At 40.0% G+C, this 72089-nt stretch overlaps 2 protein-coding genes across 4 annotated transcripts in view; one reads left to right on the forward strand and one right to left on the reverse strand.

Annotated features, from left to right (window-relative positions):
- LOC135463171 (multiple epidermal growth factor-like domains protein 10) overlaps window positions 1-3561 on the forward strand; it is a 16360-nt gene extending 12799 nt beyond the window's left edge. For all 3 annotated transcript variants that reach the window (XM_064740487.1, XM_064740488.1, XM_064740489.1), the window contains one exon: window positions 2472-3561. In XM_064740487.1, coding sequence (XP_064596557.1) covers window positions 2472-2519 — 48 coding nt within the window. In that variant the 3' untranslated portion in view covers window positions 2520-3561. The remainder of the gene's footprint in view (window positions 1-2471) is intronic.
- Window positions 3562-27597: 24036 nt separating this feature from the next.
- On the reverse strand, window positions 27598-43526 carry LOC135462545 (multiple epidermal growth factor-like domains protein 10). Its single transcript, XM_064739771.1, has 15 exons — window positions 43481-43526; window positions 42204-42392; window positions 40750-40956; window positions 40224-40361; window positions 39550-39687; window positions 38769-38903; window positions 37629-37766; window positions 37271-37408; window positions 36791-36928; window positions 35073-35210; window positions 34396-34443; window positions 33205-33342; window positions 32527-32574; window positions 30824-31011; window positions 27598-28693 (listed from the first exon to the last, which is right to left on the reverse strand). The coding sequence occupies exons 1-15, from the start codon at window positions 43524-43526 to the stop codon at window positions 28646-28648; spliced, it is 1875 nt and encodes a 624-aa protein (XP_064595841.1). The 3' UTR covers window positions 27598-28645.
- Between the last annotated feature and the right edge of the window lie 28563 nt (window positions 43527-72089).

Genomic DNA, 72089 nt, shown 5'->3' on the forward strand with positions numbered 1-72089 from the left:
AATGTTTTCTGAGGATAAGAGCAACGAATGTTATGTGAGTGTAAGGAACAGTAAATGTTATATAAGTGTAAGTAGCAACACATATTATGTGAGTGTAAGGAGCAGCAACTGTAATGTGAGTGTAAGGAGCAACACATGTTGTGTGAGTGTAAGGAGCAACAAATCCTATGTGAGTGTAAGGAGCAGCAACAAATGTTACGTGAGTATAAGAAGCGTCAGATGTTATATTAGTGCAAGGAGCAACAAATGTTATGTGAGTGTAAGGAGCACCAACTGTTGTGTGAGTGTAAGGAGCAGCAAATGTTATGTGAGTGTAAGGAGCAGCAACTGTTATTAGAGTGTAAGGAAGATTACATTCACATTACATGTGTGCACCATCTCCACATTTGTCTAATGTTCCTTACTCTCACATAACAGTTGCTGCTCCTTACACTCACATAACACCTGTTGCTGGTACCTACACTCACAAAACAGTTGTTGCTTCTTACACTCACATAACATTTGTTGCTCAGTATGTGAGTGTAAGGAGCAACAAATGTTATGTGAGAGTAAGAAGCAACACATGTTGTGTGAGTGTAAAGAGCAACACATGTTTTGTGAGTATAAGTAGCAACAAATGTTATCTGAGTGAAAGAAACAGTGAATGTTATGTGAGTGTAACGAGCGGCAATTGTTATGTGAGTGTTAGGAGAAACAAATGCTATGTGAGTGGAAGGAGCAGCAACTGTTATGTGTGTATAAGTAGGAGCAACTGTTATGCGAGTGTAAGGACCAGCAACAGATATTATGTGAGTGTAAGGAGCAACAAATGTTATCTGAGTGTAAGGAGCAGCAAATGTTATCTGAGTGTAAGGAACAGTAAATGTTATGTGAGTATAAGGAGCAACACCTGTTATGTGAGTGTAAGGAGCAGTAAATGTTATGTGAGTGTAAGGAACAGTAAATGTTATGTGAATGTAAGGAGCAGCAACATTTATGTGAGTATAAGGAGCAACAAATGCTATGTGAGTGGAAGGAGCAGCAACTGTCATGTGAGTGTAAGGATCAGTAACTGTTATGTGAGTGTAGGGAGCAACAAATGTAATGGGAGTGTAAGAAGCAACAACTGTTTTGTGAGTGTAGGTACCAGCAACAGATGTTATGTGAGTGTAAGGAGCAGCAACTGTTATGTGAGTGTAAGGAACACTATTTTTTCTGAGGAACAACAAATGTTATGTGAGTGTTAGGAACACCACATGCTATATGCGTGTAAAGAAAGTAAATGTTATCGGAGCGTAGATTAGACAAATGTGGAGATGGTACACACATCTATTTTGAGTGTAGGATATACAAAGGCGATTTGAGCGTAAGATAGACAAATGTGACCTCAGCGTGGGATAGACAAATGTGACGTCTGCGTGTTGTTAGACAAATGCAGTGTAAGTATAAGATAGACAAGTGTAACGTGAGCGTAGATTTTACCAATGTAACGTGAGTGTAGGATAGACAAGTGTAACGTGAGCGTACAATATACAAGTGTAACGTGAGTGTAGGACAGACAAATGTAACGTGAGAGTACAATAGACATGTGTAACGTGAGCGTACGATAGACAAGTTTAACGTGAGTGGTAGAATAGACAAATGTAACGTGAGCGTAAGTTAGACAAATGTAACGTGAGTGTCGGGTAAACAAGTGTGACGTAAGCGTACGATAGACAAGTGTAACGTGAGTGTACGATAAACAAATGTAACATGAGTGAAGGATAGACAAGTGTAACGTGAGTGTAGGATAGACAAGTGTAACGTGAGCGTACGATAGACAAGTGTAACGTGAGCGTAGGTTAGACAAATGTAACATGAGTTTAGGATAGACAAATGTAACGTGAGCGTAGGATAGACAAAAGTGAAACGTCAGCGTACGATAGACAAGTGTAACGTGAGTGTAGGATAGACGAATGTATTGTGAGTGTAGGATAGACAAATGTAACGTCTGTGTAGGAGAGACCAATGCAGCGTGAGTGTAGGATAGACAAATGTAACGTGAGTGTTGGGTAGACAAGTGTAACGTGAGCGTGGGATAGACAAGTGTAACGTGAGTGTAGGATAGACAAATATAACGTGAGCGTAGAATAAACAAGTGTAACGTGAGCGTAAGTTAGATAAATGTGACGTGAGTGAAAGAGTGACAAATGTAAAGTGAGCGTAGGATAGACAAATGTAACGTCTGTGTAGGATAGACAAGTGTAACGTCTGTGTAGGATAGACAATTGTAACGTCTGTGTAGAATAAACAAATGTAACGTCTGTGTAGGATAGACAAATGTAACGTCTGTGTAGGATAGACAAATGTAACCTTGAGTGTGGGATAGACAAGTGTGACGTTAGCATTCAGCTGGGAATTGAACAAATCTGGTTTTTCACAGAAATGAAAGATGTCAAGATTAAGTTATCCTCACGTGTCACAGATTTATAAGATTTGTCTTTTTTCTCCAGGTGCCACGAAGAGAAAGAAGCTCAGAGATCTACGAAAATACGAAATAGGATCAGGCGAATTTGATGACTGATCTGAACCGGCGCCTAGGGTCTGCACTAAAGTGTACATTTAGTAATTTGGGGAAAGCCGGCCAAGGTGATGAAATTCTAACATAATTACAGTTTCCTGCGAACAAGCCATTCCTGAGAAATGTTTGCTCGAAAATCTTTGATTAACCAGAGTATTTATCTTACGGAAATATATTATTGAGATACGAAAGCTTTTATCTCGGGTTTCTGCACACTTATATATAACCAAAGGTTTGACTATTTCGTTTGTCACCCATTTGTTTTTTCATTCTCAAGAAAACATATACACAGCTTTAACCACGTAAGAAAATGAACTCGTCCTACGACCTGTCTTACGAAGTTTTGGCAAACTACGCTTAGCATAATTTCCATGACAACGTACAGTGAAGACAGCGTTTCCGCAGGTCAGTTTTGTAGAAAATATAAAGAAGGTAACATAAATACAACTTAAAGTAAAGAAGTCTTATTATCTTTCTATATTCTGTCTATCCTGGTCGTGCGACAATCCAGAAATCATGTATCAGTTGCCAAAATATAATTGGATATCACGGCTTCAATATTCGGAGTTGCATTTCCTTCCATCTTATACAGGTAAGAAACACGTGGCCATGCAAAATGGGCTTTACATCCATGAGTGCGTTTTCAAAGCTGACGAAACTGTGCGTCAAACGCATTTACCATGGTGATGTATACAATGGTGTAGTAAACGTTGTCATGGAAGTTACGCCAGGTAAAAAAATTACGACAGATTTGTAAAACGGTATGCTGTACAAATTTCAAGAGACAGGTGCTGCCTAACTGTTTAAACAGTGACCGTTTGGCAGTCAGTCAGTGTTGTTCGTATATGTGGGGAAAATACAGACGTGATGAAAGTGTTTGTCACTCAGTTTTATTGTGTGAAATTTAATGTTTTGTCAGTGTGGTAACTAGATTGTGAAATGCGCCTTTACATCTTATGCTATCTTGTACCTGCTTATCTGTATATAAATATGTATAATTATATTTACATGAAGTTATAAAAGAACGCTTTACTACGGATATTCTTTATCTAATAAATAAAGTATAACCAGAAATTGTTTGTCCTGCTTTCTGACTAGCCTCAAAACTGGAGCCAGGATGAAATCTTAACAAAAAAGTCTTGTTCTAATACAAAGCCAATTTGTCTACAGTTTATTTAACTGTTCACAAACTTTTGAAGAACTGTGCCCAGTACTTTTGGGTCTTTCCCGTAAATCTGTGTAGCTAACCGTCCGCAGACGCCAGAGCAAATTTCACATGATTGAAAGCGGGTGTTTCCCTCTGTGAAATTATTACTATTTTGGAATCCCTTCCTAGGCTGTTTCGTTACATCGATTTTGAGTTACTGGATGACAAAATCTATTTGACGGCAGAGATCATCCAGATCCCGTTTCTTCGTCCGCTATTTTACTGATTTTTCTTTCATACTGTACCTGGGGAAGTGTGGTGGATTTCAACGGTCTCTGCTATTTTTTATTTGCTCATAAACAGTATCATTCAATATTCCTTGTGAGTGGATGACAGTGAGAGGCCCATACGCTTGTGGTGCTGTTTATAAGCACATCGCACGTGAAGAGGTGCATCAGTAACTTGCCAAAAATTGACGGTATTCTCCGCGCAATCCGGATCCTTTCACTAAAAAACACATTATTCAACATCGTGTTAAAGAATCAATGAAATGGAAAGTAAATCCATTTATATGGCAACTATGTAGTAATTTAAATGTCAGTGGTTTACACTGGGCACTCCGGATTTATCTACCAATGAAACTGATAAAGCGCAGAAGAGAAAACGGGGCTATCTTCAATTGCAAATACATGACATTCGCACTTCAGGATGCGCGCAGCTACACTCACCACAGCAGAGCATTTGTGATCAAGTTAGCACACCGTCACTAATAGTGGCTTTTGAAGTTTGAGTTTGCAGCTGATTTGCACTGCCAATAAAATGACAACATTTCAAAGTAACACTTTCTATTTGGCATTTTCTGTTTCTCCATTGTGTTTACGTTAAGTATCTGCGAATTGGGACACGATTTCCAATGCAGAATTTCAATAAAACAGATAATTAATGTGATAAGCTAGGTTAAAACATAGGCTGTTGAGTGAAAATTAGCACCCAACTCCCGTGTAATGCAAGTTATCACGACATTTCGTGCTGAAAACGTCATATGAGATAGGACATATCGATGTTGATATATAAGCCACAGAGATCATTTCACGGCGTTCCAGTGCCATTCAGAGGTACATGTAGATGTAGAGGTGCATGATTTTCGGTTGAATACACTAACTCATAAAACAAAAATTATTATTGAATTATTGGTACCTACTGAAATAACTGATATTGTTATTCATAGGGGCAAAGGACGCAGTAGTCTAATGGGATACTAGATTTGCTTCCCTCTGTACAACACCGGAGAAGACGACGAATCCGTTCTCATCATAGTCAGCAGTGTATCCACTCAAGGTGGCATCAGGGGTAAAAATTGTCCATTGTCGTCACTGTGTATTTGTATCACAATACACATGAGGATGATTTTCTAACTAACTCTGTGTACGGATGTAGTACACACGGGGAGAAGTTGCGGGAATAATGTTTTCCCGCTAAGCCTTTAAGATCAACGCTTTAGTTATTTCCGAAAATATCCGTCGATTGGTGGACAAACTCCTTAGAACATATCTCACGCATGCAAATTTAAATTTAAAAATGGCATCATTGTCTTTATCATAAATCTTTAAAGTTACACTATTGCGTCACCCTAGGCTGTTCCTACTACATGGTGTTGTTGATGTAAGGGTTGAAGCGTAACAAGACCAATGACATTGATAACAGGTACACGTACACGTTTTATTTCTGACACAATATGTCTATTTATCTGAGTTTGGATGTAGTCGTCAAATGTATAGGCGTGACAGAAGCATAGTTGTCATTTCTACAATCGTAGTGTTGCTTATATGCCCTAACCAAAAATTACAGTGGCTACTGGGTATGATTTTATAGGCTAGACTACAGGGTATGATTTTACAGGCTCGGCTGCTGGGTATGATTTTAAATGCTCGGCTACAGGGTATGATTTTACAGGCTGGGCTACTGGGTATTATTTTACAGGCTTGGCTACTGGGAATGATTTTACAGGCCCGGATACAGGGTATGATTTTACAAGCTCGGCTACTGGGAATGATTTTACAGGCTTGGCTACTGGGAATGATTTTACAGGCCCGGATACAGGGTATGATTTTACAAGCTCGGCTACTGGGTATGATTTTACAGGCTTGGCTACTGGGTATGATTTTACAGGCTCCAGCGGTAGAGCTCTGAGGCCGATTCCACAAAGCTCTTTTTGACCAGTCAAAATTTAAAAACTTTGTACGATGCTTAGTTTTTGGTGCTGAAAGTTGAAATCTGAACATATTTGTCTTAAGATAACACTGATGAGGGGTACAAAATTTTAATTTCTAAACCCCCCAAATAAGCTTTGAGATCGTACTTCAAATTTTGACTTAAGTCAGATATGGTTTTGTGGAACCGGACTCTGTAACAGCAGTGAAACATATAATTAACAAAATATTATGTAATACTGGTACTATCCTCCACCAACTAACCAAATATCATTTAACATTCTTTCCACCAATCACTAGTCTACTGTGTGTGTATAACCACGACAAATCAGCGGAGTAATTACCAAAGTGAATAGTCCAAAATATTACCATGAAAATACGAGCTTCCTTAGTTTACGTTTTCGGGATGGCTCATCAGACAGGTGATGGTCATGCATACCCACCATACATTTACCATAACACATTACCATGTTAATGTTACCGTCAATCCTAACATAGAGAAACAATCGCCTGTACCTACTTGTCACTGAGTACGGAATTCTCAATACTACCACGGGTGAAGTGAACGAAATTACACTTAATATCAACTATAAAATCACCAGTATGATACGTTACGTTATGTCGGCAAATAATACTCTAGTACGTAAAGGAAACAAATTTCTACACAAAAAATATACATCAAAGGGAACGTGCAATTAAAGTACAGGTCGTGGGTTTCCCCCGGGCTCTGCCCGGTTTCCTCCCACCATAATGCTGGCCGCCGTCGTATAAGTGAAATATTAGTATATTAGTAAGAATCAATAGTACATTGAGTACGGCGTAAAACACCAATCAAATAAACAAATAAATAAATCAATATCGATAACTTATTAACCAGTAAGTTACGCGGTTTTAATACTGCTTTCACTCAATCTACCAGACCATAACTTGTGTCTATAAACTCCAATGAAAACTGTTGGCTGCTCCTCTTTGCATGACTCCGTCCTAATTTCGTGCTTTGTATACTTTTTGAATCTTGTAGTGAGTATTGACCTGGGACGTCCATATTGCTTGATGGCTGATATACAAATATCCGTTTCGACACATATATTCCAAGATATTAAAGCGTGGAAATGTCCTACCACCCTGTTTGCATCTGTGCAACACTCCCCGCCCCTCCATCCCCGAGTTCTCCTTGTACATCACAACTGGTTTGCACTGACCATCTAAATGATGAATGGCTTTACAACCTAATTTCAGTCTATGTCCCGAGACTTTTGTATGTACATGAACATAGTGGGGCTCCATGGCCTAGGGCTTAGCGTGCCAGCGCTGCGCTGTTAGTTCAAATACAGTTCAGGCTGGCTTCATGTACGGTCGTCCGTTGAAAGATGTAACCAGCCTGTTCCAGAATGGTCGAGGATTTGCCCACCCCGCCTCACCCTCTGTCCGGTTTCTTAGAACCATAATACTGACCACATGTCGTATAAGAGACATACTCTGGAGTATGTCATAAAAACAAAAAAAGGAGTAAACATACATGAACATAAACATAGTTCCCGTTAACAAAGTTTACGTTTAAATGTCTTTACAGCCGACTTGAATGTGAATCCCATGACCTTCCCAGTGCATCATTTTTGGTTCACTCTGACAGTTCGTTATGAATCCTCTGATGCTTTTCCAACATATCTCGGCGCGTGAGTTCCATTACATATCCACCATTTGCATTTATACTCGATGACATTTTTACCAAAAGATAGCTTATTCAGTCAAACTAAGCCCTGGATGGTTTGCACAGTCTAACGTCAGCTGAGGATCACGTGTCTTCCACCAAAATGGTGGTCATATCTGTTCGTAGCAATTGATCGACACCATACAAGCAAAAGGTCAATAAATAAATAAATAAATAAAAAAAAAACAGATTATTCAGTTATGTATCAATCATAATTACCAAGCAGAAGAGAAGTTTTTAACAAACGTGTTTCATGTAATGGGGTGATTTCCAATGGACTGAACTGAAAGTTTTATAAAGGTAACATAGTAAGCCTGGTAAAGGAACAATAACTGTCATTCTATGTCTTATAGATATTTTAGATCAGGGAGCACAAAATGTCGTTCTCAGACAGTATGGTGGTTAATACTGGGTTTTCCTCCACTGTCTTATATTGCAGTAGTGGAATTATAGCTTACACGTCTGCAGAGTAGAAAAAAAAATTGTTACAATCAAAACCATCAGAAATGTTAAATATATCGGAAACCCAGACGATTATGCGGAATGATACAAAATCTTTAGCAATCGTCCGGAAGCTAGGTGGATTAAAAAAATTTTTGTCAAATTACGACAATCATTACATCGAATTTTGATTTGTTTTTCCAAAACAAGGCCTTTGATGTCGAGGTAATATTTTGAATATTTTAGACGCTGTAAAGTCAGCAAACAAAGTAAAAAAAAGAACAACCACTTTGAGATAAATCACGTCGTCAGGCTTGATGGATTTAACGGCAAAAAATTGGTATTAATGGTCTTGACAGCATTTGAAGTTAACTGAGCTTTCTCACATGTTATTACGCTGCATTACCCAGTAACTTCAAAACCGTATCTTTCTAGAACTGACTGTAGTTATACGATTAGAAATGATCTTTGTGTCATGATGATTATAATATGAAACCCTTACCTTTTGCAGACTACAATACGAAATATGGAATCTCAATGAACATGCATTTTAGGGTAGCTTTTGGAATTTCTCGGATTTGACTTCCGAGTAAATGCTAAATTTCAAGGTTCACAACTGAAGGCAACAAGTTCCTCTACTCAATCATGGTGAGACGAAAGCTCTGAAAAACTGTATGAATTGTTAATTGTTGAATATTTTTTATAAAACTGGTTCTAATTTTTTACGCCAAAACTTGTGTATGTCAATACAGTTGGTTGTCCAATATATATTACACGAGCCATGCTTATATACAAAAGCATAGTAGACTCTGCCCTACTGCCTTCAATCATAATGCTGGCCAGATTCACATCAGTGAAATACTCTTTAGCCCGATGTAAAACTCCAATCAAACAAGTAAGTAAGTATATACAGGTAGTGCCTCGAGGTGATTTTTATTGATTTCTGTTCTTTGCTCAAGACAGGTACTGAAGCCGCGCTTCGTGTGTTCTATAGCTTGGATGGCAAACGTTATACGCTTATATACCCTATATGAGCTTGTGTGGACATTACTTGTAAGTTTATTGCTAGCGCGTTTTCAAAAATATCCAATTTATTTATTTATGCCTTTGAAATGAGACGAAAACAGTTTGCCAGCTGCCAAAGGCCCCCAAAATGCTATCATTTTCTTATACAGGTTTAGAAGCAATGATCAGCTAGCTACACATGCAGTACAAGTTGGACGTAGGTGTTGAGAACCGCAAAACTTTTGATTTATATTGGGCAGTAAGATTCATGATGTTCTTGTGTAAATTTTTTTTATCCCTTTGAAGAGATTATTTTGAAAATCATTTGTCCTCTACTTGCTTACATGTATTATAGTCAATGCGTCCGCAAAACAAGAATAGATGTTACAGTTTCAAGCAGATTGTCATAACAAACATTTTAACACGAATGTGGCAGGGATAGATGATTTTCTTACACGATATATAATATTTAGCACGTGGTGAGAGCGCAGTGTTCTTTCACAAGGGTTAACATTCATGAGTTGTTTCGAGGTTCATCGTGAAGCTTGAATTTCCCATTTATAACATCAACGTGATTTTCGGGAAACCATATATCAGTAAAGTATAGATATTCTATAGGGACAAATTGTGGTCCTCTTTTGGTTGACACATGCCTGTTCTTGTATGAATACGACTATATGCAGAAGCTTTCAAAGATCAATCCTCACCATGCGCAATCTGTATCATTCTCTAAACGGTATATTGATATTAAAAAATATATTTAAAGGAAACCACAGACTGTCCAGATGGTAAATCTTACATGTATCTGGGTGGGTTTCCTCTCTCGAAGAGGTTAATTTCAATTTCAAGCCGTGTACATGCCTTGCCTTGCAGCATATGTTAGATTCTACGTGATATATGACGATTTCAACCAACGTCACAAGTACACAAGAGCACCACGGTTATTTCATCAAACGCCTTCATTCTAAAGGACCCTTTGCAACTAGATCGGAAATCAGGTCGATTGCCAACCTGCTTTCAGCGATTTCTTGGAAATGACACATACTAGCTATCCTAGTATGCTGTTAAAGCTGTTATGTTACAGGTTCCGGGTGTTAAAAAGGCCAAGCTAAAAGAATCGTTGATAAACATCAGCCTACTGTATGCCGTTAAAAGCATAGGATAATATCCTTTTCCGTCTAATGTTAATGTTTCAAACAAGTTTTGTCTTTAACAGACATTTATTACGAAGCTAAACTGATAAACAAGTGCTCGTTTTTCAGTGTAATTCTTGGGCACTAAAAAGTATGCATTTATAGGAATCGAACTAGGAAACTATCCATTTCAACTCAACGGTTCCAAAAAAAAAAACACGTTACCGCTGGACCACTTCATTCTTTCCAATTTATTAAAATATGATTGCATGAACCAACACGATAGTTCGATAAAGCTTACTATTCCCTAACTAGACACCAAATATGTGGAAATGAGTTTGGTTCATGTAGTCATATTTCTATTATGAAGGGAATTCCCGCATGAAAATGCCTTGATATAAGCAAAATCTGCTTTTGAATGCCGTTTTGTGTTTTGATAAAACAATAAGTATAAATGTCCTGTCAGAGTTGTAAGAGATCCTTTGGTAAGATAAACAATAAGTATATTTACTTCAGGCTGAACATGTTTTGGCTTAAACTGACGCCAAAATATTCCACGGTCTAACAAATAAACTCTCGTCCAAACATATAACACAATACCCGCTATTCAATTTGTAGAAAACAAGTGAACGTATATTTCACTTGGTTATTGTGACTGGTTATTTGGGGTGTTTCTTTGCCTCGTTCGAGAGGAAAGTTCGAGGCAGAGACTAGAAGTGAACACACATCTCGCATTTAGGATTTTCGATTTGCAATCCGCTATCTTTGTCCAAAAGATTCTAAAAGATTCTAAAAGATTCTAAACCTTGTTACATCTGTTACAATCTGTAGAGACCGACTGTGAGCACGGTGGATTAAAAAGATTTTATCTCCAAGCTACAAAGCTTTAGTTTATTTAAAATCTGAGATTACCTGTAATATTTGCAAAGAGTGGGAGTGTCCAGGTAACATAGTGCCTATCTCAGATACAGTTTACAGCTTAGATTAAAAAAAGCCAAATGTTGTTTGAAGATTTTTAGTCTGAAGGGTGCTGTCAACATTTAAAGTTGATAGAGACTTTCCGCGTCATCATAAGCTCCATTAACCCGAAAATTATGAAACATTTAAGACTGGCTGGTTCTAGAAATAATGGCAGGATTGGCGACATTCGAGGCACAATTTTTTTTAAAATATAACCAGCAATACGTAATGTCAATGTTTCCGTCCTATTTCGTGCTTTATATACTTTCTTAGTTCTTTGGTGGTTCGTATTAATCGTCGTATTGGGAATTGGCCTCGTAATTATTGACCTGGAACGTCCTTATTGATTCACTGCCGCAATACGCATGTATATTTCGACGCATAAATTATATAAACATAAAACTGTGAAAGCGATTTTAAAGTAAATGTCGGGGATAGTATCTTAAAAAGCACTGAGTGTATAAAGCCAAGGTTTTACTTAAAAAGTAAAAAAAAACCTTTACTGTCATGCATATTAATTACAGTAAATATAAAAAAATGACTATTTAGCAGCATCTGTGTTGTTCAGATCGTTGTTTATGTAAATGTCAGCATGGAATCTCAAAAAGTAGGGCATCTGTTGAGCTCAGGTTTTGCATACACGTAAAGACTCGAAGGGGATGGTCTGTTTATTATCAGAGAAAATTTGTTCACTATTTACTTTAGCTTCATATTAAAACTTCATATCTGATAAGAAGTGTTTTTATCTATGCCTGTAAATCAAAAATTTATGCACGTTCACTAAGTTAAAAATGTTACCCCTACTGATAAAGTGTTGGATATTTTTTTTTACGTTAGGGGCATTCTTATGGCTTAAATGAAATAGAGAACTTCAAAGGATTTCCAGACAAGGGTTTTTAAGATGAGCTTTATTGATTGATTGATTGATTGATTGAGGCTATTGTTTTAGGTTCATGTTCAGATTAGTGAGTAGTATTTAGGTTTTATTTGTTTTACTGAGGTTTAATTTCGAACCGGAACATTTGTTAGTTTACTATGACGGCCGATGTCACACTGCAGCCTACATTTTGAGAACAATCTATGTGTGTCATATTAAACTCAACAAACTAATGTATCAATATACTGTCCCTAAATGCATTTCTGCCAGCTCCTTTATAATGATCGTAATTAAGTTTATCCATTACTTTTTGGCGTTTTTAATAATACATCTGTATCTCATGTCTTCTCTTTGTACATCATCATTGAGTTACTGTGCCACTCTACCAGATCCTGACGTGTAAATGTCGTAACTCCCCACCCCCTCCCATCTGTACCCCACGAATTCTCTGTGAACATCGCCCTACCATATCCCGTGTAAATTTCCTCACTCCCATCACCCATTCGCACCCCAAGACTTTTCTCTTTACATCATCATTGATTTGCTGTGACCCCCTACCATACTCTGATGTGTAAATATCCTTACTCCCCTCTCCCATGTATCACATGAATATCCCCTGAACATCCCCCTGCCATATCCCCCACTAACATCTGTACCCCATGACTTCTCTCTGTACATTATCCCTAATTTGCTGTGACCCTCTACCATACTCTGATGTGTAAATATCCTCACTCCCCTCTCCCATGTATCACATGAATATCCCCTGAACATCCCCCTGCCATATCCCCCACTAACATCTGTACCCCATGACTTCTCTCTGTACATTATCCCTAATTTGCTGTGACCCTCTGACATATCCTGATGTGTAAATGTCCTCACTCCCCTCTCCCATGTACCACATGAATATCCCCTGAACATCCCCCTGTCATATCCCCCACTAACATCTGTACCCCATGACTTCTCTCTGTACATTATCCCTAATTTGCTGTGACCCTCTGACATATCCTGATGTGTAAATGTCCTCACTCCCCTCTCCCATGTACCACATGAATATCCCCTGAACATCCCCCTGTCATATCCCCCACTAACATCTGTACCCCATGACTTCTCTCTGTACATTATCCCTAATTTGCTGTGACTCTCTACCATACTCTGATGTGTAAATATCCTCACTCCCCTCTCCCATGTATCACATGAATATCCCCTGAACATCCCCCTGTCATATCCCAGACTAACATCTGTACCCCATGACTTCTCTCTGTACATTATCCCTAATTTGCTGTGATTCTCTACCATACTCTGACGTGTAAATATCCTCACTCCCCTCTCCCATGTATCACATGAATATCCCCTGAACATCCCCCTGTCATATCCCCCACTAACATCTGTACCCCATGACTTCTCTCTGTACATTATCCCTGATTTGCTGTGACCCTCTGACATATCCTAACGTGTAAATGTCCTCACTCCCCTCTCCCATGTACCACATGAATATCCCCTGAACATCCAGCTGCCATATCCCCCACTAACATCTGTACCCCATGACTTCTCTCTGTACATTATCCCTGATTTGCTGTGATTCTCTACCATACTCTGATGTGTAAATGTCCTCACTCCCCTCTCCCATGTACCACATGAATATCCCCTGAACATCCAACTGCCATATCCCCCACTAACATCTTTACCCCATGACTTCTCTCTGTACATTATCCCTGATTTGCTGTGACCCTCTGACATATCCTAACGTGTAAATGTCCTCACTCCCGACTAGCATTTGTACGCAATGATCCTGTCTGTACATCATCGTTACTTTGCTGTGACCCTCAGACATATCCCGACGTGTAAATGTCCTCACTCCCCTCTCCCATCTGTACCCATGGCTTCTCTCTTTACATCACCATTGATTTGCTGTCAACTTCTAACATATCCTGACTTGTGAAAGTCCTCACTCCAGCCTCCCTTCTGTACCCATGGCTTCTCTCTTTACATCACCATTGATTTGCTGTCAACTTCTAACATATCCTGACTTGTGAAAGTCCTCACTCCCCTCTCCCATCTGTACCCATGGCTTCTCTCTTTACATCACCATTGATTTGCTGTCAACTTCTAACATATCCTGACTTGTAAATGTCCTCACTCCCCTCTCCCATCTGTACCCATGGCTTCTCTCTTTACATCACCAATGATTTGCTGTCAACTTCTAACATATCTCGAGGTGTAAGTCCTCATTCACCTCTCCCATCTGTACCCATGGCTTCTCTCTTTACATCACCATTGATTTGCTGTCAACTTCTAACATATCCTGACGTGTAAAAGTCCTCATTCACCTTTCCAGTCCTTACCCCACGAGCCTCACTTTCTTCTGTCATCCGTACACTATGACTTCTCTCTGGACATCATCATTGATTTCCTGTAAGCCCCTACCATATCTGGACATGTAAATGCCCTTACTCCCCTCTCCCATCTGTACCACACGAGTACTCCCTGGACATCCCCCTATCATATCGTGACTTGTAAATGTCCTCATCCCCTTCCCCATCCGTATCCAGTGACTTCTATCTCCACGTCGTCATTTATTTCGTGTGACCCCTGCCATATCCTGACGTGTAAATGTCCTCATCCCCTTTCCCATCTGTTCCAGGCGACGTCTCTCTGGATAGGAGAGGGGAGTGAGACATCACTGATATCCTGTGAACCCTATCATATTCCTTTTTGTAAGTGTTCTAACTCCCCTCTTCTATCTGTACCCAATGACTTCTCTCTATACATCACCGTTGATTTACTATGAACCTCTAAGATATCCCGACGTGTAAATGTTCTCACTCCTCAATTGTGCCTATAGCCCACGACTTTTCTCTGTACATCCTCCTTGATTTACTGCGTCCATCTGACATATCCCGACGTGCAAATGTTCTCACTCCCCACCTACATCTGTGCCCCATGGCTTCTCTCCGTGCATTACCGTTCATATGCTTAGACCCTCTAACATATCCCGACATGCAATCGGCCTCACTCCCCACCTATTTCTGTATCCCATGGCTTCTCCTTACACATCATCATCCATTTGATGTGAATCTCTAAGATATCCCGGCGTATAAACAGCCTCTCGCCATACTTGCCAGTTTAACGACAAATGAAATGACTGTCGCCATTTGAGACATACTTTTTCATGGAAAATGCATCTTTGACTTAACATGGTAGGACTCTGACCATCTAACACATTCTGACATACACATGCCATCTCGTTTCATTTACATTTGTGCTTTATGTCTTCTGTCTATATATTATAATTCCTCCCAACACCATACTAGTATATTTTTTAGTTTGTGTATCACCGCACATCTACACTTTGCATTTGATCTTGGTATCCAAAAATCATGTTAATTTTTTACGTATAATTTAAAAATACAATTTATTTAATATACAACGGCAGTTTTTCTTATGTATGTTATTTCCAGTGATTTAATAGTCAGTGAGATTTGAATTTTTTTTATAAAAGCAAAATTTTTGTATCGCCCAGAAAATATTGATTTACATCTTGGACTGTAAAACGAGAACGAGAAGGCCCAATATTTATCGTAGGGGCCTCCGTGGCTCAGTCGGTTAAAGCGCTAGCGCAGCGTAATGACCCAGGGGTCTCTCACCAATGCGGTCGCTGTGAGTTCAAGTCCAGCTCATGCTGGCTTCCTCTCCGGCCGTACGTGAGAAGGTCTGGCAGCAACCTGTGGATGGTCGTGAGTTTTCCCCCGGGCTCTGCCCGGTTTCCACCCACCATAATGCTGGCCGCCGTCGTATAAGTGAAATATTCTTGAGTACGGCGTAAAACAACAATCAAAAAAAAATAAATAAATAAAATATTTATCGTAGGATGTACGAGATAAAGCGGCTAAAAGTGACATTTCCAGACAGTTTAGTTAAGTATTAAATGTGTAATAAAAGTTCGTTCAAACATTTTCCCGTCAGATAAGAGATAGTAAATAACATATCTGGTCTCCATTTGCTTACATCACCGTGATCGGACTCTAAATGGAGGTAATATGTCCAAACATAAAGAAAAAATCTCAAAACATGTTACATCAGAAATGTTAAATATACCAGGTCTAGACGATTTGATGGGATGATATGCAATCTTCATCCTTCATCTGGTAGCTTGGTGGATTTAAAGCGATTTTATCTCAAAGCTAAACAATCTCTGCCTCGATTTTGGATTTGTTTCTCTGTAATATCAAGCCACGTCACCAAATACATATACTGATTCCTGATCAGAGCTGTTTAAAATTGTATCTAGTTTAATTATCGAATTTCTGGCCATAAATGTTGTTTTTTTTTTTGTAACCAAAGCTTTTGGCTTTTAAGGTGAATAAGGAGAGGGTCTACATGTCAGTATATATAAGCGTCATGTCCGATATTCGTATACCATTGGCAGTCCGTAAATGGCGTTCCAAGTCAATAATCGCAAGATCCATTTATGTCAGTATTTGTAGCTGTTCACTGTATACCACACAAGCCATGCCCATATACAATTACCTGTGGTGGGCTCTGCCCGGATTGCTACCACCTTAAAACTGACAGGCATTGTATAAGTGAAATATTCCTTGTTACGGCGTAAAACACAAATCAAACAAAAAAATAAAAACAAAATAAATTGAATCCATAAAAAACAAATTCCAGAAGTTCCTTGTGAAAGGACGGGGTTGAACCTGCGCTTTGATGACAAGCGTAGCGTGCTTATATTCCATATATGAGCGTGTGTGGATACTGGTTGGCTTCATGCAATCGTAATCAGGTTTGCAAAATTAACTGATACCAGTACATGTGAGTGAATATACTTTAACTTATTTAACGTGAAAACGGCTGCTCAGCTGGCACAGGCCTATTATGTCCTACCATTCTCTTGTTCTACACTGGAGTCCGTCGTGGGCAAAGTGTCTTTTGATATCCAGGTTTACATACAGCTACACTTGTAACACAAGAAGAAAATACATGTAACAACATGTACAGTGAGTTCTACATTATAACATGGTAGTGTATGCTGATTTTCTTATTTGCAGAACTTATCAAAACTGCGAAAATTAAACACACCAAAACGTTTGTTCTTTGTTTTCATGAATTACAGATAACACTTCCGCAGAAAAGGGGGAAAATCAGAAAATAATATAAAAAAACTGTTATTTTTAGAAATAATAACTGTGGTGCACATAGACGATTTTGATACACAGCACATAATCTTCAGCGCTTGTATAGAAGCCTGACATGCTTTAAAGACGATTTTGCCTGATAGTTATCTTTTCTTCCTTTTTCACTTTTTTTTTCAAGCAATGTTTTGATACGTTGCACAAATCTGTCGTGTCGAGGTAATGAATTGCCTAATCTAGATGTTAAAAGCCAGAGAAAGAATGCTTTGAAACCACTTGGGCGTTAATCAACCGAGAAACATTAAGACCGAGAGATACCTGTGTATGAAGAACATTTAACGCAAATGTGTTGCTAATATTTGATGTTCAGGGGGCATTTTCATGTACTTTTGAGCTTCATTCGCCATACACCTTTGACAAACCCATGCCCCCGTGGTACCCATGTGAAAAGATCACAAACTGCGCTCTTTCAAAATGACCGTTTTTTGAGGCTGAAACGTTTGTAATCGTATTAGTGTGAAAGCGGTCCTCAGGGTTATTCCACTGTTTTAGGGAGGAGATGCTCGTCCAAACATTTCTTTATATTTTATAACGTTCTAGAGTAGGATTAAAATAACGCATGGGATGGAATTGCGATTTTAAATGGAGGCTCCTCAAATGTTCCACCAATGCCCAATCTCCAACCTTTTGTTCAAAAGGTTCCACATGACATATACTCAGCAGCTGTTTCACTCATTAAAATCAACTATTCTATGTTTTCTGGTTGCCAGAGGCCAGTTTCATAAAGCTCACTAAGCTAAGCAACGCCTTATCTAAAATGACAACGTATGTTGTACAGATATTACGTGTACTTAGCTAAAGGCAAATTAACGCTAAGTAAGCTTCGTGGAAACGGTCCCTGATAACATTGGATGAGTGACTGAGTGAGTGACGAATGTTTACATGACTATGCAAGTTACAGACGAAATTGTTTACGTGCAGTGCTGTACAGCTTATAAAGTGAAATACTTATATTCTTGAAAAAAATACGTGTTAAAACGTGTTAAGAACTCATTCCGTTAATTAGTTGAGATAACTCGCGGAATGAGAGGGTCATCGTAAAATATTACTTAGCATCAATAGCCCCATTCAGTGGGGAACTGGGGATAGCAAGCCCAGTCAGTTGATAATGTATGCTTATATTCTTTTATCTCAATGTCGTTTACGCCATAGGCCTAGTCAAGCATTATTGACTTATTCGATGGCATTGAGTTTCATGAATGAAGAAAAATAGGATGCCCGGTGTTAACCATCGATCTTGGCCTGGTTATCCTCGCACTTTCTCACATAAGACACTGAGAATAAGCTCACCATCCTGGTGGAGGACAAATGGTCGTCAATCATTAGTAGATCGCACATGTCGTCACAGAATGGTTGTTTACCGCCTATCTTCTGCCAGCCCCTGCCAGCATTATGATGGGAGGAAACCGGTAAGTGCCTGGTGGAAATCCACGACCATCCGCAGGTTGCTGCCAGGCCTTCCCACTTAAATCCGGAGAGGAAGTCAGCAGGAGCTGGACTTGAGCTCACAGCAGTCGAATTGGTGAGAGGATCTTGGGTCAACACGCCGCGCTAGGGTGTTAAGCAACTGAGCCACGGACAACCCCTGTCATTAAATAATCCTTTTTGGAAATTTTTTTTCAACCGCGTGACTTCATAAACGAAGGATATCTCGTCTGCGGCATTCTGGTCGAAAGAGTTAAATCCCGCTTAATTGGAATAGGTGAATTGATTGAAAGATTAAGACGCAGAGTTTTTGGCCAAATTATTAGCTGATTGATTTACTAACTGACTATGTTTGACTAACTGGTCGATTGATCGATCGATAGATCGATTGATTGATTGGCTTGTTGATTGATTGATAGATTTATTGACAGACTAATTGATTGATTCAATCGTTGAATGAATGAACACCTGATTGATTGCCTGATTGATTTTCTGACTAAGTGGCAGGCCTGTTTGCCGAATGAATGATTGATGTTTGGAATAAATGGATCATCGAATGATTCGCTCATCCATTATTGGATAACGGCATATCGAGGAACGTTTGAACTTCACAATGGGGAGGTGGGGTGGAGGGGGTGAGGTTAGTGTGATGAGTGGAGGTGGTTGCAGTCATTCCTAAAGCAGTAGTCATTTTACCTGCACCACAGGGTGTTGAAAAGGCTGCCCTTCGTAGAAGGCGCATGCGCGTTAAACTTGAAAACGGACGCTTTTAAGAAAAGGTTTGCCGTGTCGTAAATGCGGGAATGCTGCACCATTAACGAATAAAGGATACCTGGGATGTTGTGTGTGAGGGCGAGGTGAGAGGTAAAAGACAATGTTGACACCAGTTTTCGGCCGCAGACATTGTTTAGAAAAAACTTATTGGACATGGAGTGAATCGGTGTATTGTTTACCATTTGTTGTCCTTAGATATATTAATTAAATTAGATATATACCCGCCAGCCCAGTATACAGAGTGTGGATCGTTTTTTGTGTTAACTCAGTTTGTTTTACTATACATTCAAACGTAATGTATTCTGTTTCGTGGAATTTCCTTTATCTTGAATATCAGTTCAATGTAAGGTATATGTGTGATGTAGCAATCCAAAACAACCAGGAGCGCCTGGGCTATGGTGACTTAAAAGGCTGGGTTTTTTTTTTGAATTTCATTTAACTGTGCTAGAAGATCAAAAGGAAAAGTTGGGAGCGTGTAGATACGATCAAGACGACTGAACTTTGTTTAAAGGATATATCTTCAGAATTTCCTTGAAACTCCGTTATCTTAAAGAAGCCATTTTACGGTTTGTTACATCCAAACTGAAAATCTTAGAAGAAGAAAGAAAACGGTTGGAATGCGTAAGTATGCAACAGGTGCATGGATTTTGTTTTGAACAGAGGACTTCACATCGGGTAAGTCGTCATTGCCATCAGCACATTTGGAGAACTGGTTGAGACACACCTTTCAATGCAGAGAGATTCTTTGGCATGTAAAGGTAAGGCTTGTTATAATTATTGTATTGCTGTTACAATGAACAGATCATCATACGAAATTGATCAGTACACGTATTTACATTTATAACAGGAATAGCAGGATTGATATGTATCTTATGTGTGTTATCTTCTGAACTGACTCGGAAAACAAACACATTGTTTTTAGTTTTCGTGGTGTGGCTTAACGTAAATTTTGTCTCGTTCTGTTCCCAGTTGGTCAACCATCAAGTCATGACTCGAATCCCTGTATTGCTTTTCCTGTAGATTGCCACAGGTATGTTTGATTTCCTTACGTACTTAAGTGTAACTGTATACAATACTTCTGTCTAACTTATTCAGGACCTCCGTGGTCTAGGTTTTTACGCGCCAGCGTGGCACAATGATTCTCGGGCCTCTTACCAATGTGGTCACCGTGAGGTGAAGTTCAGCTCATCCTGGCTTTTCCGGCCGTAAGTGCGAAGGCCTGTCAACATCCTTCGGATGGTCATTAGTTTCCCCTGTACTTTGCCCGTTTCCTCCAACCGTCTGCGTGCCTGTCTTTAAGCGAACTTGGCAGATGTGTCGGAGTTCAAGGCCAGGAAGGTAAAATGTACGCCTTCCAGTTTCAAAGTGGCAAGAACAACCGCAAAAAGATTACGGGGGGGTGGGGGAGGGGGGCAAGCAGAACCTGCCACGTTTGCTTCCCTTGAAGATGTCTCATCCTCTGCAGAGCAAGAGCACTGGTCGCCGTCTGAGGTGAATGAAGAACAAAAACTCTCATTAATTCGCTTTGAAGCCCTCTTTGTTCTTACCAGAGCTCGCGAACCCGATTGGTGGATAGATGTGAAGGTGACCCCGATGTGGGTCCAGACCACCGTGATCGATGTGAAAAAAAGTTTCAATTCCGGAACCTATTTCGTGTCGTACGTACCAGCCGGTCGCTATATTCTAGAGTGGGACAGAAGAGGCCGCTTCGTACTAATGTCGTCGCAGATGGTAAAGCCCGTGCGTCTTACCGCGCAAACCGATTTTAAGGCCGCACTACCACTAAACCCTGGATCTATACTTATCTTCGACCTCATACTTGGCGCGGGCAGTGGCCGTTGCACCTTGATTACCGGGTTGAAAATAAGGTGGCCTGTAGAGCACAATGGAAAGGATCTCAGACTTATGATCAAATTACCGGCCCAGGGCGACCCAGTCATCCGGAGCTCTCTCGAGGATATACGAGTCGTCACAGGGGGCATTTTACATCTCGATAAAATCTATTTAGACAGCGGCATAGGCCTTCACCGCTTTCGTGTTAGTAATCCCGACGACAATTTAGAGCTGACCCACGTTATTGATTCGTAGGACGGACAATATGGGACGACTGTACCTGACGATCTTGGATGAAAACCCCTTGCCGCCGGAGGGCGCGGCGCCGACGATTACGGATGACCACCCCTTGGCCCCGACCGCGCCGAAGATTATGGTTGAAAACCCCTTGGCCCCGACCGCGCCGACGGAGAGCGTGGCGCACGCCTATCGCCTGCAGTATATCAGCGAAATACAGAGGCAGCTTGAAACTGAGCGAGATTTCCGCCGGGCCTTGTACAAAAAGTACCGTTGTGGTGTCTAGGCCACCGAGGCCCTTGATTCAGCCATGCTCACGGCCGGTTTGGGCCTAGGGGTTGCAGGCGTGGGACTACTCACAACAATAATTGCAACCCCTGCTGTCTTGACATTGAAGCTGCGGCGCTAGCTTGCGGTGTCTTAAATGTCGCCGGAAAATTCGTTAGCCACCGACTTCACGCAAAGGCCAAGAAACTTAACGATATACGACTGTTGGCTGAGGCCAAACCTAACAGCTTCTGTGCGCAGGTTTCTACGGCATTATCTGATGGTGTTATTTCAGACGTAGAGTTCAAGCAAATCGTTCAGGAGCTCAAGAACTACTCTGATCTGAAGCAGGAGATACGCGCCAAGTCTCGTAAGGTATTCAACGCCGTAGAGATCGATGAAAGCACGAAAAAACAGCTTATAGATCGCGGCCGAAAACTAGCTCGGCAAGAGCTGAAAAACGGTCTTTGTGGGGGGGGGGGGGGTGCCTAGGGGGAACTTGTTTGGAACCAGGGCAACCCCCATGCTATGTCTCGAGAGCCCCTGGGGTAAAAAAATCTGCCCAGTGTGGGGCTCGAACCCATGGTCCAAAAAAGCAAAAGGCCTGGTTTATAGCTCAACCTGTTACCAATTAATCACCATCCTAACGGCGGGCCCCGGATTTTTTTGCGCTAGCGACCAAACGTTAGGGGGGTTAATTGGCGCCGACACATCCCACCACCATTGGGTCATCTACTACATCCCTTGGTAAGGTCTCTCTGCCTCCGAAACTGTCGAAAGTTGCAGAGATTCCTTAGAAGTGCGTAGAGCCCGGCGCTATATGCAGGTAATGTATTCATATACTACATATACAGGAGACCAAATCCGGATTTGAGCTAGCAAACATCCCCTTATATACGCAGTATATGAATACACCCCTTACATACAGCGCCATTCCCACCTCTGTCAGCCGATTGAGCTATATCCCAGACCCACGAAACATGGGCTAAATTGGAAGGACGTTTCCGCCCAAGGGGGGCCTCTATTTGTTATGGGGAAGGCCCCGAGAGAGGTGCGCCAGAACTCCTATTCCGTATACTACTGGTCTTATTAGTGATGCCTTCTGGTCTGCCAGCATCCTGTGAATTGTTATGTTTTCCGGCCTGTTATGTCCGGTCTTCGTCCAAGTTACAAGTCGGTTTAAACACCTATTATAAGAAGTAAATAAAAACTTTCAAATTATAAGCATGAATCACTAAAACAAGTTGCCATGCCTTTGAAGTTTTAAGGTCATACCAGTGAACAACTCGATAATTTCAAACCTGCGAAGTCCTCCCTACAGAGTATAGGATATGGCTGTTACAAGATAGAATTCCATAATACCATGCCTTGTTTTACCAATTTCCTAACTCACAATATTATGGTCCACTTCTCCAGGTATAATATAACACGTTCTTTTTGGCTTGGAGAATTCAAATTCCCAGTCCGTCACCGGTGGAAATTTTTTTTTTTTTTGATTAGTGTTTTACGCCGTGCGCAAGAATATTTCACATATACGACGGCAGCCAGCATTATGGTGGGTGGAAACCGGACAGAGCCTGGGGGAAACCTACGACCATCCGCAGGTTGCTGGAGGCCTTCCCACGTACAGCAGACGAGGATGCCAGCATGAACTGGACTTGAACTCACAGCGACCGCATTGATGAGAGACTCCTGGGTCACTACGCTGCGCTAGCGTTAACCAGCTGAGCCACGGAGGCCCCAACACCGGTGGAAAGGGTATCGCCAGCGACTGGTTGGGTTCATAGAGCACATTAGCATATTTAGTGTTTCTGTACTGATTTCTTGGGAGTAGGGACATCGCATCGAGTCGGATTACAGCTACATGTAGCCTATGTCTACATAAGAAGGCGCAGTGTTCTATTAGTCTAGCTGTTGGAGAGGATCTAAAATGGGTTTTCGTGGGTTTGCTTACAACGTATCCTCTTGTAGAAAGTCAAGTCGGTGCTGCCAAAATCATGCCAAAGACACCTCACCCAATCACATTACACTCTCACCAGGCTAACCAGTCCTGTTTCCTTGCTCTAGCCTGGCCGAGCTGATCACCAAGCCAGGCAGCAGACAGTACCATTTTTAAAGCCTTTTGTATGACCCGGCCCGGATTTGATCCCATGTCTCCTGACTTCAAGGCAGACGTGGTTTGGGAAAGGAAACATGTAATTGGCCTGATGTTATTATAATGTGATGGAGGGCGAAGGTGGACCACGTGAAGATTCAATATACGTAGAAACACCTAATGGCCCCTCGTTGTAGTATGACTGAAAAATTGTCAAGTAAAACTGCCAGAAAGCCATACAACAGCAGGCACTTCTAGTCCTTATTTAATCCACTCCTCGGTTTTTGGAACTGCATCTATGAAAACCGTAAATGCCACAGAGTTGTGTATACCCTTATCTCTGTAAGAACCTTTTTTATACACAGCATTTACCTGTCAACGTGGCCCACTTTTGCCACCATGTTTTTGCGTACAATTCGGATAAATCGTTTAAGCATCTTCTCAAGAACGACTAGTTTAATTAAGCCAAAATTTGATATACCAACTGCACAGTGACAGTGACCAACAAGTTTCAGAAAACGCGGCGTATATCTGAAAAAGTGCAAATGCCCTCTATTGTGCATAACTCTAACATGACATTTACTTTCTATAATTTAACTGCAGAGAGTAGCGTCCCTTGCTTAGTTTGAATCCTTGATCATAATTCTTGATATGTTTACCTATTCTGTATAGATTTGCAATAATTTATTGTATATGTGAAAATTTGTCGGCGTTCTGGCAGAATACTTGTGGCATTTTGCTAGTACCGGACACTTCTCAAGAGCAAATGTGTGTAGGATAAATGTTTATTGTTCTTGACCAGAAAGTCATGCTGCACACATTTTCTTGCTGGTCACATGAGGTGGTGACACGCTTTTACGATCGAGGCGCCACAGATGATGACTAGTTTGTATGTTTTCTTGTACAGGGATTTGTTTACATTGGGTACTAGGGCATTACATGCCGACATAACGTAACATACCATACCGGTGATTTTGTGACTAGTATTCAATGGAATTTCGTTCACTTCACCCGTGGTAGTATTGAGAGTTCCGTACTCAGTGACAAGTAGGTACAGGTGATCGTTTCTCTATGACTGGATTAAGAGTAATATTAACATCTGTAATGTGTTATGGTAAATGGATGGTGAGTATGAGCGGCCATCACCTGTCTGGTGAGTTATCCCAAAAACATAAACAATGGAAGCTCCTAACAATCATACCCAGTAGCCGAGCCTGTAAAATCATACCCTGTAGCCGTGCCTGTAAAATAATACCTAGCAGATAAGCCTGTAAAATCATACCCAGTAACCAAGCCTGTAAAATCATATCCTGCAGCCGAGCCTGTAAAATCATACCCAGTAACCAAGCCTGTAAAATAATACCCTGTAGCCGAGCCTGTAAAATAATACCCTGTAGCCGAGCCTGTAAAATCATACCCAATAGTCACTGTAATTTTTGGTTAGGGCATATAATCGCTAAGTACTACGATTGTAGAAATGACAACCTTACTTCTGTCACGTACACACATTCGACGACTACATTGTTATTATCCAAACCCAGATAAATAGACATATTGTGTCAGAAATAAAACGTGTATGTGTACATGTGATCAGTATCATTGGTCTGGTTACGCTTCAACCCTTTCATCAACAACACCATGTAGTAGGCACAGCCTAGCGTGACGCAATAGTGTAACTTAAAAGGTTCATGATAAAAACAATGATGCCATTTTAAAATTTAAATCTGCATTTGTGAGATATGTTTTACGCGTATTGTCCACCAATGGACGGATATTTTGGGGAAATAACAAAAGTTTTGCGGTAAAACATTATTCCCGCAACTTCTCCCCCTGTGTACTACATCCGCACACAGAGTTAGTTAGAAAACTATCCTTATATGTATTGTGATACAAATACACAGTGACGACAATGGACAATTTTTACCCCTGATGCCACCTTGAGTGGATACAGTGCTGACTATGATGAGAACGGATTCGTCGTGTTCTCCGGTGTTGTACAGAGGGAAGCAAATCTAGTATCCCATAAGACTACTGCGTCCTTTACCCCTATGAATAACAATATCAGTTATTTCAGTAGGTACCAATAATTCAATAATCATTTTTGTTTTATGAGTTAGTGTATTCAACCGAAAATCATGCACCTCTACATGTGCATGTACCTCTGAATGGCACTGGAACGCCGTGAAATGATCTCTGTGGCTTATATATCAAAATTGATATGTCCTAACTCATATGACGTTTTCAGCACGACGACTACATGCTATTATTTGATATGGCCATGTCCCTGTGTTCCTGTACCAGTCTGAACATGCACTTCTTCTGGCCTTTGAACCTGCTCGTATAAAATAAAAACGCCCTTCGTAAGGTACCTGATAAACTCCCTGACTCAGGGCCGCAGTTGAAGCAGTCAGACAGTAGAGAGTACGTTGAGAAGAGGTGACGTCCATGAATTGCAATACACCTGCATGGATCGATTGAAGCGTTGTGTAGAGCGTTTACCGAAGCATCTGTCATTTCGAGGTTTTCCACTGGGCTAATGTATTTAGATACGTGACAAGGGTTGAGTACACGCCATTTCAAACAATGTCACTTTCGCATTTCAGACGGCCGAAATGTCGTGATAACTCCCATTACACGGGAGTTGGGTGCTAATTTTCACTCAACAGCCTATGTTTTAACCTAGCTTATCACATTACTTATCTGTTTCATTGAAATTCTGCATTGGAAATCGTGTCCCAATTCGCAGATACTTAACGTAAACACAATGGAGAAACAGAAAATGCCAAATAGAAAGTGTTACTTCGAAATGCTGTCATTTTATTGGCAGTGAAAAGCAGCTGCAAACTCAAACTTCAAAGGCCACTCTCAGTGATGGTGTGCTAACTTGACCACAAATGCTCTGCTGTGGCGAGTGTAGCTGCGCGCATCCTTAAGTGCGAATGTCATGTATTTGCAATTGAAGATAGCCTCGTTTTCTGTTCTACGCTTTATCAGTTTCATTGGTAGATAAATCCGGAGTGCCCAATGTAAACCACTGACATTTAAATTACTACATAGTTGCCATATAAATGGATTTACTTTTCATTTCATTGATTCTTTAACACGATGTTGAATAATGTGTTTTTTAGTGAAAGGATCCACATTGCGCGGAGAATACCGTCAATTTTTGGCAAGTTACCGATGCACCTCTTCACGTGCGATGTGCTTATAAACAGCGGCACAAGCGTATGGGCCTCTCACTGTCATCCACTCACAAGGAATATTGAATGATACTGTTTACGAGCGAATAAAAAATAGCAGAGGCTGTTGAAATCCACCACACTTCCCCAGGTACAGTATGAAAGAAAAATCAGCAAAATAGCGGACGAAGAAACGGGATCTGGATGATATCAGCCGTCAAAGAGATTTTGTCATCCAGTAACTCAAAATTGATGTAACAAAACAGCCTAGGAAGGGATTCCAAAATAGTAATAATTTCACAGAGGGAAACACCCGCTTTCAGTCATGTGAAATTTGCTCTGGCGTCTGCGGACGGTTCGCTACACCGATTTACGGGAAAGACCCAAAAGTACTGGGCACAGTTCTTCAAAAGTTTGTAAACATTTAATTAAACTGTAGACAAATTAGTTTTGTATTAGAGCAAGACTTTTTTGTTAAGATTTCAGCCTGGCTCCAGTTTTGAGGCTAGTCAGAAAGCAGAACAAACGATTTCTGGTTATGCTTTATTTATTAGATAAAGAATATCCGTAGTAAAGCGTTCTTTTATAACTTCATGTAAATATATTTATACATATTTATATACAGATTAGCAGGTACAAGATAGCATAAGATGTAAAGGCGCATTTCACAATCTAGTTACCACACTGACAAAACATTAAATTTCACACAATAAAACTGAGTGACAAACAATTTCATCACCTCTGTATGTTCCGCACATATACGAACAACACTGACTGACTGCCAAACGGTCACTGTTTAAACAGTTAGGCAGCACTGTCTCTTGAAATTTGTACAGCATACCGTTTTACAAATCTGTCGTAATTTTTTTACCTGGCGTAACTTCCATGACAACGTTTACTACACCATTGTATACATCACTATGGTAAATGCGCTTGACGCACAGTTTCGTCAGCTTTGGAAAACGCACTCATGGATGTAAAGCCCAATTTGCATGGCCACGTGTTTCTTACCTGTATAAAATGGAAGGAAATGCAACTCCGAATATTGAAGCCGTGATATCCAATTATATTTTGGCAACTGATACATGATTTCTGGATTGTGGCACAACCAGGGTAGTTGAAATATAGAACGATAATAAGACTTCTTTACTTTATGTTGCATTTATGTTACCGTCTTTATATTTTCTACAAAACTGACCTGCAAAAGTGCTGTCTTCACTGTACGTTGTCATGGAAATTATGCTAAGCGTAGTTTGCCAAAACTTCGTAAGACAGATCGTAGGACGAGTTCATTTTCTTACGTGGTTAAAGCTATGCATATGTTTTCTTGAGAATGAAAAAAAAAATGGCTGACAAACGAAATAGTCAAACATATATATAAGTGTGCAGAAACCCGAGATAAAAACTTTCGTATCTCAATAATATATTTCCGTAAGATATATACTCTGGTTAATCAAATATTTTCGAGCAAACATTTCTCAGGGATGGCTTGTTCGCAGGAAACTCTAATTATGTTAGAATTTCATCACCTTGGCTGGCTTTCCCCAAATTACTAAATGTACACTTTAGTGCAGACCCTAGGCGCCGGTTCAGATCAGTCATAAAATCCGAATGATCCTAATTCATATTTTCGTAGATCTCTGAGCTTCTTTCTCCTCGTGGCACCTGGAGAAAAAAGATAAATCTTATAAATCTATGACACATGAGGATAACTTAATCTTGACATCTTTAATTTCTGTGAAAAACCAGATTTGTACAATTCCCAGACGAATGCTAACGTCACACTTGTCTATCCTACACTCAAGGTTACATTTGTCTATCCTACACAGACGTTACATTTGTCTATCCTACACTCAAGGTTACATTTGTCTATCCTACACAGACGTTACATTTGTCTATCCTACACTCAAGGTTACATTTGTCTATCCTACACAGACGTTACATTTGTCTATCCTACACTCAAGGTTACATTTGTCTATCCTATACAGACGTTACATTTGACTGTCCTTCACTCACGTTGCATTTGTCTATCCTACACAGACGTTACATTTGTCTATCCTACACAGACGTTACAATTGTCTATCCTACACAGACGTTACATTTGTCTATCCTACACTCACTTTACATTTGTCTATCCTACACTCACTTTACATTTGTCCATCCTACACTCACTTTACATTTGTCGATCCTTCACTCACGTTACATTTGACTATCCTACACAGACGTTACATTTGTCCATCCTACACAGACGTTACATTTGTCTATCCTACGGTCACGTTACATTTGTCTATCCTACACTCACGTCACACTTGTCTATCCTACGGTCACGTTACATTTGTCTATCCTACACTCACGTCACACTTGTCTATCCTAAACTCACTTTACATTTGTCACTCATTCACTCACGTCACATTTGTCTAACCTACGCTCACGTTGCCCTTGTCTATCCTAAACTCACGTTACATTTGTCTATCCTACACTCACATTACATTTGTCTATCCTACACTCACATTACATTGGTCTATCCTACACTCACGTTACACTTGTCTATTATACGCTCACGTTACACTTGTCTATACTACGCTAAGGTTACATTTGTCTATCCTTCACTCACGTTACATTTGTCTATCGTACGCTCACGTTACACTTGTTTATTCTACGCTCACGTTACATTTGTCTATCCTACGCTCACTTTACATTTGTCTATCCTTCACTCACGTCGCATTTGTCTAACCTACGCTCACGTACATTTGTCTATCCTAAATTCACGTTACATTTGTCTATCCTACACTCACATTATATTTGTCTATCCTACACTCACATTACAATCGTCTATCCTACACTTACGTTGCACTTGTCTATCGTACGCTGACGTTACACTTTTGTCTATCCTACGCTCACGTTACATTTGTCTATCCTAAACTCATGTTACATTTGTCTAACCTACGCTCACGTTACACTTGTTTATTCTACGCTCACTTTACATTTGTCTATCCCACATTCACGTTACACTTGTCTGTCGAACGCTTACGTTACACTTGTCTACCCGACACTCACGTTACATTTGTCTAACTTACGCTCACGTTACATTTGTCTATCTTACGCTCACGTTACACTTGTCTATTGTACGCTCACGTTTCTATCTTATACTTACACTGCATTTGTTTAACAACACGCAGACGTTACATTTGTCTATCCCACGCTGAGGTCACATTTGTCTATCTTACGCTCAAATCGCCTTTGTATATCCTACACTCAAAATACATGTGTGTACCATCTCCACATTTGTCTAATCTACGCTCCGATAACATTTACTTTCTTTACACGCATATAGCATGTGGTGTTCCTAACACTCACATAACATTTGTTGTTCCTGAGAAAATTAGTGTTCCTTATACTCACATTACATTTGTTGCTCTTTACACTCACACAACATGTGTTGCTCTTTACACTCACATAACATTTACTGTTCCTTACACTAACATAACATTCGTTGCTCCTTATACTCACAAAACATTTGTTGCTCCTTACACTCACATAATATGTGCTGCTCCTTTCACTCACACAACAGTTGTTGTTGCTTACACTCAGATAGCATTTCATGTTAATCACACTCACGTGACATTTATTGGTCCTTAAATGTTCACGAGGATAGTATTTTCTGATAATCACACTTACATAACAGTTGCCGTTCCTTACACTTACAGAACATTTGTTGTCTCCCGATAATGAGATCATTATTTGTGTATGTTCAACATACATATGCGTGAGCTGAACGTTAAGATTCAGACTTACCTGGGCGGAATCATAATGTGACTTGATCTCTTGTTGAAATCTTATGTACCAGCGCCGTCCCTTGACAGTGGAGATAACAGCATAGATCATCAGCACGAGGGAAATCCCCGCCAGCACACACACTCCCGCCAGAAGACCAGTGGATGAAGCTTTGTTTGATTCAGGCCTCCCTTTGATACCAGCCGTCTCTAGAATGAAAAAAAAAAACAATACAAGGCTTTTGATTGGTCATTCCGCTACAGATAAACCACTGCATTCGCCAAAAAGGCAAATAATACAGCCTGACGACCCGGTTTTGTCTGTTATACTGACAGATACAAATTTTAGACATGTAACAATGGTAACGCTTATGTACCTTAATTATACAAAAGTAATATACAAGACTGCGGGGCTTTTGAGGTGGGAAATATGCCGGTCTGTTCTGCATGAAAAAAGAAGGAAAAGTATTTGTTGTGTGAAAGGCAACGACAATTTTTTATTTATCTCTATACCTGTTGTTGTATTTAAGCCTTATATATCTATAGGGGCCTCCGTGGCTCAGTTGCTTAGCGCGCTAACGCAGCGTGATAACCCAGAGTCCTCTCACCAATGCGGTCACTGTGACTTCAAGTCCAGCTCATGGTGGCTTCCTCTCCGGAAGGGGAAGGCTTTCCAGCAACCTGCGGAAGGTTGTGGGTTTCCCTTTGGCTATGACCGGTTTCCTCCCACCATATTGTTGGCCGCCGTCGCATAAGTGAAATATTCTTGAGTACGGCATAAAACGCCAATCAAATAAATAAATAAATAAATCTGTATCTATACGTGTTGTTGTATTTAAGCCTTCAATCTTTATACTTGTTATTGTATTTAAGTCATCTATCTTTATACTTGCTGTTGTATTTCCTCTGACAGAACACATCAGAAAGCACGAAATACAAGTCTCTACAGTATGGTCTGAAGTTTTAAGGAAATAGGAATAATAAGCACTGCTTAACTCCATTATACACCATTTATTACACATGTTTAGAGAAACTAGGCATTACGAAAAATAAAACAACCACACGAATCAACGGCACCAGTGACTAAAAGTGGAAACAAATAAAAGAGCCACAAACTGGTTAGCAGTGCGGAGAGACCCAAGATAAAAGCTACAGTAAATCCATTATACATTTCCCTAAGATAACTGTTCAGATTATTCAAGAGTTTTCAAAAAAAATTACTCTGTACTGGCTTCTCCTCAAAAGAAAACTGTTTTTATAACTTTATTCCCTCTAAAGGCTTTCCCCAAATTATTTCAATGTATATTACAGTGTAGATCAGAATACTTCTGATCCTAGTTCATATTTCCGTCGTTCTCGGGATGCGAATTAAATGTTTTACAGTGCATATTCGCGTAATGACAGTATGAGAGATCATTATTTCGATACCGTCGTCATGTTACCTTTGTTTTGGGGGGATTTGGCCCAAATTAGTGACATTTTATTCGTCCTGAAGTAGATTTGCACTGTAAAGCAGGTATTGTAGAATTTAGGATAAAAAACGTTTGTTGCCTGTATTTAACTGTAAAGTTACAGTCAAGTATTAAAGTGGAACACATATCACTAAGTTATTTTGCTGTAAAATTAGTCAAGTTTCAAAGTATAACACATAGTACTAAGTTATTTTGCAAATGTAAAATTACATTTAAGTTTTAAAGTGTAATTCATATTACTAAGTAAACGTACCGTTTTTATTCGGCTCTGGGGTATGAACATTTAGTGCGGATCCTGAAACTATAAAGTTAAAAACGATTATTGATTGATTTATCGACTTATTTGATTCGTGTTTTACGCTGTAATCACGAATAATTCGCATAAAATGGCTGACATCATTACGATGGGAGGAAACTAGGCACTGCCGTCAGGAATCCCATCCCCAGATCAGTGACAAACCGTCTCACGCACGATCGGAGAGAAAGCCAGCATAAACTGGGCATGAACACAACAATCCCAACGGTAACAGGCCCCTGGGCTGTCGTGCTGCGCCGGAACGTTAACCACTAGGCCACGAAGGCCATAAAAGTGATTGAAGGATAAAGGATATGAAGATAAGAAAACAAGGTGATGGATTGTGATTGACTGCGGTTTCCCATTCACCACCTTGTAACATATCCTACTCGGAATTGAGCATACTTACAATGTAATGGCATCCACAATTATACTTTGTCCAACTTTTATATCTTTGTGCTTAACTTGGATAGACAATTTGGTCATTGTCAGAATCCAGGTCAGTGCTCCGTTTTTTTCGCTAGGCCACATTCGTAGTCATATTAAAAAGAAAAACAGATAAGAACAACACTTTTTACATGTAATGTACGTTTATATCCACCCAGCTACATTCATAGACATGACAGAGAACCTCACCTTCTTGACAATTATCTCCCTTGTATCCAGCAGCGCAGCCACCATCGTCACATGTTCCGTTGATGCGGTTACACGAGATGGCGTGCTTACAGTGACATATATACGAACATTGCTCTCCGAACCGGCCAGTCGTACATTCTGGTGTTAACAAGATTTTCAGACATTCACACGAATAATTCTACCAAATGATGCACATGTTTCGGTCATAACTCGCAGTATTTCTGGATCGTCAAGGTTAAAGATGTCAATAAGTAAATTCTTCTTGACTTGTCTTTGTCAGGTAGGACACAGGCAAACTTTGATAGGTTGGTACCATGCTGGGCCTTTCCTTGTAGTGCCAATTGAACAGCTTGATACAGCTCAGTAAAAGTGTGGTACAGCTCAACTACAGCGTGGTACAGCTCAATATAACCGATTATTATTTTTTTGCAGTATTAAACTATCATGTAGCAATCTGACACTGAACTGTTCAACCTAGGATAATAGAAATATATTTAGCAATTGATTTGTTTCAAGTCTACCTTTTCACTTTTATGACTGGGTGAAAAAGAATGGTTATGTTCTCTGTGTTACATGAACACATGTGTTACTACCTAAGAAACTGACTGGTAGTGTACAGGTTGGGGGTTGGGGTGTGTTCATTGCAGTACCACTGCGTTCAGAACCAAATGGCAGCAATTGGTATGGCTGTATTGGCTGTATGGAGTTTTTATGACACTTTTTTTTATAACTTTATTGCCGCTAAAGGCTTTCCCCAAATTATTTCAATGTATATTACAGTGTAGATCAGAATACTTCTGATCCTAGTTCATATTTCCGTCGTTCTCGGGATGCGAATTAAATGTTTCACAGTGCATATCCGCGTAATGACAGTATGAGAGATCATTATTTTGGCACAGTCGTCACGTTACCTTTGTTTTGGCGAGATTTGGCCCAAATTAGTGACCTTTTATTCGTCCTGAAGTAGATTTGCACTGTAAAGCATGTATTGTAGAATTTAGGATAAATAACGTTTGTTGCCTGTATTTAACTGTAAAGTTACAGTCAAGTATTAAAGTGGAACACATATCACTAAGTTATTTTGCTGTAAAATTAGTCAAGTTTCAAAGTATAACACATAGTACTAAGTTATTTTGCTGTAAAATTCCAGTAAAGTTTTAAAGTGTAATTCATATTACTAAGTACACGTACCGTTTTTATTCGGCTCTGGGGTATGAACGTTTGGTGTGGATCCTGAAACTGTAAAGTTAAAAATGATTATTGATTGATTTATCGATTTATCTGATTCGTGTTTTACACTGTAATCACGAATAATTCACTTATACAATGGCTGACATCATTACGATGGGAGGAAACTGGGAACTGCCGTCAGGAATCCCATCCCCAGATCAGTGACAAACCGTCTCAGGCACGATCGGAGAGGAAGCCAGCATAAACTGGGCATGAGCTCACAACAATCCCAACGGTAACAGGCCCCTGGGCTGTCGTGCTGCGCCGAAACGTTAACCACTAGGCCACGGAGGCCATAAAAGTGATTGAAGGATAAAGGATATGAAGATAAGAAAACAAGGTGATGGACTGTGATTCATTGCGGTTTCTCATTCACCGCCTTGTAACATATCCTACTCCGAATTGAGCGTACTTACAATGTAATGATACCCACAATTACATTTTGCCCAACTTTTATATCTTTGTAATTAACTTGGATAGACACTTTGGTCATTGTCAGAATCCAGGTCAGTGCTCCCTATTTTTCGCTAGGCCACATTCGTAGTCATATTAAAAAGAAAAACAGATAAGAACAACACTTTTTACATGTACGTTTATATCCACCCAGCTACATTCATAGACATGAAAGAGAACCTCACCTTCTTGACAATTATCTCCCTTGTATCCAGCAGCGCAGCCACCATCGTCACATGTTCCGTTGATGTGGTTACACGAGATGGCGTGCTTACAGTGACATATATACGAACATTGCTCTCCAAACCGGCCAGTCGTACATTCTGGTGTAAACAAGATTTTTAGACATTCACACGAATAATTCTACCAAATGATGCACATATTTCGGTCATAACTCAGTTCAGTAAAAGTGTGGTACAGCTCAACTACAGCGTGGTACAGCTCAATATAACCGATTATTATTTTTTGCAGTATTAAACTATCATGTAGCAATCTGACACTGAACTGTTCAACCTAGGATAATAGAAATATATTTAGCAATTGATTTGTTTCAAGTCTACCTTTTCACTTTTATGACTGGGTGAAAAAGAATGGTTATGTTCTCTGTGTTACATGAACACATGTGTTACTACCTAAGAAACTGACTGGTAGTGTACAGGTTGGGGGTTGGGGTGTGTTCATTGCAGTACCACTGCGTTCAGAACCAAATGGCAGCAATTGGTATGGTTGTTAACAGAGTTTAATGGCGTAACATGTCCAATAGAGCCTTGTTCAGAAAATTTGACACGTTCCTTTTCATACCAATATCATTTCTTGTTAACATAGGTGAAAACAGTTTCCTAAGTGTCATACTCCCGCCTCTCCCTCCTCCCCTCCCCCCATCTGCCTATTCTCCTCTGTGACTGACACGACATACATATATTATTATTACCGTATAGAGTGGTTCTTGGTTTCCATTGGTTAATAAACGCTCATACAATATTCCAGAAAACATGATGTACCACAATAACGTGCGAAAGCAAAGCAAAGTTACACTCTGAAAGTAATATTCCAAGTTCACAAGGCAATAGTTTACGACCTCGAGTTAAAATCCAACGATTACGTGCGTTTATTCTTTTACACTTATCTCTCCTTGTGTGGTATCTGACGTCGGCTTCTTTGCATATATGAAGGTCAGAAAAAAAATCAAGGTATCCTAGCTCACTGCCTAATGTTCAAAAGTCCTCACTAACACTCACCGACTTCTATCACAAGATGATCCTTGGTCTCCTGCTTCAAAGACCAATCCTGTCCACATCAAATGTGACTTACCTTTATCACACCATGACCCTTAGTATAACACTTAACAACCCAGTGTGTCACAATCCACATCAAATGTGACTTACCTTTATCACACGATGACCCTTGGTATAACACTTAACAACCCAGTGTGTCACAATCCACATCAAATGTGACTTACCTTTATCACACCATGACCCTTGATATCCCGCTTAACAACCCAATGTGTCACTGTCCACATCAAATGTGACTTACCTTTATCACACGATAACCCTTGATATCCCGTTTAACAACCCAATGTGTCACTGTCCACATCAAATGTGACTTACCTTTATCACACGATGACCCTTGATATCCCGCTTAACAACCCAATGTGTCACTGTCCACATCAAATGTGACTTACCTTTATCACACGATGACCCTTGATATCCCGCTTAACAACCCAGTGTGTCTCAATCCACATCAAATGTGACCTACCTCTATCACATCATGACCCTTGATATCCCGCTTAACAATCCAATGTGTCACTGTCCACATCAAATGTGACCTACCTTTATCACACGATGACCCTTAGTATAACACTTAACAACCCAGTGTGTCCCAATGCTCATCAAATGTGACCTACCTCTATCACAAGATGGCCATTGGTACCCCGCTTCACATCCCTGTGTGCCACATCGCCCGTTCACCTTGTTACAGGAAGCCGGGTTCTTACAGTGACAAACTCTTTCACAGTTCCTCCCGTAACTTCCGGTCTCGCATTCTAAAGCATTCAAAAGAACACGATTTTCTTGTATAAGGTCGGACTAAAGTAAGGTTAAAGACATATTCACCAACTTACAGACTGTGGAGGGCTTCCTTCGGGCACTGCTTTCCGTCAACCATAATGTGGGCTGCCATTGTACAAGTGAAATATTTTTAAGTATACGCCGTAAAATATACATCAAATAAATCAATCAATAATTAACCCATAATAACTCTCCGAGAGTCGTTACGACAAATTATAAGATGAGCGGGTTAAGTTATTGTAACAGTTGATTGATAATGTTCTCACAAACACTGCCTCGATATCGATTTGATTTGCTTCAACCAATCCATAAGATACCTTCTTGGCAGCTGTCTCCTTTATATCCATTAGTGCATCCCTGTGTGTCACATGTTCCGTTGGCATGGTTACATGAGGCTCTGTTTTTACAATGACATCTGTTCTGACATTTTTCTCCGAACCATCCAGATGAACATTCTAGTATAAAGAAAGACAACGAAAACTTAGACAGTAAATATCTGGACCAAACATGCGCAATGTCTCATAAATCTATGGGTAATAAATATAACGATCATTCTTCCGCATTGTCCGGTGTTTGTCAGAACCATTGTGAGCCATGACAATACAGGTATCGTTCTCTAAAGTCCAGTGTGTGAACGACCACTTTTGCCCGTCACCGCCACCCCTCCCGACGTACCTATGTTACAATATGATCCCTTGTACCCTGCTTCACAGCCCAGTGCATCACATCTTCCGTCCACTTTGTTACACGAGGTCAGGTTTTTGCAGTGACAAACTCCTGCGCAGTTCCTCCCATATTTTCCGATCTCGCAATCTTGAACAGCAAAAGAAAAATGAGGTCTTCATACTAGCAGTAATAAACCAATAGCCCTTTCTTTAAAATACTGGCATATACTTGTAGACAATATGTGAAACAGGGTTACAAAATCTCAGATGATATCTTATGTTTACAATTGGCTATTGAACAGATTGTGACCGAGATGTAAAAGACCCTCGATGTTCAATCGCTATGAGGTGCGAGTACAAACCCCATAGTTGTTAGAGAGTCCAGGGTCAATCCTGGGTCGAGTCACACCTTAAAAAAGAAATCTTAAAAAGAGGAAGTTGTAACTTGCTCCCTTGGCGTTCAGCATGAAGGGGAAAGAGCAACGACTTGTTGACCCGTATCAGTATAATGGCTCGGCCGAAGCGGCTTACTTGCCTTCGGTAAGGCGTCTCAGTGAAACAGCACTAGATAAAAGAGCGGTGGAAATCCGTCCTGCAATAAGGAGGCACAATACATACACTATTAGGATTCCCTCGTTGTCATATGAGTGAAAAATTGTTAAGTACGACGTTAAACCCCAAGCACTCACTCAAACCCTATTTTTGCCTGGACGGAAGTTTGCTCACTCCCTCCCTTTCACTGTTCTTGGAGCCCCAAGGGAGCCTTATGAGTCCCTTTACGAATTCTTCCTGCCCCCAGTGTGTATCCTGCGCTGATATGCGTGTCGCACAGACCAAACGAGTGGGACATCGCCCTTTTCCCATTTCCTGTATGGTCTCGTTAGCACAGGTGTAAAACAGCGTTGTGGTGAATTGTAACGAATGATCTAATTTTCTGGACATATTTTCAGCACACCTCCGCCTAGTATAATGTACGGGGTTAGTATTCCTCACGGTTCTGTCCAAGGTGTAGTACAACATAGATGTAGAACATGAAAGGGTACGCTTAAACATTTCAATTCTCGGAAAAGGTACAGCCAGCAAATTTTCAGTTTCAGATCTGAGCTGTGGCACTAGTTTACCCTCTCGAAGGTGAATTAAATCTCTGTACCTTGCTGACAATTGTATCCCTTGAATCCCGCTTGGCAATCCCCCGCACACTGTCCAGTCTCCTTGTCACAATTGTTGACCGGGTAACAGTGACACTTTCCTTCACAGCCTTCTCCAAACTCTCCATAACTGCAGGCTAGAAAAAAGTCATGGAAAGTTATATAAAAAAAGACAATTTCATGGGATTAAAACAACGTTAAAGCCTCTTTTTTTCATTTTCCAGTGAGAATAATACAGTTCTCTTAATGTTCAAGGGCCCAAGGGACACTACCAAGTTGACATCTCTCATTTGCGTCGAAGTGTTGTATATTTAAATATAGTTTGTCTGTGTAGTTTGACATCGTCTGCGACAGCGAATGTCTACCCGTTTTCGTGACAACATGTGGTAAATAATTTGTCAGTGTCTACTGAGCTGTCATGGAAAAACTGGTTTAGTAACCAGAGAGTGTACTGGTTCTGTATCCAGAGAGTGTCCTATTTCTTTCTTTTTTTTTTCTTTTTTTTTCAGTATTTTTTTTTATCTTATTTATACTAGGAAAAAGCTGGGGAAAATTCTAGTTCATCTCTTCTGTCTGGGTGGGACTGACCGCTGTCAGCTGTTCGTCAGTTCTGTTCCGGTCAGGAGCTTGAGTGAAGTTGTCAGAGAGGACGATGGTCAGCCGGACGGGAGCGTTTGGGGTTCGCAGATTTAGGGACAGTGCTGTGAGGTCAAACGTTAACATTCTTCTAAATGGGAAACTAATGATGGACTATGACCATATAACAATGTAGAAATAGTCTACCTCGCTGACAGTTGTCTCCCTTGAACCCGGCAGCACAGCCCTGGTCGTCACAAGTGCCGTCCACTTTGTCACACGATGTAACCTTTTTACAGTGACAGATACTCTGACATTGTTGACCAAATCTACCAGCTGAACATTCTGAGAATGGAAAAAGCAAGAAATATAAAGAAAGAAAAAGCAAAACATTCAACAACAGTGAAAAAAAAGGTATTTGTCTGTACCATAGGCTCCGAAAACAGAACATTTATGTTCCAGAAGATTCTGATTCCGCGCCAAGAAGCAATCTTCCTTATCCCACAACTGCAATATCGACCACGTTTCAAAATGAAAAATGAAAAATGTACCCTTGTCACGCTGAGTTAATATTGCGTATGAAAACAAATAGAAGAGATGATATTTTGACAATTTAATTAATTATCTAATTCTCTAATTTTTCATTTTATATGATGGTGGTCATCATCGTGGTTGGGAAACGGTCTGGAGTAGGCTTCATCTCCACGACCATCCGCTGGCTGCTGTCAGACCTTCCAACATAGGACATGTGAGTAAGCCAGCATGCACAGGGACCGCATTGGTGAGAGGCCCCAAGGCCATTGTGCTGTGCTAGCACGCTAATCTCTTGACCACGAAGGCACCTGATATTTATTTTGAAAAAAAAAAATTAATACCAATACCTGAATAACAGTCGGTTCCGTTGCGTCCATCCGGGCATCCGCGCCGGCACGCCCCTGTTACCCCGTTACACGACTCGTAGTTATACCGACAGTTACACAGACGATCACACTCGCTTCCGAACCAGTATTCTCCACATCCTGTTTTATCAAAATGACCATTGTGATCTATTTAAGTGACTCAGTCACAGAAAATTACAAAAGGTCAAATAAAGTGATAATACATATGAAATCACCCCAGTCATGAACATTTCAGCCACTTATCTCCCTTATCGAACTGAGGCAAGGCAATACAATTATTGACCTCTGCTATACATGCACACATTTTCAAATGACAAAAATAAATTGGGATTTGAAAGCATCCTTCTGTCAACCTACAACAGATGAAGAGCTCGGAATTTGAAGATTAATCAGATGCGGCACAGGCTACCACTCAACTCTGCAGAGCTTTCTTAGAAAGTCTCAAAGACACAGTGTAACTGTATGTCGATCGACCAGGTTTAATTTCAAATAATTGAGTATTACTCACTGTATACTTCCATTTCGCGGATGGCAAGGCTCGTGGTCTTGGGGACGAGCAGTTTGATGTAAGGACCAGACAAAGGCTGTGTACAGTTGATGACGTACTGTGATTTTCCTATAGCCGTGTTATCTCTGTAGCACAGTTTGGAGTTAATGAAATCAGACGACTCGCTAACGTAGATCTTGAAACCGGATAGGTCATTTAGGTCTCTAGCTGCAAAACGATCAAATTTAAAGAGCTTATACCAGAGATTTTTGGCAAAAAAGGCGGGTGTAAAAAAGATATTCAGCTCTCTATTTCGCGCGTCTGTTGCATTAACCATCGATCACAATGAAAGTTGTTGAGCAACTTTCCCACAAAATGCCCCAAGAGCGTAGTGAAAGCTTCTAGTTGCTCTATTCACAAGTGCTCTGATAAAAGCTTCCACTCCAGCTAATAACACTGTTCTGTCCTGCCCATATATTTTTTGAAAAGACATTCCACTTGACTACACCAGACGAAGCTGAAATCTACTATTAGCGAAAGCTCTTGATATTTAGCTAGTCTCTACCGCTTTTGAGTACCTTTATGTAGACTAATACAGCGACACTCAAATTCGGGTTGTACAAAGGCTGATGCTGTGTGAGCAAACAAGACAGTGGTTGTTGAATTACTGCGCAGTAATGAGTATGGCGAGTTTTTTTTTTTCACTGAGACGCTAGCGCCCATGCATGACGAGTCCTTATGACTCACTGCCACTACACTCAAAAAATTATTCAAGATTTTAACAGGAAGTCTTGTCTGAGCGTTGCCAGAATGTATTCTGCTATTGCAGCAGATTGTTCTGTTAAATAAAACAGACATATTCTGATAATTCAGCATTAAAGAATCTCCCGTGAGAAGGTCTCTCTGCAACCTGCGGATGGTCGTAGGTTTTCCTCTGGGTCTGCCCGGTTTCCTCACACCATAAAGATGGCTGCCGTAATACAAGTGGAATATTCTTGAGTATGGCATAAAAACACCAATCAAATAAATAGTTTCTAACAGATTCATTTTTTCTTAGTGTATACATTAGTGTTTGTGTGCGCTGGACAAGGTATGACGTTTCTTGGCTCAGTTTTATACATATATATACTGACACTCAAGAATGGTTTCCTACATGATACACACAGAAAGGACAAAACGGCTGTCAGGGTTAAAATTTCATACCCAGAGAGAATTTTATATCCCTTTATACCCTTTTCAACACCTGAATAACGATTTTGTTATTGTATATATATATATATATATATATATATATATATATATATATATATATATATATATATATATATATATATATATATATATCCAACTATATATATCCACCAGTATATATATATATATATATATATATATATATATATATATATATATATATATATATATAGATAGATGGATATATATAAAGGCTACATGATGTAAAATGTAAGCGCACATACCTCCATTGTATATCTTGATGGTTTGAATGGGATATCTCGAGCTCGTTGCTCTTACTGTCACGGACGGGTTAGCCTCGATTGCAGAACGAAATACAGAGGATAGATTCCCGTCAAAGGCCAGGTTGTCACTGTTAGACGCTGATAATTCACTACTTGAGTCCACTTTTGTTGCTTTGTACACAATATTTTCTGTAGAAGATAAAACTAGTTATAGAGTAAACACCCAAAACACGAAAAAGGGAGGTGTGGAACTAAGGCATCTGGCCCAATATATTTTGTGGTTAGACATACTAAAATAATGAGGGGCCTCCGTGGCTCAGTCGGTTAGCGCGCTAGGGCAGGGTAATAACCCAGGAGCCTCTTACCAATGCGGTCGCTGTGAGTTCAGGTCCAGCTTATGCTGTCTTCCCCTCCGGCCGTAAGTGGGAAGGTCTTCCAGCAGCCTGCGGATGGTCGTGGGTTTCCCCCGGTCTGTGCCCGGTTTTCACCCACCATAATGCTGGCCGCCGTCGTATAAGTGAAATATTCTTGACTACGGCGTAAAACACCAATAAAAAAAAAATACTAAAATAATGTACTTCTTTTTTTCCTTTGATTGGTGTTTTACGCCGCTCTCAAGAGTATTTCGTTTATACGCCTGCGGTGAGAGAAAACCGGAGTTTAGTGCAGGTGTAACCAACAACCGTCCGAAAGTTGATATGAAAATAAAGAAATTGAACTCTGTCCAGGAAAAGAGTGTGATTAAAATAATAATTTAGAATGTTTCCAACCGATTAAAATAGTTTTAAAAGATCAGATTCTGTGGTGATCTGTAGTGCCCCAGACGGTGTAAGTGACATACATATTTCTTTCGTGAAATGGTTCATTCAGCCAATACATTCATAGGTCTATACGTATATGCATTTAGAACGATGATATCAAGCGTTTTATGCGAGATAAGTGGTAAAACATAATGTGACGTCACTGGTCTGAATACGGTCAGACAAGGCCATCGTAGATTCCAAAGTTTCAAATGCATTTTTCATACAAACAATTGCAAAAAAAAAATCAAACTATTTTTGTCGCCAATCTTTAATGGGCTTTCATCTGACATACAGTTCAAGTTGGTGTTTGCCTGTGAATACGCCATGCAGAACTCGGGGATTCAAATCACACTACAAGCCAGTGTACAGGCTTTTTCATAGTTTACGTGAGATGAGCAGTGGACCTGAACCAAGCACACCATTACCTTCCAAACAGTGTATCTGATATCTTCTTGAGGTCTATGTAGCAGATACCTACTCGCCTTTCTGACACGTGGGTCCACTCCACCCCGGCCGACATCCCAGATCCCCACAACCCATCACATGCTCAGGCAGACAGACATCAGAGGAGGTTCCACACCGACATGTTAACAGGCAAGGGGGCGTGTGGGTGTTACATTGACCTAGGGATAGATTGATTGGTTAATTGATTGATTGAGTGATTGGTTGACTGGCTGATTGCAAACGATAGCATTCCTTGTTACCTTTTATTCTGCAGGTCACTTCACTGTACTACGGGTGGTATTCAATGCATGCACACGTGCTATATACGCAAAGGACCCTATTAAATTGGTTAAAGCCGCGTGTTGGTCAGTAACAACACTGTAAAAACTACTTGTGTGCCAATACTGCGCAGTATATTGGGCATGGCGAAAATGCACCCCCACATATTTCTATGAAATAGCAATTTAATTTGACACATCAACAATAACTTCTGCTGAAGTCGCTCACAATTTGTCTAACAGTGGTATACCTATCATGTGCAAATTTGCATGCAATTGAGTAGGACACATGCAATGAGGTTTCACACCGAACCTTGGGCAGGGAATTTCTTAATCTCTTCCCCACCCCGTCCACTGTTCACGAATTCTTGTTCACAAAAATCGGTCGACGACACTCTCTTGACAACGAATAGAAGATTGCTGTATTTAAATCAGGATATCGAAATTTTCTCCTGTAGGTAAATGGAAAGAACGGATGTGACGTAATTGTAATAGGCGACTGGCATTATGGTCTTTAGGGTCAATTTCAGAATTTAAGTATTTAATTCCAGTTTAAGAGTTTTAAAAATAAAAAAAGAGTTTTCAGCAGTCTATCTAGGAGTAAAAATAAATATCTATATCAGTTTAAGTTCTTATTTATATATTTATTTGATTAGTGTTTTATGCCGTACTCAAGAATATTGCTTCCATAAGCTAACTTTATGGTTGGGCTGTCAAATTTATCTTGTCACCTTTATGGTGGGGAAATTCCGGCATTGACCTAAAAGGTGAAGTAATCGACAGCCTGGTGTCAGTGTATAGCAATTATGAATAGACCAACGCTATGTCTTACTGTGTTGTTGGCCTGTCGTTCCTGTCAGACATCACAAATAAATCGGTCTGCATGGCTACCTGACTACCACAATGAGAAGCGAAGTTGCATTACCCACAAAATGATAAAAAATTTTAATAGCTCGTTATTTCGTATCTCTTTTTTTGATAAAGTTTTTGTTTGCTTTTATCTGACAATTCCTCAGATGTTTCCTGAAAGGTTAAACTGGATGAAAACAAATTTAGAGGACGCCATATGTATTTAAGGAGAAAATGATAAAAAAAAAGAAGAAATAAATACTTCGTCACTGTCTAAAGCAAAACAATGATAATGTGCTTGAATGATTATTAGAACTTGTTTATAACATTTCGCTTTATCCGGGCACAAAGCCGGTTAGGTACATAACGGATAATATTTATTTATTTATTTATTTGATTGGTGATGTACGGTGTACTCAAGAATATTTCACGTATACGACGGTGGCCAACGTTAGGGTGGAAGGAAACCGGACAGAGCCCGGCGGAACCCACGACCACGGCTGGACTTGAACTCACAGCGACCGCATTGGTTAAGTAAGTAAGTAACTGTAGATAACACGGAAATTCTTCGTAATGATAACAGATCAACTGTGAATCACCATATTTATTTGATGAAGGGTTTAAAGACAAAGAAAAAATAACATAAAATATTTTCAGATATTTTGACTTTTAAACACTGTTCAAGAGAATAGTTTGATTTCTTTTTATAGAATTTTTTTACCGGACTAAAATGCAAGCAAAACATAGGATTCTAAGGTGATCTTTTGGCACCTAGAGGGTGTCAATGTCGTCACAGCAGTATCTTTGACTGGAAATGGTTCTTTTCAAGGTCCATTTGTTCAATGCATTTTAAGCCCTTAATGGAGATGCATTTTGAATTATGAAATATAGCAATGTATATGTGTCAAGTGGCAAAAAGCCAAAGTAACCTCACTGGTCCCATTATGGTTAGAAAACGCCATAGTAGAATTCAAAGTTTTGAATGAATTTTACTAGGTCGAAACATACTCTAGATAAATAAATCAAACAATTTTTCTGGAGCAATATTTAATTTTCTTTCAACTGACATGTACTTCATGCTGGTGTGTTTGCCTTTAACATTGTCAAAGCGGAGCTTACGAATCAGCGCTAACAGCAATATTTGTTTTACACAAGAAGCATCACGACCAAGATATTAAAGACTGTTCTTTTCTTAAAACAAAATGTAGAAAAAGTGGAAAATAAGGCATATTTCATGCTGCAGTTCTCTTTCAGTCAGTTAGCAGATATGAATTTTAGACAGTTTTAGTCAACGTCAAGCAGAGCAACACTGTATACATGTCTGAATATAAAGTCGTGTCGCGTAGGAACGTAAATGTATTATATTAGCAAAAGTGATATTGAGATATTTCCTATTACCTATGTATAATTCATAAAAAGCAATCTAAATCTGTCAAGTTTAAATCCCTTCATAGCGAGGCGGTGTAATATACGGGGAGATAAACGTACCAGCCGGTGCGCATACGCAAGTGTACATGCTTTACCTCACTGCCACCACTGGCAAGTTTTGTATAGAAATTTGGAACAACGCCGAGGTAACTGGAGTCGCGGTGATTTGGCAGGAAGTGATGTCAGAAAATACAAAATCTGTGTCTCATCTTTAAATTATATTATTATATGAAGCAGAATCATTTTCTTTATCACATACATGCAAACATAATCAGAGAGACACCCGAGACATTTTTATTGATGAATGCTGATTAAATAGTTCCGCACGAGGACACAAGGGGAAGTCTGAACAAGCCTACGTTCAAAGGTCAAGCGTGGCTAGTAGTGGCGGTAATGTAAAGCGAACATAGTAGTATACTGAACTGTTGTTTATGGTGAACAAGGAAGTTCGGATGACCAGATCAGATACTATACCATAGCAGCCCCTTCGCGCAAGAGACATATAACACGTCTACTTGCACTAACTTTCATGGATGCTCATCGAAAACTGAAACACATAGGGATGCAAAGGAACGGACAGTATATGTCATTGCGTATTATATGCTGGGACGCAAAGGGGTTTAGGAAATATCAATAAAACGTAAAAAATATTACGTACATCGACAAGCATGTAAGAAAGACACCAGCGAGAAACCTTGAAACTCACCAAATGATGAGAGAGTCTCGGGTCACTGTGCTGCACTAGCACACAAACCACTGGGGCGCTGATGCCTGTTCACAAGGATAATGTACATGTTTTGGCGTTTTATTCACGTGATGGTGGTTTAACGCCGTACACAGGGATTTTTCAATTTTTAAAAATGGGGCGGGGGGTCATTTTTATGGGAGGATAGTGAGAATTATGGTGCCGTTTAGTGGCTGTGAAATGCTACTCAATGAATGGTTAGACTGCGCAAAGGGCCACACGGACGTCAACCGCGAGAATGTTAAAACAATTTACTCGCTAGTCACCGTCAATATACAAAACTCCACCTCCTAAATACCGCAGCATCGGAGTATAAACCATGCTTCCTCACGTTCCGAACCAGCATTCCAATGAGCTGGACTGAAGTGTTGTCGCTGGTATTTTTAATACGGTTTTATGCTCATATAGTTATAACGTGTGATGATAATAATAATGCAGGCATGTAACATACCCCTTTCTGTTCACACACATCTACAAATCTACAAGACCTTTTATATAATTTTCCCAGGTTTTTTGGGGTTAGTTCAGCTGACGGATATTCCCCCGGTGGAACACACGTTGCATACATCTGTATTTACATCTACAGATATAGAAAGGGCAAATATTGAATCATACTCAGACAGGAAAGGCAGAAAGACTACCGAGCTATTTTACTCACCTGAAACATTCGATGAAATCATGATAAAAGTAAAGATCAACGTCCTTAAAAAGAATATATTCGCCATGTTTTGACACTGTGAGAATATGGTGGTATTACGACAGCACAGAATCAATCAGCAATGTGAGATGCAATGATGCGCCCAGGCGTTATACCAGCCTAATATCTTTCAGGGTGAAGTAAGAAACAGGAAGTTAGCCAGCTGCAATTGAGCTAGTGTATTCACTATACAAGTACCCTCGACTATTATTAATTAAAGAATAGGGACAAGGAGAAAAACATGAACATAGTGGACTGAGGGTTGGCGGGGACAGTGTTGAACGTGTGCTAGCTGAATATGTAATACTATCTATTTATTCTATCCCTCAGCGGTATATTTGTTCAAATCTTTCTCCTTCTATGTACAAAAATGTTTTATATTTTTTAAGGCGGCGGGGTATAAAATACGTTTGTCCATTAATGGTCGGCTCTACTCCCCCCCCCCCCCCCACACACACACAAAGAGACACTCTCCCTCGCCCCCCGAACATAAACATATTTCCTCCCCCTTAGACAGTCTAAATGGTCTTCTCTGGCCGTACGTGGGAAGGTCTGCAAGCAACCAGTGGATACACCACCCACCACCCACCACCATGATGCTGGTTGAAATCGCACACATGCCTTTAACTCTTTTCACAAAAAATGTAAAGAAACACATGCAAGTATATTTACGCATAGTTTTAAGTGGTCTTTTTAGTGATGCTTTCTGGTCTGCCAGCAACCTGTGAATTGTTATATGTTTTTATATGGTATATCCGGTCTCCGTCCAAGTTACGCGGCGGTTTAAACACCAATTATAAGAAGTAAATAAAAACTTTCAAATTACAAGCATGAATCACTAAAACAAGTTGCCATGCCTTCGAAGTTTTAAGCTCATACCAGTGAACAACTCGATAATTTTAAACCTTGCGAAGTCCTCTCTACAGAGTATAGGATATGGCTGTTACAAGATAGAATTCCATAATACCATGCCTTGTTTTACCAATTTCCTAACTCACAATATTATGGTCCACTTCTCCACGTTATTTTTGGCTTTGAGAATTCAAATTCCCAGTTCGACACCGGTGGAAATTTTTTTTTTTTTTGATTAGTGTTTTACGCCGTGCTCAAGAATATTTCACTTATACGACGGCGGCCAGCATTGTGGTGGGTGGAGACCGGGTAAAGCCTGGGGGGAACCTCCGAACATTCGCAGGTTGCTGGAAGACCTTCCAACGTACGGCAGAAGAGGAAGCCAGCATGACCTGGACTTGAACTCACAGCGACCGCATTGATGAGAGACTCCTGGGTCACTACGCTGCGCTAGCGCTAACCAGCTGAGCCACGGAGGCCCCAACACCGGTGGAAAGGGTATCGCCAGCGACTGGTTGGGTGCATAGAGCACATTAGCCTATTTAGTGTTTCTGTACTGATTTCTTGGGAGTAGGGACATCGCATCGAGTCGGATTACAGCTACATGTAGCCTACGTCTACATAAGAAGGCGCAGTGTTCTATTAGTCTAGCTGTTGGAGAGGATCTAAAATGGGTTTTCGTGGGTTTGCTTACAACGTATCCTCTTGTAGAAAGACAAGTCGGTGCTGCCAAAATCATGCCAAAGACACCTCACCCAATCACATTACACTCTCACCGGGCTAACCAGTCCTGTTTCCTTGCTCTAGCCTGGCCGAGCTGAGCACCAAGCCAGGCAGCAGACAGTACCATTTTTAAAGCCTTTTGTATGACCCGGCCCGGATTTGATCCCATGTCTCCTGACTTCAAGGCAGACGTGGTTTGAGAAAGGAAACTGGTGTAATTGGCTTGGTTTCAGTATAATGTGATGGAGGGCGAAGATGGAGCACGTGAAGATTCAATATATGTACACACACCTAATGGCCCCTCGTCGTAGTATGACGGAAAAACTGTCAAGTAAAACTGCCAGAAAGCCATGCAACAGCAGGCACTTCTAGTCCTTATTCTTTTCTCCACTCCTCGGTTTTTGGAAGTGCATCTATGAAAACCGTAAATGCCACCGAGTTGTGTATACCCTTATCTCTGTAAGAACCTTTTTATACACAGCATTTACCTGTCAACGTGGCCCACTTTTGCCACCATATTTTTGCGTGCAGTTAGGATAAATCGTTTAAGCATCTTCTCAAGAACGACTAGTTTAATTAAGCAGAAATTTGATATACCAATTGCACAGTGACAGTGACGAACAGGTTTCAGAAAATGCGGCGTATATCTGAAAAAGTGCAGATGTCCTCTATTGTGCATAACTCTAACATGACATTTACTTTCTAAAATTTAACTGCAGAGAGTAGCGTCCCTTGCGTAGTTTGAATCCTTGATCATAATTCTTGATATATTTACCTATTCTGTATAGATTTGCAATAATTTATTGTATGTGTGAAAATTTGTCGGCGTTCTGGCAGAATACTTGTGGCATTTTGCTAGTACCGGACACTTCTGAAAAGCAAGTGTGTGTAGGATAAATGTTTATTGTTCTTGACCAGAAAGTCATGCTGCACACATTTTCTTGCAGGTCACATAAGGTGGTGACACGCTTTTACGATCGAGGCGCCACAGATTATGACCAGTTTGTATGTTTTCTTGTATAGGAATTTATTTACATTGGGTACTAGGGTATTACATGCCGACATAACGAAACGTACCATACCGGTGATTTTGTGACTAGTATTCAATGGAATTTCGTTCACTTCACTCGTGGTAGTATTGAGAGTTCCCTACTAAGTGACAAGTAGGCATAGGTGATCGTTTCTCTATGATAGGATTGACGGTAACATTAACATGGTTATGTGTTATGGTAAATGTATGGTGGGTATGAATGACCATCACCTGTCTGATGAGCTATCTCTAAAACATAAACAATGGAAGCTCCTAAGAATCACCTGGAGAGTGATGTTTTGCATTCTTCACTTTGGTAATTACTTCGCTGATTTGTCGTGAAAACACACAGTTGAATGGTGATTGGTGGCTAGAATGTTTTATGAGATTGTGGTATGTTGGTAGAGGATAGTACCTGTAATACATAATATTTTGTTAATTATATGTTTTACTGCTGTTACAGAGTCCGGTTCCACACAGCCATATCTGACTTCAGTCAAAATTTGAAGCACAATCTTAAAGCTTATTTTGAGGTTTTAGAAATTGAAATTTTGTACGTCTCATCGATATTATCTTAAGACAAGTATGTCCAGATTTCAACTTTAAGTTTCAAAAATTAAGCATCGTACAAAGTTTTTAAATTTTGACTGGTCAAAAAGAGCTTTGTGGAATCGGCCTCAGAGCTCTACCGCTGGAGCCTGTAAAATCATACTGGGTAGCCAAGCCTGTAAAAGCATAACCAGAAGCGGAACCTGTTAAATCATACCCAGCAGCCGAGCCTGTAAAATCATACCCAGTAGGCGAGCTTGTAAAATCCTACCGAACCTGAAGAATCATACCCAGTAGCCGAGCCTGTAAAATCATACCCAGTAGCCGAGCCTGTAAAATCATACCCTGTAGCCAAGTCTGTAAAATCATACCCAGCAGCCGAGCCTATAAAATCATACCCAGTTGCCAAGCCTGTAAAATCACACCCCGTAGCAGCGCCTGTAAAATCATACCCTGTAGCCGAGCCTGTAAAATCATATCCAGTAGCCACTGTAATTTTTGGTTAGGGCATATAATCATCACTACGTGTGTAGAAATGACAACCTTACTTCTGTCACGTACACACATTCGACGACTACATTGTTATTATCCAAACCCAGATAAATAGACATATTCTGTCAGAAATAAAAACGTGTATGTGTACATGTTATCAATGTCATTGGTCTGGTTACGCTTCAACCCTTTCATCAACAACACCATGTAGTAGGAACAGCCTAGCGTGACGCAATAGTGTAACTTTAAAGGTTCCTGAAAAAGACATTGATGCCATTTTTAAATTTAAATCTGCATTTGTGAGATATGTTTTACGCATATTGTCCACCAATGGACGGATATTTTGGGGAAATAACAAAAAGTTTTGCGGTAAAACATTATTCCCGCAACTTCTCCCCGTGTGTACTACATCCGCACACAGAGTTAGTTAGAAAACCATCCTCATATGTATTGTAATACAAATACACAGTGACGACAATGGACTGTTTTTACCCCTGATGTCTCCTTGAGTGGATAGAGTGATGATTGTGATGAGAAGGGATACATTGTGTTCTCCAGCGCTGTACAGAGGGAAGCAAATCTAGTATCCCATAGGGCTACTGCGTCCTTTACCCCTATGAATACCAATATCAGTTATTTCAGTAGGTACCAATAATTCAATATTATGAGTTGGTGTATTCAACCAAAAAATGATACACTTCTTCAGGTACATGTGAGTGAGTGAGTGCTTGGGGTTTAACGTCGTACTCAACAATTTTTCAGTCATATGACGACGAAGGAATCATTAGGGTGCATGCACGTGTAATGTGCCTCCTTGTTACAGGACGGATTTCCACCGCTCTTTTATTTAGTGCTGCATCACTGAGACGACTTACCGAAGGCAAGTAAGCCGCCCCGCCCGAGCCATTATACTGATACGGGTCAACCAGTCGTTGCACTATCCCCTTCATGCTGAACGCCAAGCGAGGAAGTTACAACTTCCTCTTTTAAAGTCTTAGGTGTGACTCGACCCAGGATTGATCCTGGATCTACCGGTCCGAAGCGGACGCTCTACCAACTGTGCTATCCTTCAGGTACATGTATCTCTGAAGACCCCGTAACGCCGTCAAATGATTTCTGTTCCTAATATATCAAAACTAATAAGTCAACACATTCAGCAAGGCGACTAAATAATATTATTTCATATAACCATGCCTCTGTCTTCTTGTACCAGTCAGAACATGCAGTCCATGTAGTTTTACCTTTCCATGAGAATCATGCGGCTTTTCTGGACCCACGCCTGATTGCTTCCTACAGCCATCTTGTGACATTTAAACAACTGAATAAACATAATCCTAAAACAGAGAGTACGAGCAGAATGATCTACAGGAATTAGTCTTCTAAAAATCGATAGTGTGTCAATATATTGTGGAGCGACAACCTGCGGGCAGACTTTTGTATGCTGGTAATGGGAGCTAACTCTCTCTGTAATGGGTGGTAATTTTTTGTAGGTTATCAAATGCCACCGGTTTACGGTTTAGGTTGTATAAGCGAACAATTCTAGAATGTGAAACACGCAAAAAACGTGATATAAGTGTTAAAACAAAGATGATATCACATCTTCAACCGGTGCTGCTGTCTTTCTTTGTTAAGACATTTGTGCTATGATAGTCGGTTTAGAGGTAGAGGAAACTCGTCTGAAAAAAAAGACGCCCTTCGTCGAGTGCCGGAAAACTCGCTAACTTAAGGCCACAGTTAAAGTGGCCAGACTGTAGAGAGTACGTTAAGAAGATTTGGTATGTAGGAATTATAATAAAACTACGCTAGATCGATTAAGGCGTTGTGTGGAGCGTTTACTGAAGCATCTGTTATTTAGAGGTTGCAGCTGATGTATTTAGATACGTGGCAAGGGTAGTGCATACGCCATTTCAAAGAAGAAGTCACTTTCACGTTTCAGACGGCCGAAATGTCGCGATAACTCGCATTACACGGGAGTTGGGTGAGAATTTTCACCCAACAGCGTATGCTTTATCTTAGCTTACCTCATCAAATATTTGTTTGCATTGAAAATCATGTCCCTATTCGCAGATACTTAAAGAGAAACTGAAAATGCCAGGTAGAAAGAGCTACCTTGAAATGTTGCCATTTTATTGGCAGTGAAAAACAGCTGCAACCTCGAACTTCAAAGGCCACTGTAAGCGACTGGGTGCTAACTGCTCTGAAGATAGTCCCGCTTTCAGTTCTATGTTGCGTCGGTTTCATTAGAAGATAAATCCGGAGTGCCCGCTGTAAACCGCTAACATTCTAAATACAACATCGCTGCCATATAAATGGGTTTACTTCTCATTTGGTTGACTCTTTAACACCATGTTAAATGATGTGTTTTTTAGTGGAAGAGACCCGATTGTCCGGAGAAAAGCGTCACTTTTCGGCAAGTTACCGATGAGTTTCTTTCCGTTTGATCTGAAATCCACCACACTTTCCCACGTACATGATGAAACAAAAAACAGTTAAAAAGCGGACGAAGTAAATGGGAGCTAGATCCAATCTTGTGACCTATACCGTCAAAGAGATTTTCTCATCCAGTGACTCAAAAGCAATATAGTTAATCAGGAAGCAGAGCAAACAATTTCTGGTTATGCTTCTTTTTTATTAGATGAAGAATATCCGTAGTAAAGCATTCTTTTATAACTTGATGTATAAAATGTATTGATACATAAGTATGCAGGTACAAGATAGCACAAGATGTAAAGCAAATTTCACAACCTAGTTACCACACTGACAAAACATTAAACCTCAAACAATAAAATAAAATGAAAAGGAATTTCAATTTAATGTAAAACGTCGTACATTACTTAAATAGTCCGTCATGTTAGTAAATATGCTCTACATACTCAAGGGAAATGCGGGAGACGTCTAAATAAGTCGAAGAATCCCGTCTCAAGGAACAGCGTGAGACGTCTCGGTAAGCCAAAGAATCCGATCTTAAGGATTGATCCTAGCTGTCTCCATGAGTTATACGGATACGTGTACTTTACGTGTACTTTTACAATGATAAGGGTGTGTTCTGTATGTTTCTGACATTCCATAACAGCCTGAAAATAGGTCATGCTTAAATCATTGTCCTAATAAATATTTAAATAATTTGATCAGTTCACGCACGTTTTAAGACGGTGTCCGTTAATCACGATATGGATAGATGATGATCCGGCTGGCTATATACACGAGGACTTGATCAAATGATTCATGCTCAAATACTTTCCAGTCAAACCACCGGAAAATTGACAGCACGGTTCTCGTTCTCCTGACTTTTTTGGTCGTTGTTGCAACTTTGAGTAGGTTATATTGTTATGTATGACTATTTAACGTTTTCATGTACTGTTAGTCTGCGGACCTTTGTGTTATATGTTATAAGCATAACAGGCCCTGTTATATATGTACAGCGCGGACCTGGACGAAAGCACCTTGTTCAATGCTCTGTTTATTTAACTGGCTGTTCATTGGCTGTTAATTCTGTGTCTAAGAATAGTTGAATCCACCTGGAGCGTATATAAGCCGTGTTTTCTGTGCAGAGAGGAGGTATTTTTGCTGCATCCACTGGGAGCCAGGAGAGTGTGCGACGCTCTCGTATCGAGTCCATTATTTTGATATGAGCTGGTGATGCCAGTTTCATTTGGGAGGACAGTTTTTTTTTGCCGGCACCGTTTGTGTACCACAGTAGTACTGATGTCTGGTTTATGTGAATTTCTGCGGAAGTCACGTTTATTGGTGTTCGGATCTTTATTATACACAGTGTTGACTGTGTAGTTTGTTTAACACGCTGACCTCACCTGACCGACAAGGTCGTCAAGGACTCTAAACTGAAGTTTTCAGTTTTGCAAAGGACGTTCGTTCTGCCACAAGGTGACATTACTCTACGTCTCTGAACGGCTCGTTTGTGAGCTTCTGCGGGAGCTGTGACTGATCTGAAGTGGATTATACCTCCATGCCTGTATTTACCCTGTGTTGTGCTCTGCGGGTGTGACGTCATTCAAAGGCTTGACTGTTCCAGTTCTGTGTAACCTGTGTACTGTGTTCGTATTCGCTAACCTGGCGAAGTACCTGTCTAGGACAATTTGTGACTTGTGTGAATTGTGTGTTTATCCAATGGTCTTTACATTGGAATTCCTGGAATACATTCCTTGGGATGCAAAGGTGAACTGGAAACTTGTAAAGACCGGTAATACTGATGTGTATGTTTTTTTATGTTGTTGTTGTTGAACTGTCTGTAAAACTGTACGTCTCATTTTATATATAAAGCATTGTTTACATTGTAATATTGAGTCACTGAGTCTGTTTTCTGTTGCCGTTTTCAATACCGTAACAGAAATTGGGAGCTTGTCCGGGAACTGATTGTTTCCCTTTTGTTTTGCACCGGATATTTGAAGTTAAACACAAGTGAGAAGTGATTGCTTAATTTTAACGGTGAATGATTCAGTGGCTAAATATTTACAATGGGAGATTTTGATCCTAAACAGTTTGTTAATGCGCCCGATCAGGATGTTTTTGAGAGTTTAAAGAAGGAAGACTTGGTTAAGTTAGGGACATTTTTAGGTTTGTCCATAAAGTCTTCATGGAGGAAAAGAGATATGCAGCATACTTTGTTGAAACATTTAGTGGAGATAGGGAAGTTTGATAGTTCTGCATTATCTGATTATGAGTTCGAGGGTCAGTCTGATGCCGAGCTTAAGTTTAAGCAGTTTGAGTTAGAAAAGTTGAGATTGGAGAAAGAGGAAAGGGAGAAAGAGAAAGAGAGGGAATATGAGGAAAGAGAGAAAGAGAGAGAACATGAGATACAGTTAGAGAAGTTGAAAATGAAGAGAGAGGAAAGAGAGAGGGAAGTGCAGAGAGAGGAGAGAGAGAGGCAAGAAAGAGAGAGGGAAAGAGAATTGGAGTTCCAAATGAAAAAGTTAGAGGTTGAGAGAGATGAGAAACCGGGTCCTTCCGGTAGACAGGGTTCAGGACTTGATGTGACCAAATACATTCGGTTAGTTCCATCCTTTCAGGAAAAAGAGGTGGATAAATATTTTCTGCATTTTGAGAAAATTGCAAATAGCTTGAAGTGGCTTAAAGAGTTCTGGACTATGTTATTACAGAGTGTGCTAATTGGAAAGGCCAGGGAAATTTACACTCAGTTAAGTGTAGAGAATGCTTCCAATTATGACTATGTGAAAGAGGTAATTTTAAAGGGTTATGAATTGGTGCCTGAAGCTTACCGCCAGAAATTTCGTAACTGTGAAAAAGGTAGAGATCAGACATACGTTGAGTTTGGTCGAGCTAAGGAGCAGTTGTTTGATTGCTGGTGTATAGCCAAGAAAATAGGCAAGGATTTTGAAAGTTTGCGTCAGCTTGTGCTGGTAGAAGAGTTCAAGCGTTGTATTCATAGTGATGTAAAGGTGTTCGTTGATGAGCAAAAGGCGAGTACACTTGAAGAGGCAGCCAGTTTAGCTGATAATTATTCCTTGACACATAAGGTTACATACACGGGTAAGCCATTTAATTCATTTACACGTAGAAATACCCAGTCACATGCAACAGGTAGAGGTAGCTCTACACAGAAGAGTTCTACACCAGGCTCCAATAGTTCTACATCTCATGGTTCACGTAGTTCAGATTGGAATGGTAGTCCTCGAAATAGGGTCACTTGTAATTTTTGCAAACGGGTAGGTCACGTGATGAGTGAATGTTACACGTTGAAAAGGAGACGGGAAGCTCAGAATGAGTCTAAGCCCACAGGTCTTTGTGTTACAATGCACAAAACATTGCCGGAAGTTACATCAGCAGTTAAAAGCAGATCTGAGTTAGCTGATATGGGATTGGATAAGATTCCCAAATGCTCTATGGATAGCTTCGCTCCGTTTATCAATTCTGGTTCAGTGTCGCTTAGAAGCGACATGTCTTGTGCTACCCCTATAAAGATATTAAGGGATACTGGGGCATCTCAGTCTCTGTTGTTGATGAATACTCTGCCCTTTTCTGAAGAGTCATACTCTGGGATTCGTGCTCTTATTAGAGGTGTAGAGTCTAGTGACTTTGTCAGTGTTCCCCTTCATGATATTTATTTGTCATCAGATTTGATATCTGGACCTGTCAGGGTAGGCATTAAGCCTTCATTACCTTTTGAGGGTATTCATTTGTTGTTGGGAAATGACTTGGCACATGATAAAGTTACTGTTGATCCCTTAATGGTTGATAAGCCTTCTCTGAATTCAGTCACAGAGCCAGTTGAAAGCGAGATAGCGGGTTTATATCCGTCCTGTGTTGTTACAAGAGCTATGTCTAGAAAAGTCAGTACAGACCAGGGTAGTACTGTTGATTTGAGTGAGACTTTTCTCAACAACATGTTGGATGGAGATTTTTCCAAATTAGACAGCCAGCAGGAAGTAGATACTAATTTTGTTAGTGGTGATCAGCCATTTTGTAGGACTGAGTTGATTGCTGAACAACACAGTGATCCAAGTATTTCTTGCTTGTTTAATGATGCAGCTAAAGATGGTGAATCTTTACCTGACCCATGCTATTACTATGTCAAGTCTGGCATATTGATGCGGCAGTGGAGGCCTCCCGATGTTTCGTTGGAGGATGAATGGACAATTAAGCATCAGGTAGTTGTGCCCAAGTCTTATCGTAAAGACATACTGACCATAACGCATGAAACGCCGTTAGCAGGTCATTTAGGTGTTAATAAGACCTATCATAAGATTCTCAGTCATTTTTATTGGCCAGGAATAAGGAAAGATGTTACTGAATTTTGCAGGTCTTGTCATGCATGTCAGTTAGTGGGGAAACCTAACCAGACAATCCCCAAGGCAGCCTTGAGGCCTATTCCTGCAATTGGTGAGCCATTCAGTAGAATCTTAATAGATTGTGTTGGTCCGCTACCTAAGACAAAGTCTGGAAATCAGTATATGTTAACCATAATGTGTACTTCAACTCGTTTCCCTGAGGCAATTCCACTAAGGAATATTACTGCTAAGACTGTAATTAAGGCTTTAGTTAAGTTCTTCACCATGTTTGGTCTGCCTAAGTCAGTACAGTCAGACCAGGGTTCAAATTTCATGTCTGGTGTGTTCCAACAAGTTTTGCATGAGCTAGGTATTAGCCAGTATAAGTCCTCAGCTTATCACCCACAAAGTCAAGGAGCACTAGAGAGATTCCATCAGACACTGAAAAGTATGATAAGAACTTACTGCTTTGAGACAGGGAAAGATTGGGACGAGGGTGTACCTTTGTTAATGTTTGCTGTAAGAGAGTCTGTACAAGAGTCACTTAGATTTAGTCCATTTGAGCTTGTGTTTGGCCATACTGTGCGTGGTCCACTACAGTTGTTCAAGGAAAAGTTTGTGTCTGGTGATAGTGACAATGTTAACCTATTACAGTATGTGTCAAGTTTTCGTACTAAGCTCAACAGAGTATGTGAGTTAGCCAGAGAGAATCTTACAGCTTCTCAGAAGAGTATGAAAACTAAGTATGACAAAGAGACAGTAAGACGCAGATTTGAAGTTGGTCAGAAGGTACTGGCCTTACTTCCAGTTAGTGGTAAGCCACTTGAAGCTCGTTATTTTGAACCTTATGTAGTAGACAAGAGGCTAAGTGATCTTAATTATATTATTTTCACTACTGATCGGCGCAAGTCTAGACAACTTTGTCACATTAACATGTTAAAGCCATATGTAGACAGAGATAGCACTTATCTCAATGTTGTACATCCTAGTGGAGTTGTTACCTCTAACTTATGCCCTGATTCAGCTGTTAGGGATGATCAAGATTTTGACTTAAGGTTCCGGTCAGCCAAACTCCAGAATTCAAGTATTCTTGAGGACATTGATTCTGTGTTGGGTCATCTGGAATATCGGCAACGCCAGCAGTTGAAGGATTTGGTTCGTCGATATGAACATTTGTTCCCTGATGTTCCAGCCAGGACTGAATCCATCTACCATGATGTTGAAGTTGGAGATTCCAAGCCGATTAAACAACACCCATACAGACTGAACCCAACTAAAACTGAATACTTGAGAAAAGAAGTTCAGTATTTACTGGAAAATGATCTGGTCGAGCCCAGTAACAGTAACTGGAGTTCACCTTGTATTCTTGTGCCAAAACCAGATGGGACGTACCGTATGTGTACAGACTATCGCAAAGTGAATGCCGTCACTAAAGCAGACAACTTTCCCATTCCAAGGATCGACGACTGTATCGATGCCGTGGGAAAGTCCAACGTTGTCTCCAAGTTTGACCTATTGAAAGGATTTTGGCAAGTACCGCTCACGCAGCGCGCTCGTGAGGTGTCAGCGTTTGCTACCCCAGATGGTTTATACCAGTACAAAGTCATGCCCTTTGGGATGAAGAACAGCCCTGCCACCTTTCAACGACTTGTGAACAACGTTACATCAGGCCTTAAAGGGTGTCGTGTTTACATCGACGATGTAATTATATTCAGTGACACTTGGGAGGAACATTTAACTATCATGGAGGCATTATTTGCGAGACTGTCCCAAGCCAATCTTACAGTAAATTTGGCCAAGTGTGAGTTTGGTTGTGCTTTTGTCACATATCTAGGGCATGTTGTCGGACAGGGTCAGGTAAAACCTGTTAATTCTAAAATCAGTGCTATCTCTTGTTTTCCAGTGCCAAGTTGTAAGAGAGAATTAAAGCGTTTTTTGGACATGGCAGGTTATTATCGTAAGTTCTGTAGGAGCTTTTCATTTGTTAGTGAGCCACTAACTCAGCTGTTAAAGAAAGGTGCTAAATTCTTGTGGTCCATTGAGTGTCAGAGATCTTTTGATAGATTAAAGGCCATGCTAAGCAGCGGCCCAATACTTGTAGCACCTGATTTTAATTTACCATTTAAGCTAGCTGTTGATGCTAGTGATATATCTGCTGGGGCAGTTTTGTTACAAGAAAATGAAACAGATCAAGTTGATCACCCTGTATGTTTTTTCTCTCGCAAATTTGACAAGTGCCAGAGAAATTATTCACCCTATGAGTTCAAGTCCAGATCATGCTGTCTTCCTTTCCGGCTGTACGTGTTAAGTTCAGGCCAAAACCTGTGGATGGTCGTGGGTTCTCCGGGATTTTTTTCATTCCACCACAATGCTGGCCGCCGTCGTATAAGTAAAACATTCTTGAGTACCCGGTAAAACATCATTCAAATAAATAAATGAATAAACACATGTACATAGTGCTGGACTATTCTACATATGTCAGTCCTGGAACATCGTAGTTGGAAGTGTATATTTTACTTATATCATTCAATGTAAATATTTATAAGAATTACATGCCAAGAATCATTACTGTAGCGAATCCTTTGATACATGCACTTGAACGCCCCTCCGCTCCCTTCCACAAGAGCGCATGCGCACATGCATTCCCGCATGAGCTACATTTCTTCCTCCCTGATCGTGCGTGGGAAGGTCTGCTCACAGTCTGCGGATGGTCGTGTTTTTTTCCCCCGGGCTCTTCCCGGTTCCGTTTCAACATAATGATTGTCGCTGTCGTAAAAGCAAAATTTGACAGAGGACGGTGTAAAACTCTACTACATTTCTAAACAAAGATACAAATTCACCATATTCTTGAAAGGAAATACATGCCATCCTGAAACATTTTTAAAAATACATACTTTTCACACCATGTTTAAACGTGTCCACTGTTTCTCGATTAAAATGTACGACCAAATACTATGAAATACGGTGCAGTGGTAAGTTATTGATTAAGAGCTGACTGCAGTTTGCTGATGGGTGAGTAAACAGCATATAAAGTGGGTGTAAATCCTTGGCAGTAAGCAACGGCTGAATCAGCACGAGCTGGATTCGAATATGGATGTGACATGTGTATGGATTTTGTGTGAGTTGTATTTGTTTATCAATTTCATTATTTGTTAATATCATAAGACATTTGTTTTTAAATGCCACATTGGCGGTTAGTTTGCCAAGAGCAAAACTGGGCTGACTGGTGAACAACACCGTCGTTTGGCAGGTATTGACGCAGAAGCGAATTTAACTAGCAGGACAAGATAGCTAAATTCTCTTGTTAAGAGAGCAAAACAATAACACAGCCTTTATATGTCGAAGTTGTTCAATCATTCACCTTCTTTCCCGGTGTTCACCATATTATGATCACGAAGGTTGAGTTGCCCGTTAAGGCGAAGTGGTGAGCACCCCAGCACGTCGCAATGACTCTAGAGCCTCTCACTAATGCGGTCGTTTTGACTTTAAGTTTAGCTGACCCTGGCCTTTCGAGGTAAGGTCAGAATGCATCCTGTGGATAGCCGTGAGTTTCCACGGGGCTCTGCACGGTTTCCTTCAACCATAATGTTGGCCGCCTTCGAACAACTAAAATATTTTTACTGCGTAAAACGACAATGAGATGCAAATGTATAGAATGCATACTATAACGAGAAAATCTTTCTGGCTTGGCTGCTACCACTTACTTGTGAGAAGGTTTGCAACCTGCGGATGGTCGTGGGTTTCACCCGGGCTCTGCTCGGTTTCCTCCCACCATAATGCTGGCCGCCGTCGTATAAGTGAAATATTCTTGAGTACGGCGTAAAACACCAATCAAAAAAAAAAAATCAATGGGCAAGAACTACTTAAAATGGCCCTCGGGTGTGCTTCATCAACCAGCAGAATCTTGCTTTACGCAGGAGTACTATGTAGAAGAATACACTTTGGAGAGTAATACCTTTTAGTATCAATAATATTTCATATTGAGTTACACTAATTTATTAGCACATTTTTACTGTACATTTACTCCTGCACAAACTAGGATTCTGTTCGTGGAATGAGTTTGACCGTTTACCAGCTAACACACTTTCGTTGCTGTTCTCATCACTCTCTATGATGTGTTGTTTTTCAGTGTACCATATAGTCCTAACAGGAGAACACAACATATGTATTTATGAACCACGGTGGTCATATACAAATAAGTTATATGACAATTTGCGTGCAATCATCCATTATTAATGAGGGCTATGCTAGATGTTTACCGCTCCGCTAGTAACCACCGTCATACCAAGCTGGAGGGTCTGGCTGAGGACAGGTCATATTGCAAGTGGAAACTCTTCAAGAATGAGTCTAGAGTTTTGGTACATTGTTATCATTTTGTCGGTGGTACAAGTTGTCTACAGTGAAGACGGTAAGATAATAACATTTCCAGCGCTGAAGAGTGCTCTCTCCAAAAGCTCCATGGACACATTATATTTTCGCTGACTTAAATATACTGCGTTGTCGCTCTCGTTCAGTGATATTAAAGACCAGTGAATTCTCCATCACATTTGAGGACAAACTCAGTAGATTACCCTGTATGCATGGAGTTTATTGGTCAGTTCTGGGCATGCGCTCATCTTACACAGGAAGGGGGTAGCTTAATTTAAAGTGTTGCTGTGGAACGTTGGCCACAATGCAATGACACCACAGCGTGGCATATCAGTTTCCAAACTTGCGTTTGTGCGGTGGCAACAGAGATACATGACAAGGTGACAGTTACTTCCAAGGCAAAGACGACAGTAGTCTATTGATTTTAACAATGTTGGTTTTCATTGTATCTACATATCCAGCGACAAGCAGTGAGTTTTTTCCACAGCAAGGCTGAAAACAGAAATATACTATGGACCTATTCTTGAGTTTGGCGATAAAAATGTATCATTATGACTAAAGGCCACATCGGAAATATGTCAAACATATCGGGGAGAAAACATTTTCAAAATAAACGACAATAATTGGCTTTCGATACAAGAATGAGTGCATTAAAAGTGGAATAAAAATAGATAGATTGGCGTACAGTGGGTATAAAGTCAGCCACTTAATCTAAATTAATTCCTGAGATACTTTACCAGAGATGCTCTAATAATCTGGTCACTCATCTGGTCACACTATTTCGCCCCTTTAAAGCTATTCAGAGTGACATCACCAAACTTCAGAGCTCTCCTGTATATTCGGTAATAAATAATATGACAATGAAAAAATGGAAACAAAAACGCTACATACCAAACTAAAGAATTTCAGCTCTATTCCGTTTTCACACATCTGTTTTTGTCTTTCAGCTTGTCAGTCACGGCCATGGCGATCGTCTTTGGCACAAGCCTCATCTTGTAGCTGTTCTACTTGTTATATTCCCCGGCCTGCATGTCTGCATTTAGCCTAGCAAACAGATGTTGGGAAAGATAACGATCTCTTTCTGAAACAATAACCCTCCTTTTCTTGCCAGTTCTCTGGTCCTATTTATTGAAACGATGACTGTTTATCCACAATCAATAGCTCATTTTAATCACGTCACAACCAATTATCACGTGACACTTTGAACTCTAGTGATTGACCAAGTTCATTTTGCCTGCCACATCATGACAACTAGGAGTGAATCGTCCGTCAGTGTCAAAGACTCAACGCTGAACTCCACCTTCTCGAAATTCAACATTTTTCAGAGCTTTTACGTGTTTTATCTGCAATAACTGTGCTCTATTTCCTTTCTCGTAAGTATACGTTGTGGTAGACTCTATATTAACTCTAAAGATAGCGTTTCACAGCCAGTCAGTAAAACAGTCAAAAGAGCCAACAAGGGTTATTATTCTGTTTTTGTCATGTCGATTGCGGTTTTTTAATTTCCTTTTATGTTTACATGGTGATAATGTCAGTTTGCATAACATAGCAAACATTAAAAATATAACGCCTGTTAAGTCTTGAGTGTATCGACATTTTCATGCCTTCAACCTATTTTACATTTCTAAATTTAATATGACAAAATACATGGCCGTTCCTCTTTCCTAAAAGGCGTGTCTCCTTACGAGACGTCATAATTAAGTGTTCATGTAATGGTGATGGAGCAGATAAATAGAGATAAGTACATGTATACAATTAACATCGCTGCATTTTTTCAGCTAATTCTGCTTATATCTGCTTAAGCCATGGTGCTAGACAATGTGAAATGTGTTACTGTTTAGGTATTTGCATAAACAGTTACATTAAACCCTAACTGAAGCAATTTAACAAGGGCCGTATTTCACCGTCTACGTGTGACCATTTGTCGGCTATCACACTGTCGTCGCTGCTCTGTTCTTACTCTGGTGTACGTCGTAAATATGTAAATTAGAGCTTGGCATACTTATATTACGCATATCGAAATATCACATTTCTGTAAATTACTTTTCAAGTATTAAGTGCACTCGTAAACATACAAACTTTATATTGCACCTCCTTCTAACAATGTTTTTCAGACATCGGCCTTGACTACAGTGCAGTGGAAGATTGGTGTAACAGATCTGACGGATTCCGGAATGTGATTCATGCAAACTTTTGCTACACCGTGCACTTTGAGGGATTCGCGTGGTCAGCTGCGGTGGGTGTTTGCAGAGCCGAGGGTGACGTGCTGTTCAAAGGGGATAATGGGGGAAAAGGTCGCTGCTACTTTTCCAAATGATTTAGATATGAGAATATGGATTGGAGCCCAAAAACGAGATTACTGACTGGATGGTAATTTATATTCGGAAATTAATAGGTATTTATTGACTAATTATCAAGCGAGAATGTCAGGGTTACACATTTATTTAACATAATAATCTGCCATAGTAACAGAATACATTCTAGCATTGCTAAATTAGAGAGCTGAGGGTTCGTAATAATGACGTTTTGTAAACGCGTAAGTGTAAACTCCTAAGTGAAGATTTTGCAGGATATCATTGTAAGAAGAATCATGTCAGAAAATTTACGTTCTAATTGGATTCCCGACATAAGACAATAGCTCGTGAGTTCGTAGAGGTTTATCGGGCAGGTCGCACACAAAAGGTTGCATACATTAAACATACAGAAACATGTGTAAATAAAACAAAATGATCATTCTTATGTGCGGCGGCCGAGCACATCCCTCTTCGGGTGCGGTAGTAAGCACCCCAAAACTAATTTTATCGGTCACGATTACGTACGAAGATGAAACTTATTTTATACATTCTTTAAGATCATTTAATCACCTAAAGGTAAGTCTTAAGTTCCCAGCTTAAGCACTGGGCTAAGCACAACGCTAATTGTGACTCTTATCGGCCATGTCGCGTGTGAGGAATTGTTTCGACCATAAGATACCATGAGATATGCTAATTGTAAAACGGTAATTCTTAAGTTACAACTCTGTGCCAAAAAGCATTTAAGAACGGGTCAAAGATCAATGTTTGTGTTAAATTAAACATGTGTATCGGTCACAACTGAGCACGAAGATGAAACTTATTTTGTGCATTCCTCGTGAAAACCTGGTCACTTATGACCAATTCTTAAGTGTTCAACTTTTGTACTACACCACTAATTAACATCAGTTATAATTTTTCCTTTGTCATGTAGAGTACAAGAATGATTTTTTGACGAAAACGTACTTTGAAATATACTGATATTCAAGTGCTAATAAAGTTCCAACAAAGCACATATACACTTAAGAATGTGATCAAAAGTGATCTACTGGCAAAGGCAGTAGGACTAGCGTTCTAAATTTTGCAGTTAATTGACTAGATTATAAATTATGCATTTGTCTGGCTTGTATTGAGTAATACAACTTCGTGCTCTTCGTGCCCCGGAGGAGTGGCGAGCATTGCCGGCAAGCCCTGTGATCTAAAGCCACAGTCTGAACAGCGCGACCTTGATTGGGACACGAGTCAACGCGTCAATATAATGAACCAAGCCACTGAAGAACCAGCTAAATAAGTCTTTTCTCATTCAGCAAAGGGTGTACTGATGATCTACTTCATATATAAGAAAGGCTGTCAAAGATATTTACCCACTTTTGCTGGATTTAAAGGAAACCACAGACTCCCCAGATGGAGTATCTGGACCTAGATTTGTACAAATTAACAAAAAGGTTTCCTCAGTCTCGGAAACTTTACAACAAGGGGGACAGTTTCAATTTTGACATTATGAATTATCCTTTGTTGGACAGCAATGCACCGCAGGGTCCTTCATATGGCGTGTACGTATCTTGCCTTGTAGAATGTGTTTGATCCCATGTGTCGTGTGACGATTTCAGTTGACGTCGCAAGTGATCACAGTAAAAACAAGTGTGCCAAGGTGTTTCCATATAACGCCTTCACTCCATGTGTCTGAAGTTTTACATTGGGAACCGGACCGAATGGCTCAGTTGGTAGAGCGTCGGCCTGAGGCCTGTAGCTCCAGGGTCAATCCTCGGCCGGGTTACACCTAAGACCTTATCAGAGGAAGTTATAGCTTCCTTGCTTGGCAATCAGCATTAAGATGATAGTAAAAGGCTTGTTTGACCCGAATCAGTATAAAGGCTCGGGTGGAGCGACTTGCTTGCCTTCTGTAATTCGTCTCCGTCGAGCAGGTCTAGAATAAAGGGCATTCATGCAGTTATCTCATTTATCTCTCTTTGATACCAATTCGTGCTCCGCATGAGTGGTAGCCATCGCCAAATGCCTGATAAAATGTAGGACCGAAAATCGCAGCGTAAAGAGCGCGACCTAGATTGAAGCATGAGAGATCTGCCGTTACTTTTGAATGTCAAATGCATTGTTTCTTATTGTTGCTTATACATCTTTCACAATGACACATCCCTCTGTAGCTTGTTCTTGCTCGCTGGAGTTGAAACTTCATCTGTTCTTCACAAATGTAGAAGTTAAAACAAAAATAAACGTGAAACTACCATCCTCCAGAAAAGATACAGGCAATGATATCCACAAATAATTCCAACTGTATTTGACATTCAACAGTAATGGAAGACTTCATTTTTATCTGTTCAGAGTTTCCGTTAATAAAATTCCCTTCCACAAAGTATTTTCAGCCCTTTCATTAAATTTTATCCATCCTGAAGCCAATCAGACAAAGAAAACATTAGGAATGGCCACTTTAAATTGACCATATCCTGGTGCATATTATTGCACAAGTTCACCTGGGGAACCGACATTACTAACAGATGTCAGAAATGTATGCGTCAAAACAGACATTCGAATACCAGCCGTTTTTCAATAAGGACGTTCCAGATCAATAATACCAAGGATAATTCGCAAAACGACATATGAGACAAACTAGCAAAGAACTAAGAAAGTGTAAAAAGTACGAGAATAAAACGGGATAATGCAAAGAGAAACAGTCAACAGTTTTCAATGATGTTGGAAAGACGCCAGGTATGTTCTGCGCGTCTGAGTGAAATGAGTAGGCCTATCCAAATCGCGTACCATGCTAGCATACCACTTGTCGATAACAAAATATGTCTCTTTGATGGTCTTTGATTGTAAATGCTCATATATCCAAAGCATATAAATATGATAATACATAAAGTCATCCTCTGCCAAGCAAGCCCTGTACCCCTGGTAGACATGTTATTAAACATTTGTGGGATAGCTTTAAAACATTGTATGGGACCATTTTATATATGAGCTCCACTATAAATGCAAGTGGGGGATTCCTGTGTGCATTTCTGTATAAAAAAAATTTCACTTGTTTTCGTCAATATTCTGACGGGATAAGAGGAAACCTAAGCTTGCATTGGAGATAGTTGGAAACTACCCCACCTGTAATTGTAATTTCGCTAAACTGTGAGTCCTAACAAGTAAGTATTTTTGGGAAGTAGTTGACTGTACCGACGAATATGCCTATGCCTGTGAGCATGGTAAGAACAGTTTTTATACGGTTTTTTTTTTTTGTATCTTTGATAACTAACACCCTTGTGAAAAGAACCGATTGTCATGAATTCAGACTTATGGACTGAGAACATATAAATGTTATATGATACTAAAATCCAAAAATCTTACAATGGGGTTAAAACGCACAAAACTGTGATCGTATAAATCAAAAATGTTTCCAAGCCAAATTATCCACATGGCGCGAAATTGTGCCTGATAAACAGGGAAATAAAGATCGATATCCACCAAATATCGAACAAAGTCAAAAGTCTGAAACACAACCGTAACACTCATAAGATGACTGAAGTTTTGCCCCACATCTATATGTATATGAAATTATGCTCCCAGCTCCAGAGCAGACAGCTGTTACAATGCATCGACAGAATCGTATTCAATAGTTTTATAAGAAAAATTGTTGTCATAATTTCATTGATTTTAAACTGTCTCGACGGACATGTTTTGTAACCTATCCTACATTTCCTACCGCATACTGACATTGGTTTTAAGACACTATAGCACTCATTTTCTTACTGACATTCACTTACTTCGACAAAGCAACTGAAGTAACGGATAACTGATATTTTTTTCTTAGAACCATTCTGGTATTTTGCTATTACAGTCTCTAGCTAATATAGGCGTACAAAATGTCAAAAATCCCAATTTTAAGTACAAAATCCTGTGAGTTTTGGTGCGTGTGTTCACAGCACTTGGTTGACGTTATGCCAGGTTTTGTTATTTTATTAAAATGCCTAACTAGTCAGGGCTCGAATTTTTTTCAGTTTCTGTATAGTTTGGCATCAGGGCGGTCGATACATCTGTTCCCCACGGTGTTTTGCGTACCAGTTTCTCCCCTACTCGTTATATTTTCCTGCAAAGACAGCAAGGTATGAAAAGCTCAGTTTTGCTGTTTACCGTTATGAAAAATCTGATATCTATGCATACTGGAACCATTTTACAGAAGTGTAATTTGCTTCTACCATAAAAATGTGTTTTTATGTAAAAAAAATGTTTTTTACATGTTTTTAACATTTAAAAAGTTAAGGAATTTGTCTTAAGCATTTAGTGTTGAGGTTAATGGTAATCGTCACTTCTTTGGTAAAAGCGAGTTTCCCAGTTCCCCGCTATTTCAAATTTCATTCAAGTTTTACTTTTGACAAAACTCAAAAGGCCATTATCATGCACAGGTTAAACTTTTGGGGAAAACTTGTTTTATTCAAATTTCCTTATTCTTCTGTCTTTTCTTGTTATACCAGAGTCTAACGGACCTCAGCGCACTCATCCACAAAATCTCCACAAGGTTCAAAGTAAGTGCGACGTTTTCAGTTATCCCAAATATCATGCTTTGTCCGCTGTTTAGGTTTGTTCTATATCCAGTCGTCTTTGGTATTCATCAATTAACGACGCCTAAGAAGCAGATTCTTTTCTCACTTAAGAAGAATCTGAAGGTTGGTTGGGTGGTAAAGGTGCCTATCCTTCAATAGTCCACCAATAATTGATCACCCAAACTGTAGTTTAACTTGGTAGTCTTACGGTGTATTTGACGTAAACCTTGTGTTAAACACAAATGAAGCAATCAAGCATTCAAATGTCGACCATCTGAGTAGTGTGGTTGTTATTCTATTTTTTGTGGTAATACATCGCTGTCATCCTTGGTATGCTATCTACTTTCTGACTTTCTTTGCACAACCCTGAAGACTATACTAACAACAGTCTAGCTAAAAATGCCACCAAACCTCAGAAGACACTATAATGATTTGTTTTCTTTACCTAGTGTATGATTTTGCTTTTAAACGCGCGTATAATGTAAAACATAGACTTCCCGCACGTTTTTAAAAGAAGGACTAATTTAGCTCTTCACCCCTGACGTGGCACATCGGACTGTATGTTTTCCTGTATAGAATAAATGACAGATTACGGTTTAACGCCACTGTGGCAGTCCAGCAGCCTTGTTTGAGTGAGGTTTGTAGTAAAGGGAAAGGTGTAGGAATTTGCGTTAGGCATTTAGAGTTGAGGTTAATGATAATCGTCACTCATGTGCCAAAAGTCCTGTTAGCCAGTTTGCCATTATTTCAAATTTTTGACAAAAACTCAAATCAAGGTCGTGCACAATTTAATTTTGGGGGAAAACTTGCTTTATTCAAATTTGATGAGTTTTCTGTGTTTTCTTGGTACGCCAGAGCTTAAAGTACCTCAGCGCCATCGTCCAGAAAATCTCCAGAGGTGAAAAGTGAGTGAAACAGGTTGTCTTTGAAAACTAATCTATGCAGACCTTTATCACGAGCTTAAGGTTATCACTTCAAGTTGTACAATACATACATCCATGATAAAAAAATCTCAAAACCCTGTTTAATGTTGGTTTGCACAGTTTGTTGGCTTTCTATTCCGACAAATTGCTGAACCCATGTAAGAGCAGACAGTCGAAACTGTTCTTAGACTACATGATGTGTTCGTTCAGTTTCCAGGGTTGTAAAGCAACATTTCCTGATCCAAGATGATCAAATGTTCGAGAAGACTGCTACAAGATGTTCCCACCCCTGTCTGCGCCCTTGTCAGATGTTCAACTACAACACTCAAACTGGCCAATGTCGAGGATTTGCATTCACAAAAAACAAACTGAACGGCGTGAAGAATTCAGCATGGGCAGCATGGGAAATCGTTTCGCTTTGAAACTTTCAACTGATCGTTAAATAAATTATCGGCACCAGTAGTTAATCATATCCAAAATATTATTATAAGTTACTAATGACTTATGTTGGGAAGATTTCAACATATAACACAACCGCCATGTTGCTCTTGCAAGTTTTCGATAACCCGCATTGTCTCGCGAGAAAATCATTCTGGTTCTCTTGGGTCCTTCCTAAGTCAACAACAACGTCTTTGTTTTAAATGCTCGATGAATTTGCCTCAGTTGTTACTATAACTCTCAAAACAAGTCGGGGAGATTTTGTTTTATCTGTGGTGGAAATCCATTCAAGGATACTCGGAATAAACCAGTTAGCGATCGTAAATTTACAGACAGACGCTCCATGTATTATGCAGATCTCAGTTTAGAACTGTTCGTTTAGTTTTCCTTGTTAGTCATTTGTAAACATTTAAAAAACATGAAGTCTGGATTCTTCGACTTACATAGATAACGTCCCACACTGTTCCTTGAGGCTGAATTCTTCAACTTACTCAGATAACGTCTCACGCTGTTCCTTGAGTACGTAGAGCATATTAACTAACATGGCGGGGGTCCTTTTTTAATGTAATTCTTGAGTACGACGTTTTACATCAATGTATTTTCTCCAGTATATCTTAAAATTTTTATTTTGTAAGGTTGTTTTGTCACACTGAAATGAAAGTGAGAGGGAGACCTTATTCTGTCTCAACAAAACGGAACCGTGGGCATAGATTGCTCTTTTTATAATTAACATACATTGTATAGTTGACAGCTATTTGGACATTTTGTCTCCTATAAACGATTATAGGAGCAGGCAGTGGAGCTTAACTTCACTGAATTCATTGTGTCTGAAATCCATTATGTGTTGTCCATTAATCTGTCCGCATTTGAGATGACACTAAGCTTTTCTATGCCTCCCATAGAAGAAAAAAATGTCCAAATGTCTGTCAACTATGCATTGTATATTAATTGTAAAGAGAGCAATCTATGCCCACGGTCCTATTTTATTTAGATAGATTAACGTCCCACTTCCACCATCATTTTTTGTGTGACAAAACAGCTTTATAATATAAAAGTTGGAAGATATACTGGAGAAAATGTATTGCCTCTACAATTACTTTAATAAAAGAAAAAACTCGTGTTAGTCGTATTAGTGAATATGCTCTGCGTGCTCAAGAAACACCTAGCAGTGTTTTTTAACGGCAGTGTTTTTGTGATCTCTTGGTCAAAGAGGTTTGCAGCAAATGTACAGTGTACATTTAATGTAGTTAACAGCATATGCCACTGGCATTTTTTTTTTACTGTAGGAGGGATAGAAAAGATTAGTGCCATCTCAAGTGCGGACAGGTTTAGCGACAAATCTGACAAAACATAAAGGGCAGTATGAATTCAGTGGAATTAAGCTGCATTTCCTTCTCTTGATCGCTGCTCTACCACAAGTGCTTCTTGCATTCTCTACCAAAACGGCGCGAAGACATTTATGTAACGAAACATTTCTCTTCCATGTTTTCCCTTCAGAAAATAGGTGTGTGTGAGTGGGCATTAACTGCTCCTTTACATTAACGGATTTACACACAATCCTGAAGATTAAATCTCAGTAAAATCTTAGGGATCAGTACTTAATTCCCAACAATTTTGCCACTGTTAGTTTCACGCCTATAGATGTTTTTAATCTAACTCAACGGGATACCGAGATAGAAAACATTAGTG

This window comes from Liolophura sinensis, chromosome 2 (genome assembly GCF_032854445.1).
Source record: "Liolophura sinensis isolate JHLJ2023 chromosome 2, CUHK_Ljap_v2, whole genome shotgun sequence".
Taxonomy (NCBI): domain Eukaryota; kingdom Metazoa; phylum Mollusca; class Polyplacophora; order Chitonida; family Chitonidae; genus Liolophura; species Liolophura sinensis.

Bases quoted from the DNA above. Each gene is read 5' to 3' on its own strand.
- LOC135462545 (XM_064739771.1), bottom strand. From the start codon at position 43,526: ATGTCGGCCGGGGTGGAGTGGACCCACGTGTCAGAAAGGCGAGTAG. The intron at 32,575-33,204 runs GTGAGGTTCTCT...TTAACTTTATAG, and splicing joins GGGAGATAATTGTCAAGAAG to TTTCAGGATCCGCACTAAAT. The intron at 31,012-32,526 runs GTACGTTTACTT...TTTTCATTCTAG, and splicing joins CCCAGAGCCGAATAAAAACG to AGACGGCTGGTATCAAAGGG.